Source organism: Lactuca sativa, chromosome 2 (genome assembly GCF_002870075.4).
Source record: "Lactuca sativa cultivar Salinas chromosome 2, Lsat_Salinas_v11, whole genome shotgun sequence".
Taxonomy (NCBI): domain Eukaryota; kingdom Viridiplantae; phylum Streptophyta; class Magnoliopsida; order Asterales; family Asteraceae; genus Lactuca; species Lactuca sativa.
Window position 1 is genome coordinate 72,335,550 of NC_056624.2, and position 72,089 is coordinate 72,407,638.

The following is a 72,089-nucleotide window of genomic DNA, read 5'->3' on the forward strand; positions in this document are numbered from 1 at the left end:
ATCTCATTCATTTCTCCAATGACTTCCGCTCTTTCCTGTTCAGCCTGCACCGCTCGTGCTTCCATAGCGAATAGTTGTTGCCGCAGAGCGGCAATCTCCATTTCCGGAGAACGATTCTCTCTCGCAGGATTCTCGGGTGGGGCAGGGTGGTTCTGCTGCGTCTCGTTGGTAGGTGGTGCGACGGAATCATCGCATGTATCTTATTCTTCCTGCATGTCATCATCGGTCCCATCAACTCGTATTCCGTGTCCGTGTACTCGTCGGGCCCAACGTCGTGTGCTCCCACCTGATCTCCCACGGGTTCGTCCTCGATCATCCCGTGGGCCACTAGTGCTTGGTAGATGTGTACTCCTTGCTGATCATCATCTATGGTGACTGCATGGGGCGCGGGAACGAGTCATGTTTTGATTATTCTCATAGTATTTTTAATTATTAGTGTTTGGATTCCCTAGAGATATTGGACAGTGGGGTAGGCTTTTGGATTCATTTCCCGCTATAGTTACTCCCGAACACATGTTGGTCATATTCTGGATAAATACAGTTGATCAGGCTATGTTTATCCCTAATATGACTACATAACTGGTCAGGTTTAATCATAGTGTTCAATTTCCTCCAGAAGCTTTTATTATATATTTTTAGCTTATTATCCTAACATAAGCACATAAATGTGAAATTTTGTTTTGTTCAGAGTCGTTTTAGTCCCTCTTTGGTTTATAGTTGCATATAAATGTGTGGTTAGATAGGCCAGTTCACTATAAAGAGAGCTCTAATACCAACCTGTCACACCCCCGAACCAGACGGCGGAAACATCCGAGGGCTCGCGTGATTCAAATTGAATATCATCACAATGAATATACATGAATCATAACACAAACATCACCATGCATCAATACATTACAACTGACATTGTTCACATTAAGTACATTGTTTAAACATTACATATCCATAGCATAAATTGTTTGATAGTTTTCAAAAGCATAACACGCTAACATACTTTGTATTACTCCTCAGCTTACCTGTTACCTGATAATACAAGTTATTTTGAAAAAAAAAACGTCAACATATGGAATGTTGGTGAGTTCATAAGCATGGTTGTTATGAAAAGGTTTTGTGTAGTTGATAAAACCCAGAAAATCCGATATTTTTTTGATAAAGACAAATATTTATACCAAAGTGTGAAGATCCATAGGTTTGTGCATGAATGATTTCAAAGTGTGTATAAATGAGAAGTTTTGCATTATAGTTATTGAAAAGTACAAGTGAATGGTGTTGATTTCCTCGAAAAACACGATGTTTTCCAATCAGAAAATATAATTGTTTCAAATTGTTATACAGTCAGAACGAATGATTATGATTTTTCCTTGATTACTCGGATAGTATTGGATTTGTTTATGTGATTCGTTATAACCATGCATGATAATGACTAGTTCGTCTGTCTTGGCGTTCTAATGAACCCCAGAATTGATCTAAAGATTTTGTCACCTTAGACTGGCCGAGTCTAACTGTAGCGAACAACTGAGGTGTGGGGGAGTCACCCCTGTATAGATCTATACAAAAACTTTCGCTCTCCCTCCAGGAGACTTTGACTATAACTACAGACTACAAATGAACCATAGAGGTGCCGCCCGTTATTACTCACTGAATCCAACATGAATTTGATTACCATTGATTAACGACCTGTATATGTTTACTGAATTGAAGGTAAGCCTAATAAACAAGGAGAAGAGGATTACAAGGTCCTGATAATCCCGTGTATTATTTATGGCTATTACGTATACGAAGGACACGTTCGCCCATTTAACATTTGATTTATTTAGACCTTACTAGCAATGCTAATGGGCCACTAAGGTACAATAGCACTTGAAAGCATTGAGGGTCCCTTAAGCATGAAATTGGGTCATAGGAGGCCCAATAACATTTATTATTATCGTTGGACCCTAAAGTCATGTTAATAGGTCACGAAGGCCCAATTAAGCATGATTAGGAAGTTTCAAGCCCGAAGATTTAAATATTTACTTGTTTTAGGTATTGTATAATTGTCGGAAAGATTGATTTTTTTATTGTTAGATTTGTAACGGCACGGAGTCGGTCGGTTGTTTATAACGATATTTGGAATTATATGTATATTTATCTTTCTATTTTCGTAAGTTGTAATTTGGTGTTTTTGACCCAATATCTTAATAATAAAATAATTGACTCAAAAATATTGGTTTGACCCCTTTCAGCCCTTATTTAATTAAAATGACAATTTTTGTCCTTTATTAAAAAAAAATAGACATTTTAGGCCATTAAACCATTTTCTTGACATTTTTCACCCCTAGACTTGTTTTAGTGATGTTTTTAGATCAAAATTTACTCTTTGGCAGTTTCAACCCCTCCAGTAAAGAGTTTTTCAGTTAAAGTCCAAACTTTTCGTCACTTTTACAATTTTGGCCCAAAACCTAAAAACTTTACATTTTTTATCCTTGTTTGGAAAAAAAAAATCATTTTAAACCCTGAATTAGTTTTGTTTACCCTTTTCCCCCTGTTTTGAGAATTTTGCTATTTCAATCCCTTGAAAACCACCTTTTTCGCATTTTTCGGACTTATGGGCCGAAAAGCCCAAAAATTGGTCCATTATGCCACAAATTACATTTCTACCCCTTTATAGAGTATGTTATTCATAAAAACATTTATTTTTACAGTTTGACTCTTTTGGTCTTAAAGAAAAGCGTGAATGGAAACCTTCAACCCTAATTTTTGTTTAATTGACAATTATAGCCCAAAAATGAGTTTTATGTTGAATTATGTTTAACAAGACCTTAGATGATAATTTTTCTTAACTTGTTAAGTGTAATACATCTTAGATCACATATATGTCCTCCTTGAACTATAGATCTCGAAATATCATTTATTTTTGGCACATATCTACCCCATAACACAAGAAATCACACATAGCATACAAATACACATAGATCTACACATTTTACTTGTATTCACCCCCATAAGCCATATGAAAACCGAATGTAGAGGGGTATGAACTCACATTTTCTTGTGGATCTCGGTTTTGAAGAAGAAATGAAATAAAATGGTGAGGTCTTTCGGCCTAGCAAGCTTCTTGGAAGGTCTTTGGATTAGATGTGTTCTAAGAAGCAAGATAAAGAATTTTACATGAGTTAGGGGAGATTTTTGAGGTAATCAAGAAGTTAAAGTATGGATTAAACAACAACTTACCAAGGATTAGTGATATTAGGGAAAGATCTTCTTAGAGCCCTTGTGATTTTTGAAATTTTTGATGGAAGGAAGGTGAGTTCTTGAGAGAGTATTCTTGAGATATTGTTGAAAGAGAATGAGGTGGAGTGAGTGGGAATCGGCTGAGAATAAGAAGAAGAGAGGGGAGGTGAGAGATGTGGTGATATGCATGGAAATATGAGATTTATGCATGGGTTTCCAATGGGTTATTGTGAGGTGTCTTGCCCTCATAAATCTACATTTCTCTATTTTTTTCCTCTTGGGCCGAGAAAGAGAGAAGACAGAGGAGGATTTGGGCCTTTTGTGCTTAAGTCCATATTATGGGCCCATTTTGATTATTTTTGGCCCAATTGGTCTTTGGAGATGGTTCACGACCCAATATAAATCAAAGTATGAGTTTTATGGCCCATTAGGTGAATTAGATTTGTCATGGCCCAATAAGGGTATTTTATTTCATTCTAGGCCCATTATGGCCTAAAATATTAAAATAAATGAAATTGGGTACAATTAGAGCCCATTTAAGAGTTTTAAGCCTAAAATAGTCAAGTTGGAAGCTCATTGGTCCATTAGGCCCAATAAGGAAATCCTAGTCCATATGGACTTAAATCGGGATTTACATTAGGGTTTCCAACCTTTGTTGGCTATTTGAATGTTTGTATTGCATATTTAATAGAATTTTTGTTGTCATTGAATAAACACCATACATGTTTTCAAGTTTTAGTTACATTGTTATCATTGTTTAGTGTTTACAAAGCATCGGAATTCCTAGTTGTGACAAAAATGTACATATATTTTCTTTGACTAAAATAATTTAATCATTTATTCAGAATTTAGTGACTTTTAATCACTCAATGTAGATTTTTCGTCGATAATTTCCCTTTTTTGACGAAACAAGTGACATCTTAGTCTATGTTGGATCTAGAAAGGTCTAAATTGTAACCCTATTATAATAAAACCTTGAAAACCAAAGGGGCACAAATATATATATATATATATATATATATATATATATATATATATATATATATATATATATATATAAATACTTTGAAAACCATATTTATAATCACCTCTTGAAAGTGAACAAGTGAAAACAAGACAAGACTAGTCAAAAAATTTTGAAATAGGAATCATAGATGTAAATCATTGTTTATTAATATTTAGGCTTAGTACCCCACCCATCCTACAACACCCAAAACCGAAAGCATCATCTTGGAATCCCACTAAGGCCGAAAACACCATGTGTGAGGGGACTAGAACCGAAATCTAATTGCCAAGAAGAACACCAAGTCCGAAAACTCCATGGATTTGCCCATCAATAACCGAAAACTCTCAAGAGAAGTCCATTAGGACCGAATTCACCAAGGAAATGGGGTGATTTCGATCATGCTGAACAGTTTCCAGCTAGTTCTTTCCTGTGACTACTTAAAATAATAGGATATTGACCTCGAAAGACGATACTTCAGCCTTACCTCTTTTTACCTAGCAAACTACCGTGCACAACACTCAAGTATCCAACATACATCCATACCCACTCCTTCCATTAAAAATCATAACAGAAGACTTCTTCCATTTACCAACACTCTTGAATTTTCCTTCTTCCATTTCCTTTACACTCCATCTTCATATTTTAAAATAATGTCAAGAACAAGCTTGGTTCTTTCCAATGATCTTCATCATCTAAGTGGTCCTTAGAGTTTGGTAAATAAACTCGACAACCCCTAGTGTTGTTACACATTATTATCTAAATTTCATCCTCATTTACACAAAATTTCGTGTGTTAACCTTCTTAGGGTATTATAAGCTTTAAGGAGTTCATCAAGAGCATCCTAGTGTTTAGGCTCGAAATCTCTCCACAACACTTCAAATCATCCACCAAACTAAACCAAGGTGAGTTCATACCCCCCATATTTTCAATTTTTCCATGTTTTTTTTTTTGGGGGGGGGGGGGGGGGGGGGAATACAAGTGAAACTTTGTTTATCCTACAAATAATTACATGTTTTCATCTTTATGTTAAAAATAAAATATTATTTGTTTAAGTCACCACAAACAAAATGATATTTAGTGGCATACATTTTTAATGGCATATATTTTTATGCCACTATATCATGCTTTAAGTGGCATATTTTATATGCCACTATGAAAATTTTTGGATTTAAAGGCACTTAACATTTTATGCCACTAATATTTATTATTATTAGTGGTATAATGATATAAATGTCACTAAATATTATGTGTCGTATAAAGTATTGCTGATTTTTTTCAATTCCCTTATATGCCACTGTATGGATTTCAACTCATTTTACTGTAAATTTCCATTTCACACCATATTCTATCTCTTTACTTCCCAAAATACAAAAGGGGTAAAAAACCCTAACTGATGAAATCATTGATTCATTCAATCATTTTGTGGGAATCCTCTCTCTTTTAAGTTCTAACATCCAACAACTATAAGCATATCCTTATGTCATTGCTTCTTAGGTAGAGGATGTGGAATAATATAGAGATAGCCAATAACTTATCATGAAGATCAATATGATTTGGAGCAGACAATGGATGAGGACATGGTACTAGTCTACATTTCTTAATGTTTTCTGTTTTATAATGCTTGAATCGATCGATCATGCTCGACTGTGTTTTATATTCCTTGATTTGGTCATTAATTTGCTCCAATTTCTTTTCTATACTTGGCGACGACCATATCTTTTATTGTTTCTGTACTACGTAGAATATATATAACTTCTGGGCCAACTATTTGACAAAATGTCTGAAAGAAGAGGTCAAGAAACAATTGTGTTTGATGAATTACAAGCAATAAGAAATGATGTATATAACATTCTTTCCCTTTGAAGGACTTTTACTATATAACCATGGTATCTGGAAGGAATAGTCAATTGTGACAGGTTAAGTTGGTGCTGATTGAGGAGAATAGAAATTGAACTTTGGTACTAGAATTGTAGACATGTAGTTATAAAATTGAACTAATAAAAAGCATTTCATGTTGGAACTTGGAGCAAACTTGAAAATTATCAACTGATATTAATCTAATTGTCTAATAAAACATTGTTGTTCGAGTGAATGTTATGTGTTCTAGGCAAGATGAATTTACTTTGGATGTGTTGGTGGTGCCTCAAATATCTCAATCATACTTTGTTCGGGATAAAAAGCTGATGTTTTCACAAATCAACATGTCATTCGTTGACCAATGTGCATCTGATCTCAAGTTCGTTACTTTTCAAATTATTATGTCATTATGTATTTATGTATGTTAACCAGAGCTATTATGTCTCTGTTGCTATTGTGGTCATCTAGTCACAGAAGGATGATCCTTACACTATTGACTACTCTACCCTTGATTTGGTTGTGACTAAAGGAGATCAGTATGATGTGAGAGAGTAGACAAAAGACAACGAGGTGATTTTAATTATATAAAAATCATAGCCAAATTAAAAAAAAGAAGATTGCGTGTTGCATTTAATGGTTTAAAGATAATGTATTTTTGTGAGATGTTTTTGATGAATAAATAAATGGTGTGATAAGTGAGGAACCTGGGGAAGCCAGTTGAACTTGTTGGACGGTATTAATTAGATGGGGCTGATGAGGTACTTAATTACTATCTGTCACTTTCTTACATATTACATATTACAATTTACATATTACATATTAGGTCTTAGGTCCTGTTTGTTTTATAGAATGGAATGGAATCAGTCATTACATTACTGAGTTCTAAAATGTTGCAGGTTAGCTTTTTGAATATTACAGGCTTACGTGATTTCCCTCTGGGTTATTTGCCAATGTTGCAGGTACATATGTTCCTGTATTAATTAATGTCCACATGTGTTTTGACTAAATAATAATAATATTATTATTATTTAATTTGATAGATATTGAAATTGTAACGCCTGCAGATCCAGACTAGTCAATTTAGAGATAATAGGGGTTGAAAATGACTTTTAGGCAAAATATATTAAGATTAAATAATACTAACCAAGTTGAAGAATATGTCTCCAGGGTTCCGTACATATAAAGAACGCCAAAATCCGAGTTATAACGAAGAAGTTATGGCCCGTCGAAGTTTTACGGCAACACCGGCACGACACCGAGAGACGTAAATAATGAATTTACAATGGAGTGACTTTTAGCCTTAGTAATGTAAACCAAAGCTGTAGTATATGTTAATCCGAGAACATAAAAAAAAAAAAGAACGCCCAAATCTGACTTCATATGAAGACGTAATGATTTTTCTAAGATTCAGCTTAGCAGTGCACGACCCGAAACTCGAATTTTAGCTTGAGCGGTTTTTGGCTTACGCAACCTAAATGAGAGTCGAAGAACTCATTAATAGGAACTCAACAGTAAAAATATAGATGAAAACGGAGTCCGTGTGAATGGATGATGTTGTTGCTTGTTTACTACTTTGCATTGTTGTGATATATTACATGACGTCCTCCGCCCCAGAACATTTCCACCGTTCTCGGTTTTGGGGTGTGACAGATTGGTATCAGAGCATTGTTTATAGTGAATTGAGTATATCAACCCATAAAAGATATACTAACTATAAATACAATGGGATTAAAAATACTATGACCAAGAGTTTATACTTTTAAATAATAAAATATTTAACTAAGTATACGTGCCTGCATTCATACTAAAATCCATGTCACAATGATAAGAACAAAAGTATTACGATTCTTGAATATCACAGGTAAGCTCGGGGATGTATGGTCAGTTCTGGGAGTGGCATAGCCTGACCAACTAGGCTGGTCCGAGGAGTGATTAGCACATGCCCAAGAATGGTAGTGATGTGTTAGTAAGTCTAAAAACTTACCAACACTACCACTATCAGAACATTATAACAGAACCTAAGTCTAAAATACTATAGGAGTATTTTGTGTTACTATAATTACTTACTTGAGAACTAAAAAGGATCTTCATTACTAAGTTGATAGTTGCTAAGTGGAGAAACTAAGGTTATATGTAACCAGGATGTCATAGACTTAGAATCTATGAAATTTTTACTTTACTCCTGTTCCTTGTGAATTTGGATTTAAGGTCACTTATTCGAAGGCCTGTCCTGTTTTGATTACATATAACTGGTATGCACTTTACAAATAGTGATGTAACTAATGAAGATTATCTAATAATTATCTAGATAGTTCGTCTAATAGTTATTTCCTTACCACAATTCTCGTGTAGATAACAAGGTTGGACTCCATCCCCACGGATACCCGTACCATCCGAACGAAGGCAATGTTGGATGGTTTGGAGAAGAACCCGAGAATGATCATCCAATCCCTTTGAATGATCACCATGTTGAAGACCTTTCGGATGATGATAACTCCGAACCCGAGGTTGATAACCTACCCCCGGTAGCTCCCATTCCAAATCCTAACCCTCGTCCAGCTTTTAATGGCCCGACACCTCCTTGGCTAGAATGCTTGGAAACATGGAGCGAAGAGCAAGATCAACCTATGTCGTTTAATGGAGACCGAAGCTTCTACAACATAAACGAAAGGAACTCCGCGGACAGAATTCTTCCAATCCTGATCCGAAGAGTTGCCCGAAAGGAAATTCAGGGCAGGACGGCTCTCTAACGTATCGACGAGGTAAATACCAATGTAAGAATACATACCATCCGCAGCAATGACCTTGAACACACACGTGAGGGATCTGAGAGAAACCATGAGACCCTGCTGCAAGCACTAGCTGAAACTCAAGCCGAAGTCATAGAGCTCCGAGTATGCCAGAGGGTGTACGGAAGATACCTGCTTGATATGGAACGTCAACTACCTGAACTAAGGGTTCACCATAGGGGTGACCGTCGCTAGTAGGAGATGCTTTACTTTCCTTCTTTGTTTTTAAAAGAACCGTGTTCCTGTCTATGTTCTGTGTAGCACTTTTCTATGTGACTACCCTGTACTGTAAGTACTTTTAATTAGGTCTTGACGCTGTCAAAGACTTTTCTACACCGTATATGATGTAAGACCTACTACAAGGTAAATTTTCCCGAACTTATTACATCTTAAACATCGATGATAATGTTAGTCGACTAACTATTGTGTCACTCTTTGTTCAAATACTTTCATCATACTATCGTTGGAGTCTATCTGAGACCCACTCTAGTCAATTTATTGGACTAGAGTAATTTAACCCCAGAATCATTTTCAAGACTCTTTCATAGGTTGGATCATATGAACAACAAACGTCTTGAGACCATCCTACGGACTTACTTCTACTCTTTACTAGGACTGCATAATAGGGATGTAGGTCAAACCCTCCAGAACATACTTCTACTCTTTTCATGAACGATCGAAATTCATCTAGGTTCAATGGTAACATTTCTAAGTATTCTAGTAACGTTTACTGGGAATTTTAGTTCATTAACAAGGATTCGCAAGAAGGTTATTATTATGATTTTCCTCGCTTATACATTCCCGAGTTATATATAACGAAGACCTGGTACACAATAGAATGTGAGATTTCTAATTTAGTTTCTTTTCCTCGTTGGGATGTGAAACTAGAGTAGGATCACACATTTTATTATCCGCCCAATCTTGATTATATCATAACGTGTATAAGCCAAGTTTTCATGGATAATAACTCATCTCTTAGTCAGAATCAACATGATACAGGTTCAACCGTACACGCTCACAAATTCATTTTCTTTCTGTGTAACAGAATCATGTTGCCAATGAAAAGCGATCAACCCATCAACTAAACACCAACTCTTCAGATTGATGCAGCTACCTTTCAAGCTGCAGTCGCAGCTGCTGTGACAGCTGTTTTGACTCTCGATAATGCTAATAACACGAATGTTAGCGGGATTGTTAACAATAATTCCAATCCAAGTATCAATCAAGTACCTCAACGAGTAACAAACTACCAAGACACCCCGAATCTCAAGCCCAAGAATAACAAACTAAGGTTCTGGGCTAAAGCTAAAGGTAAATCACCCATGGGATGAGCAAAAGACAACAACCTGTGGCAACCATCACAACCACAACATGTGTACCTCCTACTATCATCCCTTCTGGTATCCCAATTGCCCCTAACTCAGCCAGACAGTATGCTGGAAACCTACCGAAATTCAATAAGTGCAGCTTCCATAATCTAGGTAGTTGTCGTCTGTTACACTGCTATAAATGCAACAAGAACGAACATACTATCAGCAGTTGCAGGGATCAAATCCAACACATTACTTCAACCACCAATGTTGAAATATCTTGGATATGCCATCTATGTGGCGTAATGGGACACTTCAAGAAGGATTGTCCAACAGAGAAGAACGACGGCGGATAACGAGGAGTTTGACTTCAAAATGGAAAAAGGCAACGAAGGACCCTACTATAGTATAGGTTCATTTCCAATTGTCAGTATTATGTATGCTTTTTAACATGTTTATAACTAGTGCAACTCGAGTCTTATCTTTTGCGATATCTCGTCAGTTAAGGGACCCTCGTGCTGCGTATACTTGCCTTTTGTAGTATATTTTGTTCGCAGCAGTATTCCAGTAGTTACTCTAAAGTACTGTAACTTTTTAAAAAGTTGCACTGTTGTGTTTTTTCTGTAACACCTTTATGTTCAAATCTAATGTCTTTAATTCCAAGTGAGTCTGATATTATCTTTCAACTTGAGTCAATTCAATCCTCACAATACCAGTTTTGTGCGCACATCTCTTTCTCCGAAATCGCCTTTCTAGCGAAGCTGTCATTCCAGAACTCCGAAGTACTCGTGCATAGAGTACCTCATACTTCTAATCCTTTACGAAGAAAACTCAGCAAACCTCCCTGAAGTACCACTCGTACAGTACGTCAAGTTCAAACCAAGGACCTTTACGGTTGATCTATCGTTGAAGAATGTATGCACAGGGGTGGTATATAATCAAGGTTCGACAGGTTTAGAATTGATGATTCCACTTTAACTTCTTTTCCTCGTTGGGATGTGAGCTTAAAGAAGAAACATTTATTTGACTACCTTTCCACTCTTAATTATATACGACTCGTATACACGAGACGGTGATTGATGAACCAAGTATGACTTCTAATATGAACTTCAGGAGGAGACTGTCCAAGACTACGAGTAATCGCATCGTCATGCGAACAAACTTAGAACCCAATACGACTCCTGTAACCAGAACGCCTTACAGTCTAACGCCCATGGAGATACAAGAACCATCTGAACGACTTAACAAACTACTCAGCAACGGAATGAAAAGACCAAGGTTCTCACCCTGGAGAGTTCCAGTCTTGTTCTTCAAGAGGAAAGACAAATTGTTTCGTAGGTCCATCGACTTCAGAGACCTCGACAAGTTTTCCATTAGAAATCATTACCCTCTGCCTTGCATCGAAGAATTGGTTGACCAACCGTAAGGAACGATGTACCTTTCAGAAATGGACCTAAGATCTGAATATCACCAGATACGAGTGTTAGTGAAGGATGTCCTGAGGACAATCTTCCAAACTTGATACGGACACTACGAGTCCGTAGTGATACCCCTCGGATAGGACCAATACGCCCGTAGTATTCATGAACTTAATGAATACGGTACGCTATTCTTACTAGGATCAGTTATTCATTGTCCTTGTAAATGACTTACTTATCTACTCTCATAGTAAGAAGTAAATCATAAAGAGCATCTACAACAAACCATGGAAATGTTACAATCAGAGAAGCTTTACACGAAGTTCTCTAAATACGAGTTTTGGAATTGAAGAGTCGAATTCCTAAGACACACTATTAGTGATATGGGAATCCTTGAGGACCCTTCCAAAAATGAAAACCGTTGAGAATTTGTCAGCACTGAAGACGCCTAGGGGAATTTGCCAAATTCTAGGTCTCGCTGACCTGTTGTCGTAAGTTCATTCAGAACTCCTCGCGAATTACGGAATATCTTACAACTTTGACTCAGAAGGGAGTGGCCTTGGACTAGGAAGAGAAGCAAGAGGATGAAACCTTTGGAATTCCAAATAACGGAACCAAATTCTTTTGGAAGTCTCACCCTGGGAAGGCTTGATATGCTTCTGAAAGCGTGGAAAGCTAAAATCCAAGATAGTTCGGGCCTCCTAGATTTTTACCAGAATCGGTCCTGTAACTCACAAACCCAGCCTAGACCGCAAACTCAGTAACGTACATTTTACCCTCCACGACTCGAACTTGAAAAAGTAACCTTCCGTCACGACGTTTGTAATCCCACTCGATGAGATCGAGATCAACAAGAACCTCACCTTCGTGATAGAACCGTAGTAACCATAGACCGAGAAATCAAGCGAACGAAGCAAAACCGCTTCCTATTAGTGAAGGTTCACTGGAATGCCAATCGGGGACCTGAATTCACTTGGGAGCACGAGAATCAATCGATTAGGAAGTATCCCCACCTCTTTACTTGATTATTCATACATACTCCTATACCTAAATTCTAATTTCGGGACGAAATTCTCTCTAACGGGGGGATGATGTGACAACCCGAAATTTTCTATCCTGTACAGTCAAACACTTCATTCAAAGTCAAACTCATTCCTGCTATCATTTAGCACAATTTGGAGTCTGTTGCAACATTCTGAGCCTTATACACTCAAGGGATAAGTGTCGAGGCTTATCTACTTGAGAAATAGCACAAAGAACAGATCTGGAACACCCTAAACAGTAGTTCACAGCCACCACCATGGAATTTACAGCCTTAAACTCAATGTTGGCCGTAAACTCCCCTTATATGGTCAAGTTCTGGCCATTTGTTCATTCCTCCCTTTCCTTTGGCTAAAATCCTCTCAACTATCATCCCGATCTTCATCCCCGATATTCAAATCTCTTAAGTTCCTTGTCCTAACTAGTTGATATCTTACATAAACTAGTGATCTTACATGATTTCATCTGTGAAATCATTCCATTTGTGTAGATCTTCAAGTTTCACCAAGAACACACACTGGTGTTCTTGGCCAAAACCGACCATTCAAGCTCCTAGATTGTAAGTACTCTTGTTCTAACTCGTTTTACACTAGGTTTAACATGTTTAGAGCCTAAAAATCATAAGAAAACACATGATCCAAGGAGCTTACGGCCAAGACATGTTCTTGGGTCGTAAACCCCTTTAAGTGGTGCAAATGGCACCTTAGTCCCTCCTTTGGCCTTGGACACTAACTTAGATCACCTCCTTGATGTATATAAGACCTTAAAAACAAGTTTTGAGGGTTGAATGAGAGTTTACGGCCAAGGATCCGCTCAAGGCCGTAAACTCCCTTAAGTGGTGCAAAGTTGACCAAATCACCTTACCAAGCCTTGGATCATAGTCTAGAATTACACCACATTGAACAAGGGACTTCAATCAACGAATTGTTACCTCATACCATGAGTTTATGGTCATAAACTCAAGGGGAAGTGGCCCCCAGGCCGTAAACACCTATAAGGGCCATTCTTCGACCTTAAACCCACTTAGCCTCTTGTTTAAGCCTTAGAACACTTAACCACTTAAGACATAATAGCCTTAAGCCTCATTTGGATACCCATTTGAGAGTTTACGGCCAGGAGCAAACTCCCCTGGGCAGTAAACTCCAGCAAGTATGGTCTATGGACCATAAACTCACTTACAATGTCTTGCACTCCTTTGTAGCAACCGAATAGCCTCCTAACACTTTGATCAAAGTGTTTTCCTCACATTAGGATGTTTATACTTGTCTAAATAGTGTTTAAATCACTAATTGTATATATACATATGTCTTTATATGTTATTAGGATCATTTTGTGTGTTTAAGTCTTCACTTGACACTAAGCACTTGTCTGACACTTCCATCCGATCCACTCACTGCAGGTGAGTTCATACCCCTTAATTAACCTTTTAAATGTTTTAGATGTTTATAAATGCTTTATGGGGGGAATACAAGTTGAATCATGCAAGTTATTATATCAATCAGATGTGATTAATAACTAGCATACAAGTGGATTTACTATACGTTTAGCTGTTTTACCAAACAGATTACTTCAAATGACTTTCTCAAATGTTTTTACATGTTAAAACTCTTTATCAAACTGATTTGCATGATGTATGTTTCCTTTCAAACTCTGTTACAATTGTGGTTCAAACAAAGGCTTTCCTTATACTTAAATTTGTCTTATCAAACAAAATACTTTCAAATCGTTTTATAAACTAACATCAAGTCATCATTTCTTAGTTATTAAACTTTTCAAAGGTTTTACAAAACTTCTTTTATACTTATATATTGTCAAATGCATGCCCATATATGTATAGTTATATAAGTAATGTTTAAAGCACTTAGGACGGCTAGCTCGCTTTATTTCCTTTTCCTAGTTGGGATGTGGCCTTAGGGCATCGGTTACTCGTCCGAATGTCATCTAAATATTAGTTATATATCATGTATACATATATAGACATAAAAGTTCCATCAGTCAGTTCAGTACCTTTGGGTAGCAAAGGCATACTTTCAGTTATACACGTACATTACTAGTAACTATAATAGGTATAGTTAGGAGATACTACTTACTATTTAGAGTACAAGGAATCACACAAGAGTTACTTCATTCATGAGTCTATACTAATACATTACATATTACATATATACGCTTACATGAATACGTTTACATAGATGCGTTTACATAGATACGCTTACATGGATACGCTTAAATGAATACGATTACACGAATATGTTTACATAGATACGCTTAAATGAACAGGTTTACATTAATACGTTTAATAGATACTATTCAATAGAATCTATTACAAACGTTTCAGGACTTACCATTCCACACGCAAAGATGTTAGCTACAGTAGAGAAAATGATCATCGACGGATGTCTACGGTTGTACTGTTTGGCAAGTTTGCATGTCGTGAATATCCTAGTGCAAAAGGATACATTTTTAGTTATTATATTATTTTCCTTCCTTTACTTTGTGACACATTCACATGAACGACGAGGTAGGATATATTTGATATAGATAAACTATTTTCCTTATTACCTTTATATTGTGACTCATACACTTAAACGATGAGGTAGACTATAACTTTTATAATAATAGTTAAACAAGGGAAAAACCGTCACATTTCAAGTGATGCTTACTTACAAAACAGTCGGGTCTTGGTAGAAGACTGCTTTCAAAACAGTCGGGTCTTGGTAGAAGACTACTTTCAAAACAGTCGGGTCTTGGTAGAAGACTACTTTTATACTAGTAGGAAATATGAGATTTTCTAGGGTTTTCAAACGTTTACAATTACTTACAAACATTTTCATACTTATACAAACTTTCCTTCAAACATTTACAAGTCTTTACTTTACAGTTTTACAAATCAAAGACACATTAATACTTATGAATTCAACAGCTTTATTGCTGATAGTCGCTTTCAAAATAACTTGTATTCTCAGGTCACAAATAGACAGGTACGACGACCAGGCTTTGTGAAGACGGAGCAGTCAAGACTCGTCTTTTTATTTCGAACATTCATTATGTTGTTTTATACTATGAAAAAACACACATGTATTTAAAATTATACAATTAATGCAATGGATGATGTTTTTTCTGCTTTACTACTTTGCATTGTTGTGATACATTACATGACGTCCTCCGCCCTAGAACATTTCCGTAGTTCTCGGTTTTGGGGTGTGACAGATTGGTATCAGACTATTGTTTATAGTGAATTGAGTATATCAACCCATAAAAGATATCCTAACTATAAATACAATGGGATTAAAAATACTCTGACCACGAGTTTATACTTTTAAATAATAAAATATTTAACTAAGTGTGCGTGCCTACATTCATACTAAAATTTGTGTCACAATGACAAGAACAAAAGTATTACGATTGTTAAATATCACAGGTAAGCTCGGGGATGTATGGTCAGTCCTGGGAGTGGCATAGTCGGATCAACTAAGTTGGTCCGAGGAGTGATTAGCACATGCCTAAGAATGGTTGTGATGTGTCAACAAGTTTAAAAACTTACCAACACTACCACAATCAGAACACTATAACAGAACCTAAGTCTAAAATACTATAGGAGTATTTTGTGTTACTATAATTACTTACTTGAGAACTAAAAAGGATCTTTATTACTAAGTTGATGGTTGCTAAGTGGATAAACTAAGGTTATATGTAACTAGGATGTCATAGACTTAGAATCTGTGAAATTTTTGGTTTACTCCTGTTCCTTGTGAATTTGGAGTTAAGGTCACTTATTCGAAGGCCTATCCTATTTTGATTACATATAACTGGTATGCACTTTACAAATAGTGATGTAACTAATGAAGATTATCTAATAATTATCTAGATAGTTCGTCAAATATTATTTCCTAACCACAATTCTCGCGTAGATAACATGGCTGGACTCCATCCCCACTGCTACCCATACCATCCGAACGAAGGCATTGCTTGATGGTTTGGAGAAGAACCTGATAATGATCATCCAATCCCTTTGAATGATCACCATGCTGAAGGCCTTTCGGATGATGATAACTCCGAACCCGAGGTTGATAACCTACCCCCGGTAGCTCCCATTCCAAATCCTAACCCTCGTCTAGCTTTTCATGGCCCGACACCTCCTTGGGTAGAATGCTTGGAAACATGGAGCGAAGAGCAAGATCAACCTATGCCATTTAATGGAGACCGAAGCTTCTACAACGTAAACGAAGGGAGCTCCGCAGATAGAGTTCTACCAATCCTGATCCCCAAAACGAAATTCAAGGCAGGACGGCTCTCCAACGTATCGACGGGGTAAATGCCAATGCAAGAATGCATACCATCCGCACCAATCACCTTGAACACACATGTGATGGATCTGGCAGAAACCATGAGACCCTCTTGCAAGCAGTAGATGAAACTCGAGTTGAGGTCATAGAGCTCCGAGTATGCCAGAGGGTGTACAAAAGATACCTGCTTGATATGGAACATCAACTAACAGAACTAAGGGTTCACCATAGGGGTGACCGTCTCCAATAGGAGATGCTTTGCTTTCCTTCTTTGTTTTTAAAAGAACCGTGTTCCTGTCTATGTGCTGTGTAGCACTTTTCTATGTGACTACCTTGTACTGTAAGTACTTTTAATTAGGTCTTGACGCTGTCAAAGACTTTTCTACACCGTATATGATGTAAGACCTACTACAAGGTAAATTTTCCCGAACTTATTACATCTTAAACATCGATGATAATGTTAGTCGACTAACTATTATGTCACTCTTTGTTCAAATACTTTCATCATACTATTGTTGGAGTCTATCTAAGACCCAATCTAGTCAAGTTATTGGACTAGAGTAATTTAACCCCAGAATCATTTTCAAGCCTCTTTCAAAGGTTGGATCATATTATCCACCAACCAATAATACATCGGCTTGAACGACAAACGTCTTGAGACCATCCTACAAACTTACTTCTATTCTTTACTAGGACTGCATCATAGGGATGTAGGTCAAACCCTCGAGAACATACTTCTACTATTTTCATGAACGATCGAAATTCATTTAGGTTCAATGGTAACATTTCAAAGTATTCTAGTAACGTTTACTGGGAATTTTAGTTCATTATCAAGGATTCGCATGAAGGTTATTATTATGATTTTCCTCGCTTATACATTCCCGACTTATATATAACGAAGACCTGGTACACAATTGAATGTGAGATTTCTAATTTAGTTTCTTTTCCTCGTTGGGATGTGAAACTAGAGTAGGATCACACATTTTATTATCCACCCAATCTTGATTATATCATAACGTGTATAAGTTAAGTTTTCATGGATAATAACTCATCTCTTAGTCAGAATCAACATGATACAGGTTCAACCGTACTCGCTCACAAATTCATTTTATTTCCGTGTAACAGAATCATGTCACCGAAGAAAATCGATCAACCCATCAACCAAACACCAACTCTTCAGATTGATGCAGCTACCTTTCAAGCTGCAGTCTCAGCTGTCATGACAGCTGTTCTGACTCACCTTAACGCTAACAACGCGAATGTTAGCGGGATTGTTAACAATAATTCCAATCCAAGTATGAATCAAGTACCTCAACGAGTAACAAACTACCACGAGACCCTGAATCCCAATTTCCCCTAACCCAGCCAGACAGTACGCTGGAAACCTACCGAAATGCAATAAGTGCAGCTTCCATCATCTAGGTAGTTGTCGTATGTTACACTGCTATAAATGCAACAAGAACGTACATACTATCAGCTGTTGCAGGGCTCGGATCCAACATATTACTTCAAGCACCAATGTCAAAATCTCTCGGATACGACATCTATCTGGCGTAATGGGACACTTCAAGAGGGACTGTCCAATAAAGAAGAACGATGGCGGATCAGTAGGAGTTTGACCTCAAAATGGAAAAAGGCAACGAAGGACCCTACTATAGTATAGGTTCACTTCCAATCGTCAGTATTATGTATGCTTTTTATCATGTTTAAAACTAGTGCAACTCGAGTCTTATCTTTTTCGAGATCCTGTTAGTTAAGGGACCCTCGTGCCGCTTATACTTGCCTTTTGTAGTATACTTTGTTCGCAGCAGTATTCCTGGAGTTACTCTAAAGTACTGTAACTCTTTTAAACTTTGCATTGTTGTGTTTTTTCCGTAACACCTTTATGTTCAAATCTAATGTCTTTACTTCCAAGTGAGTCGGATATTATCTTTCAACTTGAGTCAATTCAATCCTCACAATACCAATTTTGTGCGCACATCTCTTTCTCCGAAATCACGTTTCTAGCGAAGCCATCATTCCAGAACTCTAAAGTACTCGTGCATAGAGTACCTCATACTTCTAACCCTTTCCGAAGAAAACTCAGCAAACCTCCCCGAAGTACCACTCGTACAGTACGTCAAGTTCAAACCAAGGACCTTTACGGTTGATCTATCGCTGAAGAATGTATGCACAGGGGTGGTATATAATCAAGGTTCTATAGGTTTAGAATTGATGATTTCACTTTAACTTCTTTTCCTCGTTGGGATGTGACTTAAAGAAGAACAATTTATTCGACTACCTTTTCAATCTTAATTATATACGACTCGTATACACGAGACGGTGATTGATGAACCAAGTATGATGTCTAATATGAACTTCAGGACAGAGACTGTCCAAGACTACGAGTAATCACATCATCATGGGAACAAACTTAGAACCCAATACGACTCCTGTAACCAGAACGCCTTACAGTCTAACGCCCACAGAGATACAAGAACCATCCAGACGACTTAACGAACTACTTAGCAATGGAATGAAAAGAACAAGCTTCTCACCCTGAAGAGCTCAGTTCTTGTTCTTCAAGAGGAAAGAAAAATTGTTTTATAGGTCCATCGACTTCAGAGACATCGACAAGTTTTCCATTAGAAATCATTACCCTCTTCCTCGCATCGAAGAATTGGTCGACCAACCGCAAGGAACGATGTACCTTTCAGAAATGGACCTAAGATTTGAATATCACCAGATACGAGTGTTAGTGAAGGATGTCCTGAGGACAATCTTCCAAACTCGGTATGGACACTACGAGTCCGTAGTGACACCCCTCGGATAGGACCAATACGCCCGTAGTATTCATGAACTTAATGAATAGGGTACGCCATTCTTACTAGGATCAGTTAGTCGTTGTCCTAGTAAATGACTTACTTATCTACTCTCATAGTAAGAAGTAAATCATAAAGAGCATCTACAACAAACCATGGAAACATTACGATCAGAGAATCTTGACACGAAGTTCTCTAAATACGAGTTTTGGAATTGAAGAGTCGAATTCCTAAGACACACTATTAGTGATGTCGGAATTATTGAGGACCCTTCCAAAAATCAAAACCGTTGAGAATTTGTCAGCACTGAAGATGCCTACGGGAATTTGCCAAATTCTAGGTCTCGCTGACCTGTTGTCGTAAGTTCATTCAGAACTCCTTGCGAATTACGGAATCTCTTACGACTTTGACTCAGAAGGGAGTGGCCCTGGACTGGGAAGAGAAGCAAGAGGATGAAACCTTTAGAATTCCAAGTGAGAGACCAAATTCTTTTCGAAGTCTAACCCTGGGAAGGTTTGATACGCTTCTGAAAGCGTGGAAAGCTAAAATCCAAGATAGTTCTGGCCTCCGAGATTCTTACCAGAATCGGCCCCGTAACTCACAAACCCAGCCTACACCGCAAACTCAGTAACGTACGTTTTACCCTCCACGACTCGAACTTGAAAAAGTACCCTTCCATCACGACGTTTGTAATCCCACTCGACGAGATCGAGATCAACAAGAACCCCACCTTCGTGATAGAACCGTAGTAACCATAGACCGAGAAATCAAGCGAACGGAGCAAAACCGCTTCCTATTAGTGAAGGTTCACTGGAATGCCAATCGGGGACCTGAATTCACTTGGGAGCACGAGAATCAATCGATTAGGAAGTATCCCCACCTCTTTAATAGATTATTCATACCTACTCCTATACCTAAATTCTAATTTCGGGACGAAATTCCCTCTAACGGGGGGATGATGTGATAACCCTAAATTTTCTATCATGTACAGTCAAACACTTCATTAAAAGTAAAACTCATTCCAGCTATCATTTAGCACAATTTGGAGTCTGTTTGAGCGTTCTGAGACTTGTACACTTAAGGGATAAGTGTCGGGGCTTATCTGCTGGAGAAATTGCACAAAGAACAGACCTGGAACACCCTAGCCAGGAGTTCACGGCCACCACCATGGAGTTTACGGTTGTAAACTCAATGTTGGCCGTAAACTCCCCTTATATGGTCAAGTTCTGGCCATTTGTTCATTCCTCCCTTTCCTTTGGCTGAAATCCTCTCAACTATCATCTCGATCTTCGTGCTCGATCTTCAAATCTCTTAAGTTCCTTGTCCTAACTAGTTGATATCTTACATAAACTAGTGATCTTACATGATTTCATCTATGAAATCATTCCATTTGTGTAGATCTTCAAGTTTCACCAAGAACACCAAGACCACACACTAGTGTTCTTGGCCAAAACCGACCATTCAAGCTCCTAGATCATAAGTACTCTTGTTCTAACTCGTTGTACACTATGTTTAACATGCTTAGAGCCTAGAAATCATAAGGAAATACATGATCCAAGGAGTTTACATCCAAGGCATGTTCTTGGGTCGTAAACCCCTTTAAGTGGTGCAAATGGCACCCTACTCCCTCCTTTGGCCTTGGACACTAACCTAGATCACCTCCTTGATGTATTAAGGACCTTAAATACCAAGTTGTAAGGGTTGAATGAGAGTTTAGGGCCAAGGACCCCCTCAAGGCCGTAAACTCCCTTAAGTGGTGCAAAGTTGACCTAATAACCTTACCAAGCCTTGGATCTTAGTCTAGAATTACACCACATTGAACTAGGGACTTCAATCAACGAATTGGTACTTCATACCATGATTTTACGGTCGTAAACTCATGGGGAAGTGGTCCCCATGCTGTAAGCACCTATAAGGTCCATTCTTGGACCTTAAACCCACTTAGGCTCTTGTTTAAGTCTTGGAACACTTAACCACTTAAGACATAATAGCCTTAAGCCTCATTTGGACACCCATTTGAGAGTTTATGGCCAGGAGTAAACTCCCCTGGGCCGTAAACTCCAACAAGTATCATCTATGGACCATAAACTCACTTACAATGTCTTGCACTCCTTTGTTGCAATCGAATAGCCTCCTAACACTTTGACCAAAGTGTTTTCCTCACATTAGGATGTTTATACTTGTCTAATTAGTGTTTAAATCTCTAATTGTATATATATATATATATATATATATATATATATATATATATATATATGTCTTTATATGTTATTAGGATCATTCACTTGACACTAAGCACTTGTCCGACACTTCCATCCGATCCACTCACTGCAGGTGAGTTCATACCCCTTAATTAACCTTTTAAATATTTTTAAATGTTTATAAATGCTTTATGGGGGGGGGAATACAAGTTGAATCATGCAAGTTATTATATCAATCAGATGTGATTAATAACTAGCATACAAATGGATTTACTATACGTTTAGTTGTTTTACCAAACAGATTACTTCTAATGACATTCTCAAATGTTTCTACATGTTAAAACTCTTTATCAAACTGCTTTGCATTTTGTATGTTTCCTTTCAAACTCTGTTACAATTGTGTTTCAAACAATGGTTTTCCTTATACTTAAATCTATCTTATCAAACAAAATACTTTCAAATCGTTTTATAAACTAACATCAAGTCATCATTTCTTAGTTATTAAACTTTTCAAAGGTTTTACAAAACTTCTTTTATACTTTTATAATGTCAAATGCATGCCCATATATGTATAGTTATATAAGTATTGTTTAAAGGACTTAGGACGGCTAGCTCGCTTTATTTTCTTTTCCTCGTTGGGATGTGGCCTTAGGGCATCGGTTACTCGTCCGGATGTCGCCTAAATATTAGTTATATATCATGTATACATATATAGACATAAAAGTTCTATCAGTTAGTTCAGTACCTTTGGGTAGCAAAGGCATACTTTCAGTTATACACGTACATTACTAGTAACTATAATAGATATAGTTAGGAGATACTACATACTATTCCAACTACAAGGAATACCACAAGATTCAGTTCATTCATGAGTCTATACTATTACATTACATATTACATGAATAATCTTACATAAATACATTTACATAGATGTGTTTACATAGATACACTTACATGGATACGCTTACATGAATACGTTTACATAAGATACACTTACATGAATACGTTTACAGGAATACGTTTACATAGATACGCTTACATGAACATGTTTACATTAATATGTTTAATAGATACTATTAAATAGAATCTGTTACAAATGTTTCGGGACTTACCATTGCACACCTAAAGTTGTTAGCTAAGTAGGGAAAATGATCATCGATGGATGTCTACGGTTGTACTGTTCGGTGAGTTTCCACGCCGTGAATATCCTAGTGCAAAAGGATACATTTTTAGTTATTATATTAGTTTCCTTCCTTTACTTTGTGACACATTCACATGAACGACAAGGTAGGATATATTTGATATAGATAAACTATTTTCCTTATTACCTTTATGTTGTGACTCATACACATAAATAACGAGGTAGACTATAACTTTTATAATAATAGTTAAACAAGGGAATACCCATCACATTTCAAGTGATGCTTACTTACAAAACAATCGGGTCTTGGTAAAAGACTGCTTTCAAAACAGTCGGTCTTGGTAGAAGACTGCTTTCAAAACAGTCGGGTCTTGGTAGAAGACTATTTTTATACTAGTAGGAAATATGGTATTTTCTAGGGTTTACAAACGTTTAGAATTACTTACAAACATTTTCAAACTTATGCAAACTTTCCTTCAAACATTTACAAGTCTTTACTTTACAGTTTTACAAATCAAAGACACATTAATACTTATGAATTCACCAGCTTTATTGCTGATACTCGCTTTCAAAATAACTTGTATTCTCAGGTCACAAATAGACAGGTATGACGACCAAGCTTTATGAAGACGAAGCAGTCAAGACTCGTTTTTTATTTTGAATATTCATTATGTTGTTTTATACTATGAAAGAACACACATGTATTTAAAATTATACTATTAATGCAATGGATGATGTTTTGTCTGGTTTACTACTTTGCATTGTTGCGATACATTACATGACGTCCACCGCCCCAGAACGTTTCTGTCATTCTTTGTTTTGGGGTGTGACATTAACTGTTTGATGATTAAACATAATAATTATATTATTGTGGGTTGAAAACCATATGTACTCACCAGGTTTCCCAACTTGACCCACTCAGTTTATTTATATCACAGGTGTTGATATGAAGTCACATTACACTGAGAGATTAAGGAGATATAAATCACTAGTGATAATGAATGTAAGTTCTGTTTATGCTTATGTTTCTCTATTGACGATGACATCTCAAATGTTTTAAAATGAATAAAAATACTTTTCTTCGGAAACACTTTGATAACGTATTTATCATGTTTTAATGGGAACAAATTCCTCATCATTTTTATTAAAAGAGGTACTCTGATTTTTATAAAACATAAACAAAATCGGTATTTTCTGGCAGTGAAAATGAGGATGTCATAGTTGGTATCAGAGAATTAGTTTAATCGAAATAGGAATATGGATTTATTTCTGGACATAAACTTAGAATGCTAAGCAATGATTGTGAGGAGTGTGTCTTAGGTAATACACCTAAAAAGACACTAGCACTAGCTTATTTAGGGAAAATGCCTAACATGCTTTTATGTGCTAAACGATTTATGATGCTAAATGTATAATCGGATCTATGTTCTGTTGCCGACCGGATCTGGAAACTTTACGTGTTCAGACTTCTAAACGTTTAATTACGGTATTAAAACTGGCCGGTAATTTTTCAAAATAATAGGGAGATTTACACGTCGATTGTAAATATAATCTTTCCTATCTTAATTCTCGTTATTACACACCAAACGTCAGAATTAGTGTATAGTTCGAAATGGAAAGAACCCAAAGTGGAGTTTGGAATGCAAATGGAAATAGGAATCAACAGCCCCTAGTGATTAAACAAATACATGTTGTAGTAGAAGTTGTACCCGAACAAATCACCATGGCTGGAGTACAAGCCATGATTCAGGCTATGTTAGCTGAACAAAGGGAAGAAATGATGAGGATGTTGCATGAAAATAGGGACAAACCTACCATGCCCATTGAGCAACCTGAGCTGATTCCCGAGCAATCGGAGGAAGGGAACTATAGTCGCCCTGTAAGTCAAGTTGGGACTCAAGGAGAATGAATGAATGGCCCAGAGAGGGGAAATGACAAGGATGGACAAATGTATAAGAACTTCTTGGGTGCCAAGCCACCAAGCCTTTCCGGAAGCCCAGAGCCGGTTGAGATTATGGACTCGATCTACGAAATGGAGATGTTGTTTGAAAGTTGTGACTGTACCGAAAGGCTAAAGACTGTCTTTGCAGTCAGACAACTAAAGACCGGAGTGTTAAGTTGGTGGAAGTTGCTGGTAGATACAATGCCACGAGGAGAATCCATACGAATTCTAACAATGTGAATTTGATAAAAAAAATTCATTTTTAAAAACATAATTTCATTCATATAAAATATCAAATCTCAATGTAATACATGTCATCAAAATAAAACAATTCCCAAGATCTCAAATACATAGAACTCCATCAATGTGTATAGATCACGTCGGCGCTTTCCAACAATCCTCGCTGGTACCTAAAACACATATTACATAAACAGTAAGCATAAATTCTAAGTGAGTTCCCCAAAATACCACATTCAACACATATGCCACTCAAGGATACAACTCTACAAGACCTTCCGGTCAATGTGTCTCAGGATACTTCCGTCTCATAATCCTGGTAGATCTTCCGATCCCACTTCTCTGACCTTCCGGTCCGTATCATCTTGACCTTTCAGCCATACACAGCTGATCTTCCGGTCCATATCATAATACCCATAACATCACATAACACATGCATATCATATAATAGCATACAACACATACTCACCATAGCACATAAGACCTTTCGGTCACACATAATCACCACTCTAGGTAAAGTATAGTGAGAAGACTCGCCACGTATGATGTTGGATAACCTCTCATGCTCGATAACCCGACCTAGCCTCCTCATATCTATATAAAAACATCTCTAATTAATACTTTCTCTTGTCCTCGTTCCTAAAGAATGGGTAGAAGACCATTCTACCCCTCCCTGACCTCTCTTGAACCAACTTGACCAAAACCCTAAGGTCAACTAAAGTCAACTCTAGTCAATGGTCAACTTTGACCGGACTCGTCGAGTGCAATATTGTGACTAGGCGAGTCCATGCATGTCCTCTTAATCCTCATAAATCCTCACACAACTCATCGAGTTATCCTTTCACTCGACGGGTTACCACTGGTCACGAATCGTGGGGCAACCTGACTCGACTCGTCGAGTCCCCTTATGGACTCCGCGAGTTCACTCCATGGAAACACTCAAAAGACCTTCTGAGGTCAGATCTACTTCTCTAACTTATGGATCTGACTTTCCAATACACGATAATCACATAAAGTTCCAACCTTTACACTCATGCAACACTCAAAGGGCTTCTTTTGGTGAAATAGCTTCTAAATGGAAAGCTAGGTTCATATCTTCAAAGGAATAGCATAAATCAGGATAGATAGGACTCTCTGGACCACTTAAGGTCAAAATCTAAGAATAATTCCACCTTGAAACCTCAAATGCTTCGAATCCAAGCTAAATATTGCGTAAGAAAACCTTGGACTCAAGTAGATCACCATATACATGAGAATAAGCATAGATGTATACCTCTAACAGCCTCTTCTGATCAAATGGTGGAAGATTTGAGCTCCACAATCTGCCTAGCTTGCGCTTCTTCCTTCTTTCTTGCAAAATCACAGTAGAATTGATGAAAATGGCTTCTTTTCTCAGTCACAATGCTCTCAGGTTCTCTGGTGCTCTCAAGGGTGAAGGTGGCCGCAAATGAGGGCCATAAAATCCCTTAAATATGGCACAGGCCTAGGGGATTTAGGGTTTCTGTCCACAGCGTGGACTCGTCGAGTCAACCTTCCGACTCGTCGACTCCATTCATTAAATCCAATCAGCAATCGCGTTCCGACTCAACGTTTCTAGGTGTCAACTTGTCGAGTCCCTCTTTTTGACCCAAACTAAATAATTAAAATATGACACTTGGAATTCCGGATGTTACAATTCTCCCCCACTAGATCAGTCTTCGCCCTCGAAGTCTTGCTCTGCAAACAACTTCGGATGCTGCTCCCGCATATCCAACTCTGGCTCCCAAGTCAGCTCGGACCCTCTCCAATGTTGCCACTGGATCTGAACCTGGGGTACCTCCTTGTTTCTCAGAACCTTGATCCTACGATCCATGATCGCGATCGGCCTTTCAACATAATTCAGGCTCGTGTCCACCTGAATATCCTCTAGTGGCACTACCGCCGACTCGTCGACTATACACTTCCTCAACTGAGACACATGGAAGGTATCATGTATCTGGCTTAACTTTGCAGGTAGCGCTAAACGATACGCTACCCTGCCCACCCTCGCGGTCACCTTGAAAGGACCAATGTACCGGGACCCCAGCTTGCCCCTCTACCTGAATCGGATCACTCCTTTCCAAGGAGATACCTTCAGGAATACGAAGTTACCAACCAGAAACTCGAGCTCGGATCGTCGTCTATCCACATAACTTTTCTGGCGACTCTGAGCTGTCAGCAACCTTTTCCTGACCTGTTGTATCTTCTCAGTCGTCTGAAGCATTATCTCTGTGCTACCTATCACTTGATGCCCTGCTTCTCCCCAGCATATGGGAGTCCGACACCTCTCCTATACAACAACTCGAAGGCATGCATACCAATACTCGAATGGTGGTTGTTGTCATAGGAAAACTCAGTCAATGGTAAGTACGTGTACCAACTTCCTTTGAAGTCCAACACACATGCTCGAAGCATGTCCTTGAGCATTTGAATCATCCGCTCACTCTGTCCGTCCGTCTGTGGGTGGTAAGTAGTGCTGAAATTCAACCTCGTACCCAACTCTTCATGGAATTTCTTCCAGAATTTGGAAGTGAAATGTACATCTTAATATGACACAATCGATATTGGTACTCCATGCCGCGATACTACCTCTCTCACATACATCTCTGACAGTCTCTCGCGGTCCTCGGCAATTCGGTGATGAAATCCATAGAAATTTGTTCCCACTTCCACTGGGGAACCTCAAGTGGCTGCAACTTGCCGTGCGGATGCTGGTGCTCGGCCTTAACCCTGTGACAGGTCAAACACCTCTCAACAAACCACGCAACATCCCTCTTCATATAGGGCCACCAATAATCTCTTTTTAGGTCCAAATACATCTTAGTGGCCCCGGGATGGTTCGAGAACCTCGATCGGTGCGCCTCCTCTATCAGGATGGTACGTACCCCGCCTGCAAACGACACCCAAATCCGAACCTGAAAGGTCATAAGCCCTCGGCTATCGGTAACAAACTCAGATACCTTCCCAATCACCCACTCTCTCTTGTGGTTCTCCGGTCACACAGCCTCTGGTTGGGCCTTTCGGATGGTATCCAACACCGGATTCATCACCATCATCCGCATACAAATATGTCGTATCGAGGCACTCTCTGCCCTACGGCTCAGGGCATCGGCTACAACCTTAGCCTTACCCAGGTGGTACAGGATCTAGTACTTCAAGTACTTCAACATCTTGTGTTCCGTGTATATGATACATCAAACCCCATACAAATAATGATGTCATATCTTGAGGGCGAACACCACTGCCCCCAACTCCAAATTGTAGGTGGGATACCACACCTTGTGAGGCTTCAGCTTCCTCGATGCGTATGCTATCACGTGTCCTCTCTGAATAAGCACCACACCCAACCCTGATATCGATGCGTCACAATACACCGCGAAATTCTCCATTCCCTCTGGAAGGGCTAACATCGGGGCTTCGAACAGTCTCTGGAGAAGAGTCTCAAACAAGGTCTGCTGCTCTGGACCCCACGTAAAAGCAATGCCCTTCTGGATCAACCTAGTGAGAGGCACGACAATCTTGGAGAAATCCTTAACCAGATATCGCACATGGAGAATTTGGCGTAAAGCCTCTCCGATCTCAAAACCCCGAGGATCGCCCTCAAATGCTCCTCATACTGCTCTTGGGATCTCAAATACACTAGAATATCGTCGATGAACACGATCATCGATCGATCCAACATTGTCCTGCACACCCTGCTCAAGAGATCCTTGAATGTTGCCATCTGCTGGTGCATTGGTGAGCCCAAAATGCATCACCATGAACGCGTAATGCCCATAACGAGTCATAAACGCTGTCTTCTGGATATCCTCATCCTGCACTCTCATCTGATGATATCCAGACCTCAAATCTATCTTGGAGAACCAAGACGCTCCCTGTAACTGATCGAACAGATCATCAATCCTGGGTAAGGGGTAACGGTTCTTGACCGTCAACTTGTTCACCTCCCGGTAATCAATGCACATCCGGTGTGAACCATCCTTTTTTTTTACAAAAAGTATTTGCGCTCCCCACGGTGAGCTACTCGATCGAACAAACCCCTTCCCTAGCAGCTCCTGAAGCTGTGAAGATAGCTCCTGCATCTCTGGCGACACAAGGCGATAAGGCACCTTGGTGATAGGTGTTGCTCCCGGAACAAAATCGATGCGGAACTCCACCTGCCTCTTGGGAGGCACCCTTGGAAACTCCTCGGAAAAAACATCTGGGAACTCACGCACTATCGGAACATCATCAACCGAGCGCAGCCTTTTTGCAGCCACTCGTGTATCCATCATCAAACCCGATGCAGCCCTGTCGTAAACTTTGTCTCGCTCTGGCATCCGAACAAAATGCTGACCCACGTCGGGTACCCTCACTATATACAATCAGCAATCCCCCACTAGGGTCTCGTATCATCACCGTCTGCCGCTCACAACCTATAACCACCACAAATCAACTCAACCAATCCATGCCCACTATAATGCAAACATCCCCAATCGCAATCGGGAACAGATCTATCGAGAACTCAAGACTGAAGATCTCGAGTACACATCCTCGAATCACGTCAGTAGCATACACCGCTCGCTCGTCAGCTATGGAAACTTGAAGAGGTCGACTCAATGCCTCTCGTCGAATATTGATGTGCTGACTAAATGCTAACGAGACAAATGATCAACTCGCACCCAAGTCAAATAACACCAAAGCAGGTACAGAACTTACAAGAAAAGTACCTATGCATATCATAATATAAGCATAATATCTCAACTCAGCATAAATAAATGAAAGAATACATACCAGCCACGACATTGGGCGCTGCACGGACCTCCTCCACTATCAACTGGAAGGCTCTCCCGTGAGCCTTCGGTGCCTCGACCTTCACTAGCCGACCCTCATTAGCTCGTGCAGTAGCAAGGGCAGATCCCTGTGCTGAACCCTGTAACAGTTGTGGGCACTCGGCCCTCCGGTGACCCGTCTGGTTGCAATGAAAGCAAACCATAAATCCCTTGGGGCAGGCCTTAGCTATATGTCCCTCCTTGCCACATTTGTCGCAAGCACCCGCTCGACACACTAAATCATGTCCCTTGGCGCACTTCCCACAATTGCGGCCCTTCTGGCCTCTAAATCTTGTATCAGCGGGCTTAGCCTGCTTGGCTGCCGACTGTACTTGCACCGGTCGCCTATCCCTCCTCTGAGACTCGGCCTCCTCCCTGGCCTGAGTCTTTAGCTCAATCTCCCTCTTCCGGGAATTTGTATGGAGCTCAAAAAATGTCTAGTAAGTCGAGTGTCCCTCCTCAGAATGCTCAGATACTGGCTCATGCGTTCCTGCTCAGACGACACGTGCTCATGGCAAAACAACACCCACTCATGTAACATCCGTGTAATCATAGTCACGGACTCCGTCCCCTGCTTGAGGGACAAGAACTCCTGTGCCAACCTTTACCTCTCCACCGGGGGAACATACTCGTCTCAGAACATGGTGATGAACCTCTCCCAAGTCACCTCTGAGATCTCTTCAAGAGTGAAGTTTTTCATCACAAACTTCCACCAATTCTTTGCTCCCAGGCGGAGTTGGTTCATCGCGAACCATACCCTCAGATGCTCAAGACATGAGCAGGTGTAGAAGCATCCCTCAGTATCAGAAATCCATCTCATAGCAGCAATCGAGTCCTACGTCCAATCAAACACTGGTGGCTTCGTGTTGCTAAACTCTCGGAACAGCAACGAGACACGCCCCTGAGGTCTAGAAGCAGCAACAACTGATGTAGCTGCAGCGGCTGCAGCCTCAGCAACTGTGGTGTACCGCTCATCGAATGTCTCAATGAACATGGTCTTAATAGACCCAAACATCTTCGGTATCTCTGCTCGGATAGCCACAGCCACCTCATCGTGGATCATCTGTCGATGTTCCTCGTCACTCACGTCGCTGGTCTCTGGTTTGTGGCATGTCCCAACCATGATGTCTTTGAAATACAACATAAAAATATCAGAGACTTGCTCGAGTATACTCTCACTCGATAATTCAACCCTACTTGTTCCCTAGTACCCTAACGATTCTTACTTGGACTGCACACTGATCCGGTGTCTCCAGTACTATGGGCCCTATACTACCTTCCACAGCGCATCAACATTCATTCCAAGTCCTCCTCCTAGGATCCCATATAACAAGTACTCTACATCTCGTTAAGCATAGGATACCCTTCGGTAGACTTCTCATAAGCTCCTCACTGCTACTGACTTACTCTCAAAGCTTCTCATAGCAGCAATAATCTCCTAGGGTAACGCATCACAAATCAGGCCATTCTAGTCCTAATATGAATACCTAGCCTAATCTAGCATGCATAACATATCATATCATATCTCATAACACATAATGTAAGGGTATTTTGGGAAATCACCGTTCGGGCATTGGATGATCGTACACACTGCTTCTTTCCGCTTTCCTTACATTCCTTTACTTTTTAGAAAAAATGTTTCTTTTATGAAAAACCTTCTCAAATCCTCAGATTGAGTTCGAATACACCCGAAGGTGTACCCGAATCCGTCAAACCAAGGCTCTGATACCATTTTGTAACAACATGAATATCCAAAACAATTTTTCATTTTTAAAAACATAATTTCATTCATATAAAATATCAAATCTCAATGTAATACATGTCATCCAAATAAAACAATTCCCAAGATCTCAAATACATAAAACTCCATCAATGTATTGATCATTTCGGCACCTTCCCGCGATCCTCGTTGGTACATGAAACACATATCACATAAATGGTAAGCATAAATGCTTAGTGAGTTCCCAAAATACTACATTCAACACATATGTCACTAAAGGCTACAACTCTACAAGACCTTCCGGTCAATGTGTCTCACGGGACTTTCGTCTCATAATCTTGGTAGATCTTCCGATACCACTTCTCTGACCTTCCGGTCCGTATCATATTGACCTTCCGACCAATACACTATTGACCTTCCGGTCCATATCATAATACCCATAACATAACATAACACATATATATCATATAACAGCATACAACACATACTCATCATAGCACATAAGACCTTCCGGTCACACATAATCACCACTCTAGGTAAAGTATAGTGAGAAGACTCGCCTCGTACGATGTCGGATAACCTCTCGTGCTCGATAACCCGACCTAGCCTCCTATCAATATAATAACATCTCTAATTAATACTTTCTCTTGTCCTCATTCCTAAAGAATGGGTAGAAGACCATTCTACCCCTCCCTGACCTCTCTTGAACCAGCTTGACCAAAACCCAAAGGTCATCTGCAGTCAACTCTAGTCAATGGTCAACTTTGAGCAGACTCGTCGAGTGCACTATTGTGAATCCGCGAGTCTATGTGTGTCCTTTTAATCCTCATAGATCCTCTCTCGACTTGTTGAGTGATCCTTTCACTCGACGGGTTACCACTGGTCACAGATCGTGCGGCAACCTGACTCGACTCGTCGAGTCCCCTTATGGACTCGGCGAGTTCCCTCCATGGTAACACTCAAAAGACCTTCTGAGGTCAGATCTGCTTCTCTAACCTATAGACCTTACCTTCCAATACACAATAATCACGTAAAGTTCCAACCTTTACACTCATGCAAAACTCAAAGGGCTTCTTTTAGTGAAATAGCTTCTAAAATGGCAAGCTAGGTTCATATCTTCAAAGGAATAGCACAAAGTAGGATAAATAGGACTCTCTGGACCTCTTAAGGTCCAGATCTAAGAAGAATTCCACCTTGAAACCTCAAATGCTTCGAATCCAAGCCAAAGAAGGAGTAAGAAAACTGTGGATTCAAGTAGATCACCATATACACGAGAACGAGCATAGATTTATACCTCTAACAGCCTCTTCTGATCAAATGGTGGAAGATCTGTGCTCCACAATCTGCCTAGCTTGCCCTCCTTCCTTCTTTCTTTTGCAAAATCACACTAGAATTGATGAAAATGGCTTCTTTTCTCACTCACAATGTTTTCAGGTTCTCTGGTGCTCTCAAGGGTGAAGGTAGCCGCAAATGAGGGCCATAAGATCCCTTAAATAGGGCATAGGCCCAGGGATTTAGGGTTTCTGTCCACAGCGCAGACTCGTCAAGTCAACCTTCCGACTTGTCGAGTCCATTCATTAAATCCAATCAGCAATCGCGTTCCGACTCGATGAGTCTAGGCGTCAACTCCTCGAGTCCCTCTTCTTGAAACAAACTAAATAATAAAAATATGATACCTGGAATTCCAGATGTTACACGAATGTATTGGGAAGCATTCACGGAGCAATTAAAAATGTAGTACTACTCAGAGATAAATTTGATCGACCTGAACAACGAGTTTCAAAACCTAAAGAAATGGAAGATGAGTATTGATGAGTATGCTACCGCATTCACTGAGAGGATGAAGATATTTCCTTACTTGGTGCCTATTGAGCTCTCCAAGATAGATAGGTTCATTAACGGACTGCCCGCAGACTTTGGCCCAACTGTCAAAATGGCAACTAATTTGAAAACTGCCATTAGAGCAGGTAAGAATATATAGACCCAGATAAGAGAAATGGGTCTAGAAAAATATAAGGTAGGTGAAAAGAGGAAGTTTGAAGGATCTTCAAGGCCCAACAAGGAGAGTAAATTCTTGAAGTTTGGAGGAGGAGGAAGATGTGAAGCAAGATGGTGTGATAAGTGTGAGAAGAAATACTTAGGAAAATGTGGCGAAGAGGTGATATGTTTAAGTGTGGAAAGTCTGACCATTACGCCAACGAGTGCACATTCAACAAGATGGTATGTTCCGGATGTAACAAAGAAGGGCATATTTCTAAAGACTGCCCAAAGAAAAACGAAGCAACAAGGCCAAATGCACTGCCAAAGCCAAGGGCATTTCACATGATCCTCGATGAAGCAGAAAACAATGCGAGGAATCAAGGATGAGGAATTTATATCCGAAGATCAAGTTATGTTGTAGCAATAGTATTGTATGATGTAGCCTATTAGAGGCATAATATTGGGTAAACTTGAACACCTATGTGAACGTTTCAAGGAATAATATAAAACCTTCGTTTTGCTATCTAATGTGTCAATTTGTTATGTGATTTTCTTGTTTGGTGACTTGGAAAACTGCGAGACAATACTTGGGACGAGTATAAGTAGGTGTGAATGGTAGTAGAGGCCTATACTACCAGAAGCACAGGAGTCCCACTTAGATCAAAGAAAGTCAAAAGGTTGCCAAGAAGCTAGTAATTGATTTCGTTTTATTCGAGTATGTCATTACCATTGTTTCGGTAATGATTAAGAAGATGATTGTTATTCCAACCCTAGTGGTCATATCGAATTGAGTCCGACTACGATGAATATGTTATGTGGTTCAGAGAACCAAGTTTGATATAACATCTTACTTAAGCCGGAAGATTGAAATAAAAGATGATCAAAGCGATCGGTAGAGGTATCGCGATAGTTGTTTGTAGCTAGAAATGCTACCTTTTAAGATGTGGTTAGAACATGAAGGAAGGTATAGTCTGTTATTGAATTTGACTCTAAAAGACCTGAGTCCAAGCGATACATCATACGATGAAAGGTCATTAGAACATGACCCAGCGGTCTATTATGATAATCAAAGGAAGAAACTTATCTCAAGTTTGTTAAAGAAGGAGTCTCTAATAAATATTGATATCGTGACATGATGGTCATGATTGAAAGTCTAATATGAGATAAAGAGGAAGTGCAACATCGAGCAGCGCCTATAGTCAGGAAGTCTTAGAGTTAGATACTCGTTCGAAGAAACATCAAAGTTACGGTTACTACTTAGGATGAAGAGATAACGTATGGAGTCATCATTTGAGCCCTGTTTCGTTGATGATTCCGGGACGTAATCATCCTAAGGGGGAGATAATTGTAACGCCCGTAGATCCGAGCTAGTCAATTTAGAGATAATTTTTCGACAAAATATTATTTAGAATAAATAATCTTAACCAAGTTGTAGAATATGTCTCAAGGGTTCTGTAGATATAAAGAACGCCGAAATCCGAGTTATAACGAAGAAGTTATGGCACGTTGAAGTTTTACGGAAAAATCGGCACGACACCAGGAGACGTAAATAGTGAATTTATGATGGAGTGAATTTTAGCCTTAGTGATCTAAACCAAAGTTGTAGTATATTTTAAACCGAGAACATACAAAAAAAAAGAACGCCCAAATCTTACTTCGTATGAGGAAGTTATGATTTTTCTAAGATTCGGCTTAGCAGTGCACGGCCCGAAACTTGAATTTTAGCTTGAGTGGTTTTTGGTTTACGCTACCTAAATGAGAGTTTAAGATCTCATTAATAGGAACTCAACGGTAAAAAGACAGACGAAAACGGAGTCCATATGAACGACTTACGGATTCTTCACGGTCATTTAACAGTCTAAACACCTCTTACTGTTAAAAGTAATATCGGTTGAAAATTAGCCGACGGAGTCTAAATGAAAGTTGTGGATCTTGATTTTACATACGCGTGGAAAAAACAACGTCGAAAACTGAGCTCGTATACGAGATTTATGATTTTTCTAAGTCGGGAGGCTGATTCGTGAGTTTGGGTGACGTGGCACCACCAGAAGTCTGCCATATGCACCAAGTTGGAGAGTCTGTGTCAAGACTCGGGGAGTCCATCTGGATTTGGTCCTATAAATAAAGGTCTTGGGTTCTCTCATTTCTCACACCTCTCCTCTTAAACTTTGTCTCTCTACACACACTCTCTCTAAGGGTTCCTAACCTCCCCCCCTTAAGCCTAGGTAAACCCTCTAGCATCCCAAGGAAGCCCCGAGGCTCCCGGAGCGCCTGACGTCTTCGAAGAGAAGGGCCTTTGGCTCAGAAACTCTGCTCCGGTAGCGCTCAGTTTTTGAGAAAACGTGCTGAAAGTGAGCTATGCCTACCCTATCTTTTGTATAGCTTATGTTCCAATATAGTAAGGTTATTAGGAACATATAATAAGTACTTGGGCTATTATTATGGGTTATATATGTATTGTTTAACTCTTATATAATAGTAATAATAGCAAGACTATTAATTTGTTGCGGTTAACGTTAGACTAAACCCTAATGGAATTGATACTAGGTTTTGTCCGAGGGAAATTGTTTTAACAATTACGAAGTATTGTCCGAGTGTCGAGTCACCACCTTCTCAGGTGAGTGCATAGTTATTTTCATCTTACACACAGATATGAAGTATTTTATATAAACTACGTGCTATGTGTGCATATTATCTATATACTTGTTGTTTATGTTGGATGAACGATTTTATATATGCTTTAAATGATTTATACTGTATACGTATTTTATATCTACAAAATGTGTTGGTTAGAACATGGGTAGATTAAAGATGAGATAAATGATGAGCGATGATATATAAGTGGTAAAATATGGTGAGAAGCGATTACCTAAGCGATGATCCAAAGCGATGAGGCAAAACGATGAGCCAAACGATGACCTAAGTGATGACCCAAGCGATGGCCCCATCATCTAGCAGAGTATGGATGAGAACCACAGACTATTCTAGATATTCTAGTAGAACAATAGCAGGCTCGCAACCTGTAGGTGTTGTGAACGATGTGTTCACCTGTGTACTCTAAAAACCTATTGACATGTATTACGAGTGGATTCTTGGAAACAATACTGTCGATTAACGAGATAACCCTGGCAGCTATGGATTTAGTGCCTATTGACCAAACCCTAGAAATGATGGATTTTGTCCCTATTCCTTAGGATAATCCTTAGGAATGAATGAATGAGAAATAGATGACTCTTAGGGTAGATCCTTAAGAGTAAAGAAGATAATGTGGATGGGTAATTGGGTTAACTGTTTGATTATTAAACATTATAATTATATTATTATGGGTTGAAAACCATATGTACTCACCAGGTTTCCCAACCTGACCCACTCAGTTTACTTATATCACAGGTGTTGATATGAATTCACATTACACTGAGAGATTAAGGAGATATAAATCACTAGTGATAATGAATGTAAGTTTTGTTTATGCTTATGTTTATGTATTAACGATGACATCCCAAATGTTTTAAAATGAATAAAAATACTTTTCTTTGGAAATGCTTTGATATCGTATTTATCATGTTTTAATGGGAACAAATTCCGCATCATTTTTTTTAAAAGGGGTACTTTGATTTTATAAAGCATAAACAAAATCAGTCTTTTCTGGCCATAAAAATTGTGACAACCCTAAAAATTTTGCTGTATAAATCCAACAGTCAACTCAACTGAGTGTCAGACTCGTTCCTGCTATCATTTAGCCTTGTTTAGATTCCGTTCAAAGGTTCAAAGCTCAGTACATTCAAGCATTGAGTAAAGGATTGGATCAGGTACACGTAAAGCACCAAAATTGAGCCTTACACTCCAACATAAGGAGTGTATGGCCACACACCCCTCTCCTGGCAGCACACTCACGTGTATAAGTATAGATCTGAACCTTCTTTCATTCCTTTTCACCCTCCCAAGTCTAGAACTCGATTTCTTTCTCAACTAGCATCCGATTTTCAGCCTAGATCTTTAAGAACATATGTACTCCTTCACTATTGTTTGAATCTTGTTTAGAACACTCGATTTAATCATAGAAAAGGCCCAAAACTCATAATCATATGGTGTGTGTGGCCGTACACACAGGTGTGGTCGTACACCCCTCAAAACAACCCTAAAAGGCTTTCATATCGTGAGTACCATCCCCTAAGCTTGTTACTTACTATATATGAGCCTTAGAAAACATCTAAACCAAGTTCATTAAGGAGTGTGTAGCCACACACACCCCATATGGCTGTACACCCCTTTGTTTTTGTGCTTAAGGGCCTCCAAGGAGCCTTTCCAGCTTCAACAGTTGATGAACATTAGCCCTACAAGCCTCCCTACCATTGGAAAATGACTTTGTGCACTCTTTACCATGAGTGTGCGGCCGCACACTCCCTGGCCACACACCCATGGCCGCACAGTCCTAAAAGTGGCCATACATTCCCTTTAGTTCAACCACATGTGATTCCAAACAATATATTTATGCCAATATATGCCATTATATGTCATTTAGGACTCGTTAAGTCTCAGGAGTTCATTCGTGGAGCTTCTCATCCTTACACACGTATTCGTTTGATTCACCCACAACAGGTGAATTTATACCCAGTAATCAATCTTTTAAACTATTTTAAATGCTTTTAAGGGTGGGAATACAAGTTGACCACAATTGACAATTTCGTAATTGTCATATATAACATCTTTCTAAGGTTGCTTATGTCTTATATGATTGATCAAAACATTTCAAAAACTCTTTTGAAGTTATGTTACTTTTTAGTTTAACAAAACTCCATTTATAAAGTACAAGCTTAACTTAGTAGTAAAATGAGTCTTTTCAATAATAGTTCAAGTAAAACACTAGTAAACTATAATAGGTATAGTTTAGAGGTTCACTTCATATTAGATACAATACACGATAACATAAGAGAACACACAATAAAGATAAACAGGGAGCAAGATACAATACACGATAACAGAAAGAACATACTAAGATGCTATAACAAAACCAACATAATAAGGTGCTATAGCATGGGACAACTACAGGATCTAATTATACCAATGAATCACTAACTCATTGTTCTAAACAAAAGGTGATAGTTATATTGGGTATACATGATCACATAACCTTAGTGTGAAGTTACACGGCCTAGCAACTCGTTTGCTGAAGTCATGTTTGGTTCCCAGAATCTTTTGATAGGGAGAGCGTATAGTATGGGAACTAGCCTTCACATTATGACCTTAATAAAACAAATATGTTTTAAGGTAATTAGTTAGTCAGAATGTCAATTAATTAGACAACTGAGTAGTTATATTTTCCCATTTCTTTTATAAAGTGACAGTTCCACTTGAAAGTTAATGCAACCTATTTTCGAGCCAAGATAGTTATTAACTAGGGAAAAACTTACATCTTTTCAAACGAAAAATAGAACAGTCGGGTCTAGTACATTCAGTAGAAAGTGACCATAATTCTAACCTTATGATTCCTTAATGTATACATCAAGAGATATATATTAATAATATCTAATATGTAATAGGATGTATGCTTTCTACTTCATTGCCTATTCGTTGTTTGGTTGTGGGCTTAGAGCGGATTCACCCAACCTATTATCCATTCGATATTAGTTATATATATGTTGTGTATACATTAAGTCCTCATAAGGGGTACCAGGTATGGGTCAGGTCATAGGACACTAATTCAATGATCAGTTTTCTAGTACAAAACATACTTTTCAAATCACAACTTTTGATATACAAAACTAGAAACTTACTAGTATAGGGTTTAATCCATTTTATCAAACCATCATTTTAAAGGACCTTAGGTAGTTAACTCTATAATACCTTAGTTTATACATTGAAGGTTATATATAATTAATATCCAATAGGCAGTTGGATGTGTGCCTTCCTTCTCATTCCCTGTTCCTTGTTTGGTTGTGGGCTTAGGGCAGATTCACACAATTAACTATCTGTTCGATATTAGATTATATATAGCTAGTATAAACTAAGTGATTATAGAATGAACCACTGTGGTTACTAAAATATTATAAGAAATAAGGCATTTCATAAAGAATCTTTTCATAAATTATAAAGGAACTATTACAGTTAACTCCGTGAGTACCAAGGTAATACACCAGGGTCATATACAACAAGGATCCAACAACAAATGAGATGTGTGTCATCCGCCTTATTCCCTATTCCGTGTTTGGTTGTGGGCTTAAGGTAGATACACACAATTGTTTGCTTGTTTACTCTGAGTTTTATATAACTTGTATCCATTTAGTATTCATAGAAATGATTGTAGAGTCATTTTTACTTATCTTTCATCAAAGCAGAAAATATAGGATTTTCTGTAGGAACAGACTAACTTTTCTAAACATAACTTACAACTTACATAACTTACAGCTTACTACATTTTTCAACTACATTTTACAACAACTTTCTACATCTTATGCACATCACTAAAATCTTATGAACTCACCAGCTTAATTGCTGATAAACTCTTTCAAATAACTTGTATTCTCAGGGAACTAGTAGACAGGTACTCGCGTTGGGAATTCAGAAGATGAAGTAGTATCGCTCCAAGTCTTGTTTTGTTATTTTCCTATGTACTCTATGTTTTGTGAACACGCACATTGTAAACACTTTCTTTCTAATGAAATGGTTGTTCATTACTTTGTTTACTATGATGCATGTCTTATGATACTAAACATGACGTCCTCCACCCCCGAACGTTTACACTGTTCCGGTTTTGGGGTGTGACAAAAATGGGGATGTCACAGAATACACATCAGAGAATGTTTTTGTACAACTTACAGTTGGTGGTGGTATTAGAGATTTCATTGATGTAAATGGAACGTACTGTTAAATGTTAACTCTACTTGTATATGTAATATGTAAAGATATTAATAATTGTTTCTACTATGTATATATAATATAAATAGGTACTCTAGTTTGGAGGTGACTTCAGAATATTTCAGATCTGGTGCAGATAAGATATCTATCGGAGTAGTCAATAAATAGTTTTTTAGACTTTAATTGAAATTTATCTAATTTACTTTACTGTTTTTATAATTAGGTGCTCGAAAGAAGGTATGAGGTTATACTTAAAACACTAAGACATGGAACATGAATAGTTCCCAAAAAATAATAGTGACAATCTTTTTAAAATTTATTTTCTTATGTAGGGTTCCCCACAAGCCATTACAACTGAGTCCACAATTACCCAAGGATCTAATGATATTTCAAATGTGTTGGAATGGTATATTTCAAACATGTCCGAAGTGCTTAGTAGTATGAAAATATAGGTACATACATCATCTACCATTTGATTGTATTTTTTTTTCAGTTACCCTATGTTGTATTAGTAATGACCGATGTTTTCCATTTTTATTACAGAGCCTATGGAATACCTATACATTTCCACACAACTCTAATACAATCCACCAAATATCATCTTCTAAAATTCATCAAACAATGGTAATCATTTTTATCTTTTTCTTTCTACGGTTGTTCTTATATTACATAGTTGATTTGTGCTCAACGTTTAACTATTGACTTTGTTAATTATATCTTATTTAAGTGTATTTTGAGTTATCTTTATTTGTGTATTTGACAGGGAATTACTAGTATTGATTTTTTATGAGGTTATTCAAGATAGTATGAAAATTGGTGAAGAAGTTCAAACGCCATTAAGTTTAAAGTTTTTATTTCTTTTGTTTAGATATTTTTATATTTAGCGTCTACGTCTTTAGGCATATATACTTATCTGACATTGATAAAAATAAAAAAAATAAAAAAAAATTATTTTTTTATTATTTTCGATGGATTATATCTGTAATTAGCCTATTTATACCATACAATAGCTAAAAAATGTCGATATTAGTAATGTAATTCTAGAATCGCATGAGTATTTAATGTCATAAAATATGTGCTACAATTTTTATTTTTATTTTTTGTTTTTTGTGACAATTAAAAAGTGTCACTAAAAGTAACATAAATTATAGAATTGAAATGGTATTTAGTGGCACAAAATGTATGCCACAAAAAAATAATCATTTATTGTGGCAAATAAAGAAGTGCCACTAAATCCCTAAAAGGCTACAACGTCAAAACAGAAAAGTGTGACTAAAAAGTTTTAGTGGGAGCGCTTCTAGTGATACTTTTTATTTGTGCCGCTGATTCTCTCAATAGCCTTTAGTGGGAGTTTTTTGGGATTTTAATGATAGTTTTTCTATGTCACTAAATGTTTTTTTTTTGTACTGAGTTGTTGTTTATACTAGTTTTTGTATAAATATTTGTGATATACATATTGTTAAAACAAACATAATCTATGTTATAAAATCATAAGAAATTTTTTTGTTGTAAAACTGCATGGTTTTTGAAAACTTTTACTAAAAGTTAGCTTTTTTAACAAAAATGGTTACATTACAATCATTTACAAATTTGGTAAGTTACAACCCAAAAACATTACATTTTGAATTTCATACTTTGATACTAGATAAGAATACACATACACATTTATATAAAGGATTATATGAATATTTTCAAACAAACCAAGTTAAAATATAAATAGTATATTTTGACAGCTACACAACCATACAATCATTTTTAGAGGATACATATAATTACCCAAAAGAATAATATTTAATATTACGATAAAAAGTGAGTCATAATTCACGTAAATGCGTTAATGCTCTTGTGAGATGTTCATTCACCGTACCTACCTAGCATACACCGTAAGTCCTACACTATAACCAGAGTCTCCTGGAGGGAGAGCAAGACCATTGTGTATAGATCTATACGGGATTGACAACCCCACACCTCAACTATTCGCTACAATTATACCGGCAAGTCTAGGGTGACAAAAGTCTACCAATTCCGACGCCTGAAGAACGTCGTTCAGGCATATCAGTCATATCAAGCATGGTTATAATACTCACATAGGGATTAGCAAAACTACATGGTTTACGAGAAGCTTACACTTCATTAGTTTTATAAAGAAAAATAAAACTATATACTATTTTCAGTACAACATTCACTTACATCTTGGTCTTAGGGTTTAAGACTACAGTTCACCTTTATGAAAATATTGGTTTTTCTGGAAACATACATTATTACTTTACAAGGAAAATATACAAAGGAATTACATACAATTACAGTTCATATTAAAGAAAATATAAGATTTTCTGGAAGTATATGTGACATCCCCATTTTCACGGCCAGAAAAGACCAATTTTGTTTATGCTTTATAAAAATCAGAGTACCCCTTTTAATAAAAATGTTGCGGAATTTGTTCCCAATAAAACATGATATATACGTTATCAAAGCATTTCCGAAGAAAAGTATTTGTATTTATTTTAAAACATTTGGGATGTCATCGTCAATACAGAAACATAAGCATAAACAGAACTTACATTCATTATCACTAGTGATTTATATCTCCTTAATCTCTCAGTGTAATGTGACTTCATATCAACACCTGTGATATAAATAAACTGAGTTGGTCAGGTTGGGAAACCTGGTGAGTACATAGGTTTTTCAACCCACAATAATATAATTATTATGTTTAATCATCAAACAGTTAACCCAATTATCCATCCCCATTATCGTCTTTACTCTTAAGGATCTACCGTAAAAATCAGCTATTTCTGATTCATTCATTCACAAGGATTATCCTAAGGAATAAGCACAAAATCCATCGTTGCCAGGGTTTGCTCAACAGGCACTAAATTTATAGTCGCCACGGTTATCTCGTTTATTGTCAGTATTGTTTCCGAGAATCCACTCGCAATACATCTCAATGGGTTTTTAGAGTACACCGGCGAACACATCATTCACACCACCTACAGGTTGCGAGCCTTCTAGTGTTCCACTGGACTATCTAGAATAGTCCATGGTTCTCATCCATACTCTGCTAGATGGCGGGGCCATCGCTTGGATCATCGCTTATGTCATCGTTTTGCTCAACGTTTTGGCTCATCGCTTTGGCTCATCACTTAGGTCATCGCTTCTCACCATATTTTACCACTTATATATCATCGCTCATCATTTATCTCATCTTTAATCTACCCATGTTCTACCCAACACATTTTGTAGATATAAACTACGTATACAGTTTAAATCATTTAAAACATATATAAAATCGTTCATCCAACATAATAACAACATATAATATGAACATATAGCACGTAGTTTATATAAAATACTTCATATCTACGTGTAAGATGAAAGTAACCATGCACTCACCTGAGAAGGTGGTGACTCGGCACTCGGACAGCACTTCGTTATTGTTAAAACAATTTCCCTCGGACAAAACCTAGTATCAATACCACTAGGGTTTAGTCTAACATTAACCGCGAGTAATTAATAGTCTAGCTATTATTATTATTATATAAGCGTTAAACAATACTTTAATAATCCATAATAATAGCCCAAGTACTTATTATAAGTTCCTAATAACATTACTATATTGAAACATAAACTATACAAAAGATAGGGTGGGCATAGCTCACTTACAGTGGGTTTTCTCGAAAACGGGGCTCTGCCAGAGCAAAGTTTCTGAGCCGAAGGCACTTCTCTTTGGAGCCGTTAGGTGCTCCAGGAGCCTTGGGACTTCCTTCGGGTGCTAGGGGAGTTACCTAGGCTTAGGGGGGGTTAGGAACCCTTAGAGAGAGAGAGAGAGAGAGAGAGAAAGAAAGAAAGAAAGAGAGTGTGTAGAGAGAGAAAGTTGAAGAGGAGAGGTGTGAGAAATGAGAGAACCCGACACCTCTATTTATAGGGCCAAATCCTAATGGATTCGCTGAGTCTTGACACAGACTCTCTGATTTGGTGAATGTGGCAGCCTTCTGGTGGTGCCACGTGTCCTCTTTCTGGTGGTGTTACGTCACTCAAACTAGCGTATCAGCCTCCCGACTTATAAATATCATAACTTTTGCATACTAGCTCTGTTTGGGACGTTCGTTTTTTCCATGCGAAGGTAAAATCAAGATCTACAAATTTCATTTAGACTCCGTTGGCTAATTCCCACACGATCTTTAATTTAACAGTAGGAGGAGTTTAGACTGTTAAATGACAGCGAAGAATCTGTAACTCCTTCATAGGGACTCCATTTCCGTCTGTCTTTTTAACATTGAGTTCTGTAACTCCTTCATCTGTAACTCCTTCGGCATTCTTTATATCTACAGAACCCTTATAACATATTCTACAACTTTGTTAAGATTATTTATTCTAAATAATGTTTTGTTGAAAAGTCGTTTTTGACCCCTATTATCTCTAAATTGACTAGCCCGAATCTACGGGCGTTACAATTATCTCCCCCTTAGGATGATTACGTCCCAGAATCATCAACAAAACAGCGCTCACATGATGACTCCATACATTATCTCTTCATCCAAGTAATAACCATAACTTTGATGTTTCTTCGAACGAGTATCTAACTCTAAGACTTCCTGACTACACGCGGTGCTCGATCTTGTACTTGCTCTCTATCTCATGTTAGACTTTCAATCATGACCATCATGGCATGATCTCGATCTTTGTTGGAGAATAATTCTTTAAGAAATTTGACATAAGTTTCTTCCTTTTGATTATCATAATAGACCGATGAGTCATGTTCTAATGACCTTTCATCGTATGATGCATCGCTTGGACTCAGGTCTTTTAGAGTCAAATTCCAGAACAGACTATGCCTTCCTTCATGTTCTAACAACATCTTAAAAGGTTGCATTTCTAGCTACAACCAACTATCGCGATACATCTACTGATCGCTTTGATCATCTTTTATTTCAATCTTCCGAATTAAGTCAAATGTTACATCAAACTTGGTTCTCTGAACCACATAACATATTCATCGTAGTTTGACTGAATTCGATATGACCACTAGGGTTGGAATAACAATCATCTTCTTAATCATTACCGAAACAATGGTAATGACATACTTGAATAAAACGAAATCAATTACTAGCTTCTTGGCAACCTTGTGACTTTCCTTGATCCAAGTGCGAGTCATGTGCTTCCGGTAGTATAGGCCTCTACTACTATTCACACCTACTCAAACTCGTCCCAAGTATTGTCTCGCAGTTTTCCAAGTCACCATACAAGAAAATCACATAACAACTTAACACATCAGATACCAAAACAATGGTTTTATATTATTCCTTGAAACGTTTACATAGGTGTTCAAGTTCACCCTAGATTATGACTCTAATAGGCTACATCATACGATACTATGGTTACTGCATAACTCGATCTTCGGATATGAAGTCCTCATCTTTGATTCCTCGTGTTGTTATCTGCTTCGTCGAGGATCATATGAAATGCCATTGGCTTTGGCGGTGCATTTGGCCTTGCTGCTTCGTTTTTCTTTGGGCAGTCTCTAAAAATATTCCCTTCTTTTTTACATCCGAAACATACCATGTTTTTGAATTTACGCTCGTTAGCGTAATGGTCATACTTTCCACACTTGAAACATATCACCTCTTCGCCACATTTTCCTAAGTATTTCTTCTTGCACTTATCACACCATCTTGCTTCACCTCTTCCTCCTCCTCCAAAATTCGAGAATTTACTCTCCTTGTTGGGCCTTGAAGATCCTTCAAACTTCCTCTTTTCTCCTGCCTTATCTTTTTCTAGACCCCTTTCTCTTTTCTAGTCCTATATTCTTAGCTGCTCTAACGGTTGTTTTCAAAGTAGTTGCCATTTTGACCGTTGGGCTAAAGTCTGTGGGCAGTCATTTAGCAAACCTATATATCTTGGAGAGCTAAGTAGGCACCAAGTAGGGAAGTAGCTTCATCCTCTCAGTGAATGCAGTGGCATGATCATCAACACTCATCTTCCCTTTCTTTAGGTTTTTAAACCCATTGTTCAGGTCTATTAAATCTATCTCTGAGTAGTACTGCATTTTTAACTACTCTGTGAATGCTTCCCAAGACATTCGTATGGCTTCTCCTTGTGGCATTGTATCCGCTAGCAACTTCCACCAACTTAACAGTCCGGTCTTTAGTTGTCTGAATGCAAAGACGATCTTTTGCCTTTCGGTACAGTCACAACTTTCAAACACCATCTCCATTTCGGAGATCTAGTCCATAATCTCAACCGACTTTAGGCTTCCAGAAAGGCTTGGTGGCTTCGCACCCAAGAAGTTCTTATATATTCGTCCATCCTTGTCATTTCCCCTCTCCGGGCCATTCATTCGTTCACCTTGAGTCCTAACTTGAGTTACAGGGCGGCTATAGTTCCCTTCCTCCGATTGCTCGGGAATCAGCTCAGGTTGCTCAATGGGCATGGTAGGTTCGTCCCTATTTTCATGAAACATCCTCCTCATTTCATCCTTTTGTTAAGCTATCATAGCCTGAATCATGGCTTGTACTTTAGCCATGGTGATTGGTTCGGGGGCAGCTTCTACTACAACAGGTATTTGTTCAATCACTAGGGGTTGTTGATTCCTATTTCCATTTTTGTTTCTGACTCCACTTCGGGTTCTTGCCATTTCGATCTATACACTAATTCAGACGTTCGGTGTGTAATGACGAGAATTAAGATAGGAAAGATTTTATTTACGATCAACGTGTAAATCTCCCTATTATTTTGAAAAAATACATGCCAGTTCTAATACCGTAATTAAACGTTTAGAAGTCTGAACACGTAAAGTTTCCAGATCCGATCGGCAATAGACGATAGATCCAATCATACATTTAGAATCATAAAGCATCATAAATCATTTAGCACATAAAAGCATGTTAGGCATTTTTCCTAATTAAGCTAGTGCTTGTGTCTATTCAGGTGTATTACCTAAGACACACTCCTCACAATCATTTCTTAGCAATCTAAGTTCAAGTCTAGAAATAAATCTATATTCCTAGTTTGCTTAAACTAATATCCCCATTTTCACGATAAGAAAAGACCGATTTTGTTTATGCTTTATCAAAATCAAAGTGCATCTTTTAATAAAAATATTGCGGAATTTGTTCCCAGTAAAACATGATAAATATGTTATCAAAGCATTGCCAAAGAAAAATATTTTTATTCATTTTAAAACATTTGGGATGTCATCATCTATACAGAAACATAAGCATAAACAGAACTTACATTCATTATCACTAGTAATTTATATCTCCTTAATCTCTCAGTGTAATGTTACTACATATCAACACCTGCGATATAAATAAACTGAGTGGGTTAGGTTGGGATACCTGGTGAGTACATAGGGTTTTCAACCCACAATAATATAATTATTATGTTTAATCATCAAACAGTTAACCCAATTACCCATCCCCATTATCTTCTTTACTCTTAAGGAACTACCCGAAGAATCAGTTATTTCTCATTCATACATTCCTAAGGATTATCCTAAGGAATAGGCACAAAATCCATCATTGCCAGGGTTTGCTCAACAAGCACTAAATCCATAGCTTCCAGTTTTATCTCATTTATCGACAGTATTGTTTCCGATAATCCACTCGCAATACATGTCAATAGGTTTTTAGAGTACACCGGTGAACACATCGTTCACAACACTTACAAGTTGCGAGCCTGCTAATGTTCCACAGTGTCACACCCCAAAACCGGAACGGCAAAAACGTTCGGGGGTGGAGGACGTCATGTATAGTATCATAACAATGCAAAATAGTAAACAAGCAACAACATCATCCTTTGCATTAATAGTAATAATTGATACAAGTATGTTGTTTTATAGTAATAAGACATCAAACAAGTAATCAAAATAAAAGACGAGACTTGAACATGCTCCGTCTTCTCAAAACCTGGACGACTGTACCTGTCTACTGGTGACCTGAGAATACAAGTGATTTTGAAAGAGTTTATCAGCTTAAAAGCTTGTGAGTTCATAAGTATTTAGTGTCATTGCTTGTATGAAAATTTTTGTAAGTGTTTGATGTATAAGTTTGTAAATGTTTGTAGTACATATTAGTATATGTTAGAAGAAAATGTTGGTAAATGTACAATGTAAATGTTTGTATAAGTTTGAAGAAAATTTTGTAAATGTACAATGTAAATGTTTGTATAAGTAATTGTATCTCCTAGAAAATCATATATTTTCTTCTAAAAGTAGCCTTCTACCAAGGCATCAAAGTTCTATATGTTTGTTTTTTTGTAAAAGTGTGTATTCTTCCCAAGTGTGACTATCATTAACAAAATATAGTTTATACATTACCGATTATGTGAGAAGATCACAAAATGAATGCAATGGGGAAAATATTAAAGTACTGTAGTACTGTATTACAGTAACCACTGTTGTACTTATTGCCTTAAATCGATTGTTTAATGTATAACGTGATGGCTAGTTCCCGTACTAAACGTTCTCCCTGTCAAAAGATTCAGGGAACCAAACACAACTTGGCAAACCAGTGGTTGCATCGTGTACATCCACATTGAAGTTATATGATCATGTATACCCAATTTAACTATCACCTTTTGTTTAGAACAATGAGTTAGTGATTTGTTGGTATAATTAGATCATGTAGTTGTAGTATGCTATAGCATCTTAGTATGTATTGTTTCTCATTATAGTATTCTTTATTTGTTTCTCATCATAGTATGTCTGTATAGTTTGTCATAATAGTAGGTTCTCTTAGTTTCTCATCATAGTATATTTGTATAGTTTTTCATAATAGCAAGTTCTCTTAGTTTCTCATCATAGTATAGTTGTATATTATTCTCTGTATGTACTTGTATATGATAGTATTTTCCTAAACTATACCTATAATTGCAATCTTTGTAATTTGAATGAATGAAGGTGTACCTTTGCTACTCAAAGGTATTGAACTATCTGATAGTATTTTTATATCTACATATGTATACATAATATATAATTAATATTTAAACGACATTCGGACAGATAACCTATACACTCAGGCCACATCCATACAAGAAAAAGGAAATAAAGCGAGTTAGCAGTCCTAAGTCCTTTAAACATTACTTATATAACTATACATATATTGACATGCATTTGACAATATATATATATATATATATATATATATATATATATATATATATATATAAGTTTAAAAGAAGTTTTGTAAAACATTTGAAGTGTAAAATAATAACCATTAATGAATTTATGTCCATTGATAAAACCAATTAGAAGTAGTTTCTTTGAAACACAGTTTGAAGTCATTTGTTTGGTAACACAGTTCGAAAGTATAGTAAATCCATATGTTTAATAGTTATTAATCACATGTGATTGATATAATAACTATGATATTCAACTATTATCCCCCCCCCCCCCCCCCCATAAAAGTATTTAAAAGGTTGATTAAGGGGTATGAACTCACCTGATAATGAGTAAGGTGTATGAAATACCGGGGAAGGATTGCTAAGTGTCAAGTGAAGACTTGAGCACACATGGATCCTATTTAACATATAATGACATATATATATATATATATATATATATATATATGATTACAATTAGTTTTTAATCAACTCATTAAACAAGTATAGACACCCTAGAACATGGAAATCACGTGGATTCAAGTGTTATAAGTACAAAAGGGTTGCATCTAAGGGTTGTAGGGGTGTACCTTGGAGTTTAAGGCCCAAGAGTAAACTCCCCATGAGTTTACGACCTAGGCTTTGCAGCCCTAATGGGTTTACGGCCGTAAATCCATGGTGACTTCTACCATTTTGATGTTTAAGGTATTTAGTTCAAGTTTGAAGTGTTCTAGACCAAGTGCAAGGCTCAGGAAGGTGTTGTTCCAACTTTGCACCCAAGAACTAGGGTTTACGGCCTTGGTAGATGCCTTGGCCGTAAACACCTTTCTCTTATGATTTCTTGTTATAAACTAGTTGGTTCGAGTATATATCAAGCTAAGACAAGAGTAATTACAATGTAGGAGCTTGATTGGGTGATTAAAGTCCAAGAACACCAGTGTGTGTTCCTGGTGTTCTTGGTGAAATGAAGAACACTTCAAGATCAAATAAAATGGAGAGATTTCATGGATGAAATCATGTGTATCCACTATATATGGAAAGATATGAAGTTGAAAATGGAAAGATTACTTACTAGATTGAAGATTGGAAGGAAAGTTCTTGATGATACTTGAGAGTAAACCCGAGTTCTAGGCTTGAAAGTGTGATAATGAATGAAAATGGCCAAGCTTTTGATATATAGGCATGAAGTTTACAGCCACCTTGAGTTTACGGCCGTAAACTCCAAGGTTTAGGCCGTAAACTCCTCTTTTGAGGGTTTATGGCTTGTGTGATAGTTTACCAGTTCATCTGACACTCCCTTTCACTTATTTCTTTAATGTATTTAAGCTCAGAATGCTCAAACGGACTCCAAAGGTGCTAAAAGTTAGAAGAAGCAAGTTTGACTTTGATTGAAATGATTGACTGTACAAGATAGAAATTTTGGGTTGTCACACACTGGACTGTCTAGAATAGTCCATGGTTGTCATCCATACTCTGCTAGATGACGGGGACATCGCTTAGGTCATCATTTGGCTCATCGTGTTGGTTCATCACTTTGGCTCATCGCTTCTCACCATATTTTACCACTTATATATCATCGCTCATCATGCATCTCATCTCTCATCGCTCATCATTTATTTCATCTTTAATATACCCATGTTCTACCCAACACATTTTGTAGATATAAAATACGTATACAATTTAAATCATTTAAAACATATATAAAATCGTTCATCCAGCATAAACAAACAAGTACACAGATAATATGCACACATAGCACGTAGTTTATATAAAATACTTCGTATCTATGTGTAAGATGAAAGTAACTGTGCACTCACCTGAGAAGGTGGTGACACGGCACTCGGACAACACTTTGTTATTATTAAAACAATTTCCCTCGGACAAAACAGCAGGTTTTCTCGAAAACGGGGCTCTGCCGGAGCAGAGTTTCTGAGCCGAAGGCCCTTCTCTTCAGAGCCGTCAGGCACTCCGGGAGCCTCGGGGCTTCCTTCAGGTGCTAGAGGGTTTACCTTGCCTTAGTAGGGGTTAGGAACCCTTAGAGAGAGAGTGTAGAGAGAGAAAGTTGAAGAGGAGAGGTGTGAGAAATGAGAGAACCTAGAACCTCTATTTATAGGGCCAAATCCTGATGGACTCACTGAGTCTTGACACAAACTCACCGAGTTGGTGCATGTAGCAGCCTTTTGGTGGTGCCACGTGTCCTCTTTCTGGTGGTGTCACGTCACCCAAACTCGCGTATCAGCCTCCCAACTTAGAAAAATCATAACTCTCTCATATGAGCTCCGTTTTCAACGTTCTTTTTTCCACGCGTAGGTAAAATCAAGATCTACAACTTTCATTCAGACTCTGTCGGCTAAGTCTTAATCGATCTTAAATTTAACAATAGGGGGAGTTTAGACTGTTAAATGACCGCGAAGAATCCGTAACTCCTTCATACGGACTCCTTTTTCGTCTGTATTTTTACCGTTGACTTTCTATTAATGAGATCTTCAACTCTCATTCAGGTCGCGTAAGCCAAAAACCGCTCGAGCTAAAATTCGAGTTTCGGGTCGTGCACTACTAAGTCGAATCATAGAAAAATCATAAGTTCCTCATACGAAGTAAGATTTGGGCGTTCTTTTTTTGTATGTTCTGGTTTAACATATACTACAAATTTGGTTTAGATCACTATGGCTAAAATTTACTCCATCGTAAATTCACTATTTACGTCTCTCGGTGTCGTGTCGGTTTTGTCGTAAAACTTCGACGTGCCATAACTTCTTCGTTATAACTCGGATTTCAGCGTTCTTTATATGTACGAAACCATTGAGACATAGTCTACAACTTGGTTAAGATTATTTATTCTAAATAGCTTTTGTTGAAAAGTCTTTTTCGACTCCTATTATCTCTAAATTGACTAGCCCAGATCTGCGGGCGTTACAGTATACGAAACCATTTTTTTGCGAAGCAATTACAAACCCTTTACATAGAAAATATTTATGAACTCACCAACTTAATTGTTGACACTTTTTCAAAATCATTTATACTTTTATGAAACCAGTAGACAAGTACTCAACCCTTTTTGAGGGTCGGCGTCATCGTATCATGTTCTTTCTATTTTTCAGTTATTTGTATTCAACTTTTGAACAAACAAAGTGTTCTAAACAATGCAAACTTGAATCCTCAGTGAATGAATGTTTGTGTTGCTATGTTTCATTTATATTTAATTGTTATGATACAGTATATGAAGTCACACCATCCGCCCCAGACGTTTCCGCCGTTCAGATTTGGGGATGTGAGAGTATCTATATGTTTGCCCGTGCTTGTATGGTTGTATGTTCTAAAAAAAATAAACAAAAGTTGTTTGAGATTATAAAAATCTACTTTCAAAGTATAAGACTTACTTTTTATATTAGACTGTTTTCAATTTGTGAGATTTGTTACATTAAAACAATAATTAAAGTGTTATTCTCAAATTAAAACAAAAAATTAAAGTGTGATTTTCAAGTAAGGAATCATGGATGTAATATATATATATATATATATATATATATATATATATATATATATATATATATATATATATATATATATATATATATATATATATATATATATATATATATATTACTCTAAAAACATAGCTATGTTTTCGTTATAATACATATTATTTTTAATTTGTCATCCGTGTATAAAATAATTTTTTAACCTAATCTACTCTAATGAATTAAGATTTTTTTTGTCATATATCCTACTCTAATTAATATTGTCACATGTCATTTTTTTATTTTTCTAAATTAATTTTTGTCAACATATATTTTTATAGTTTTTTTATTTTATTAAATTTCATATAGTATTTAAATTTAATAACTACGATAAATGTAATAATAAATGGAATCAGTTTCATAAATAAACTTACCTTTTAATTTCAAAATACCTAGATTAAAGACCCATTAATTTCCTATGCTTATTTATGTAAATTATATGTTTAAATTTAAAAAAGAAAGAAAAAACAATTCAATTTTAACAATTCAATATTTTTTCATATTCTTATAAATTTAAATATTTTGACATTTATATATAATTTTTTTTAAATAAATATATATAATATATGAGTTTCAAAACAAATATATAGAATATACAAGATATAATAGATAATATATAATATAATATTATATATAGTGTGGTGTGTGTTTCATTGTATTATATTTAGAAAGACTTTGTTTGAGTGAACCCAAATTTATTATCACATGAATTTTCCATCATAGATAAGATATTTAGAAAGATTTTATTTGCCTCAACGTAAATTTACAATCACACCAATTTTCCATTACATAATACTCTTATATCAAACAACCCAAATTTATTATCTTAAGAATTTTCCATCATACATAAGATATTTAGAAAGATTTTGTTTGGGTCAACCCAAATTTACATTCACACAAATTTTCCATCACATAATACTCATATATATATATATTCTATCACCAGGAGACTCTCCTCAAATATTTCAATACTCTCACTATTTACCCTGCAAAACTGAAACTGTTTTCTTATAAAGAATATAGAAAGAAAACATGTGATTTCTTCTATGACGAATTTACATACATATTGACTATAGTTTATGTCATTTCAATTTTTTTGTACTATACAATTCTTATTTGTGTATTATTTAAAAAAAAATTGAATAAAACAAATAAATAAAAAATAAAAAATAAAAAACTCAAATATGAAATGGATTGTGTCTCTTCATTTTTAGTTGTTTGATATATGAGAATTGCAATAATTCATGTTTGTGTAAAAACATAGGAAACATAAGGGTTTTTTTATAGAAAAGTTTCATTATTTTAATTTTTTTTTTATAAAATCATAAATTTTTTAAGTAGAAAAATCTTGATTATTTAATTTTCTATGATAATCTTTCAATTTTGTTAAATAAAAATAAAAACTTTTTCGTTAATTTGAAAAAATATTAAATAATCAGTTTTTTCTGTTAAAAAAAAGTTTAGAACTTCATCAAAAAATTTCTTAAATTAATAAGACTTTTCTTTATAAACTTAAAAAGCATACCAGTTACACAAATAAAAATCAAGATGTTAAGATTTGAAACACAATTGAAATTTTTTATTATATGTTGTTAGCTAGTAACAGTTGGTTTTGACTAACCCTCATTTAGTAAAATTTATATCAGTATATTACTATGTTGATTATTTGTTTTATGTGCACTAATCACGTATATTATGATCGAGTAATAGTAATATTGTCTTTGTTGTTTAACCATATTAAAACAATTGAAAAGTATTATAAAGAATATAAAAGTTAAATTTATATTGACGTCCGATTTTTTGTATCTTTTATTGAAACTACGGAAATTATGTTAAGTTAACTGGTTATTCGATTCTGCTAACCGAATAACAATATTATGGTTATTCGATTATGCTAACCGAATAACAATATTTACATTCGATTTGGGCCAGTTAAATGAATAAGAAAGTAAATTACTATTTTTAAATATTATTTCTTAAAGTAATTATATTTAAACATATTGAAACAGGTTTTGATAAACAAGTGGCAAATTTTCGAGCTAACGAATATAATTAGTTATGCCGTCAACTATATATATATATATATATATATATATATATATATATATATATATATATATATATATATATGAGAAAAGTTAATATACCCTTAAAGATATATAGATTTAGATACGCGATTAATAAAAGTAGGTAGTTTTGATTTGATGGTTTAATTTTATTTAAAAAAAAAATCCTTAAACATTACCTATTTACTTAAATCGAAAAACATGTTTGTGGGATTTCATATCATTTAGTACTGATTAATCCATAAAATCAAGGAGGAATTAACTTTTCTTGTTAACGTTAATAACAAAATAAGTACTGTTTAAGACTTTTTTTATCAGAAAATTAAACCACTAATAATATATATATATATATATATATATATATATATATATATATATATATATATATATATATATATATATATATATGAATGATTAATATAAAATACATAAAACTTCAGAAACCCTAAAACCTAGAAAATAATAAGAAATATATATATATATATATATATATATATATATATATATATATATATATATATATATATATATATATATATATATATATATATATATATATATATGAAAGATTAATAAAAAATACATAAAACTTTAGAAACCCTAAAACCAAGAAAATAATAAGAAATACATAGAAGAAAAATACTTTGAGTTATCTAATCTTTTTTTGACTATACAAACATAAAAATCGCTACTTTTTTTTTTTTTATAAAATCGCTGAAAAAAGTAGAACAAAAAAACAAAACAATTAATTTTTTTCAACGATTTTATAAAAAAAGTTGCGGTTTTTATGTTTGTAAAGAAAAAAAAAGATTAGATATCTCAAAATATTTTTTATATATTTTTAGCGTTTTTAAGGTTTTTTTAGGTTTATGCATTTTCTATTGATCTATACACTCTATATATATATATATATATATATATATATATATATATATATATATATATATATATATATATATATATATATAGTTAATTTTATCTTAGATATGCAAATATAAATGGACATGTAAATTTTTGTACATTAATTTATTGTGCATAACAAATTTCTTGGTTTCTTCATTGAATATGGTTCATCATTAAATTTGCTTATAAGTATGGAAAACAAAAAATTTTAAAAAAATCCTAAAAATTATAAAATATAAAAAAAATACTTAGAGATCGCAAATATTTTTTTTTACTTTATATTTTTAAAAATCACAACTTTTTATATAATTTCGTTGAACTTTTTTTGAAAAAAAAAATAAAAAGAAAATAAAAAAAATTAAAAAATCCAATTAATAATTTTTTTTTTCGATGAATTTATAAAAAAACTACGATTTTATTAAAGAATATATGTTCTCTTTTGAACTTTTCCATATATATATATATATATATATATATATATATATATATATATATATACAGAGAGAGAGAGAGAGAGAGAGAGAGAGAAAGAAAGAGAGAAAGAGTAAAGTTCTAATGAAATCACTAGCTTTTTTAGGATAAATACTATCCAAGTTTCTGTTGGGTTTAATACAAACAATCCTATGTTTTGGATCTATATCTTCACTATTAGATACACAACATTGTGAACACATAATAAAACTCTAATGATGATTGCTAATTTCGAAATTAACCAAGAAGGTTAGATTAATACCTCTTGTTGTTATATTGTAATAACAACTTGAATCTTCAAACCCTAAGTCTTTAAAGCAAGCACCACAAGTGTAGTGCCTTTAATGGCTCACAAACACCAAGAGCAAATGGAGAGGCTATAGAGAGAGAGAGAGAGAGAGAGAGGAGAGGTATAATAATTCATCCCTAAGAAGCCTTGGGAAGGTATGGACGAAATCATGAGCCAAAGGGGTGTTTATATAGTTGTAGAGATAGGGTTTCAGTCCTTATCCTTATCTAGTTGCTTGTCCACCAAGCAACCCATAAGATAAGTCTTGAATCCTTATCATGGACGAATTCTAAGGCCTTATCACCTTAAATTTGTCCAACCTATCCTTAGGATAATCCTTACCCTATTTTGTAACTATCACATAATTACAATTCAGCCCCTCTAGTTTAATTAATTACATTTGATCACAAAATTAATTCTTAATTAATTATTGACCAATATTAATTAAACAAATGTGATTTCTCCTTTAATATATTATTCTTATAACATATTAATAAATCATAATAACCACTTTCTCTATTATTTCTCCAATCAAGTTGCTTTGGTGAAGACAACCCAAAAGGACCATGCACAATCGGGTCAAGTATTTACCAAATATGGTTACTAGCTTATACACTAATCCAACAGTTTCAACCTCCACTTTTGATGTTATCTTTTATATATATATATATATATATATATATATATATATATATATATATATATATATATATATATAAAAGCGAATTCATTACTTTCAACTTATTTCCATATTGGTATTATATATATATATATATATATATATATATATATATATATATATATATACTAGTAGGTTACCCACGCGATGCGGCGACGCCAAATAATTCATTTCCGCAGATAGTTTTCATGCGGCGATTAGTTTCATTTTCGTGTCAAATAGTTCATTTCAACCTTTTGTCAGATTGTTTTGTATCGACAAGACATAAGAGCCATTACCTATGGCACGTGTGGTCTTGGAATTACCCAATGAATGTCTTCTAACGCCGCGACAGGGACCGATAGAAGCAGACACAAATTGACTCACTACATGAACTGCATAAGCGGACGAATAACAGTAATATATAACAGACTTTTATTATAAAAGAACAAAAAATAGAAATTATGTATGCCAATCGATTGAAGAATTCAAGCTCACCCTGTATTTAGATAGTTCTCTTTGGCAGATGTGACGACGAAAAATAGTATATTTCAGCGATTTGTTTTCTGTCGGTAAGTTGTTTCGAAATAAAAATAAAAGTACATTGCTATTATGAATAAAAAAGAAGTTAATATTGGGTTGAAATCAAAAGCATGTTTTCTTTTGTTTTAAATAATTATTTTTAGATATTTTGGGTTATATATTAAATTTCGTTGTTGTTTGAAATTAAAAAAAATAAAATTTTGTTGTTCTTTTAGATTTTAAAATATACTTACTTGTTTATAGTTAATCATAATATACACAAATATAGTATATTATGCATTTTTTAAAATGAACATATATAGTGATAAAAACAAAAAAAAAGTAAAGTAAATCGATGTCTATTTTCTTGAAAACAGTAAAAAATTTATTCTTCTTTTTCTATTATCAAAAATTATTTGTATTATATCTATCATTATTATAATATAATTAAGGAGAATATATTTAATACTATTTATATAGATAAAATGTTTAATATATCAAAACATGATATGCTATCAAATAAAGAAAAATATTAGGTGTGCCATGCATTCATCCCACCCCACATCTTATTGTACTTTTCGTATCTTATTTATTTTAATCATACCACTTCTATTTTTTACCTTTTTTTTCAACTATTTTCATAAATTATATATCATTATTATTAATAGATTATATTTGATCAAGTTATTTATAAATTGACTTAAATTTTTTTAAGAAAAAAAAAATCAACTATATATTGAATAAGTGTTTTTTCTGAAACGTTTATGCATAGTCCATTTCTTTGATATAATTTTGAAAGTTACTATTATATAGTTAATTAAATTTCTAATTATCAATTATGATAATATGTGTTCTTTAGATAATGACATGAAAACTTGAAAAACAATATTTTTCTATTATAATCCAAAATAAAAGTTGTTAATACTCTGATTAATAAACCAATTTAAAAATAAGTTAATTTATTTTTTAGGTAAGCAATATTATTGTTAGTAGTAGTTATTTTAGTAATATTAATGTTTTCTTTTTATTAGATAAATGTTATATAATCTCATCTCTTTTCTAGAAACATACATATTAGTATCATGCATAATTAAAGTATAAGATTTATAGTTTTGAAAAAATGTCTATTCAAAAGAATTAGATATTGAAACCAATAAAAAACCCATACCTATAAAATATCGACGTCAACGTAAATGCTCAAGTTCATGTAGGTACCTTAGCTTAAAAATAAATTAATTGTACTTTGTACATCTAAGAAATAATGAAAACTTGATATATACCTACATCGATTTACACATTTATGCAGCTTTATACATAAACACAAAAATTTATACAAACACACACCACTTATTATGCATACATACAGAGGTTTATACATATATACAAGTTATACATACATACAGAGGTTTAATCAAACAAAAAATCTAAATAAAACAAAAACTTATGCACACTATAATGTGAACTCAATTATATAGTTTAATTATAAACATCGGTTACTATTGGGTGTCTCTTTACTACTCAATTTTATCAGAAAAACGTATCCTTAGCATCTGTCTGCCTTCTTTGTATCAGAAAAAGCACTTCAAGCTCACATTGCCTTTTTCATAACAGCTTTTTGTATAGCCTTTTAACTTCCTTCTCATCCTACAAAAAAAAATCAGATAATTATACATAGTATTACACACACAAGTAAAATGAATGACACAAATTACAAGATTTAAAACAAAACAAAAATACTATGAAAAATCACAAGCAAACAACAAACAATGAAATGATTATTACCGGTTCACCTTTTTGTCTTCAGTTGCATATACAAAATCAAATCAACTTTTACATATTTGCAACAATCAAAGGAGGCCAATGATTTCGATTAAAAAAAATGTCACACTGAATCCATCTAACTCTAATAAAAACCGACATATAAATTCATCAAGAGTGGACTTCCAAGAATGGCTTCGACAGGTTAGACGGTGTACAATGGAGAAGCTGATGGTAGCGAATAACTATAAATGATGGCTGAGAGAGCAGCGGTAGCGTTAACAAGAAAAAGAGAATGATAAGGGGGACACGGTTAGTTGTGGTGGTGACGGTGCACGATTTGTCGGATGTATGAAACGGGTTGCAGAGAGAAGAGGGAAAGGGGTCGTGTGAGAGAGAGTGGCTGAGAAGAGTGATTAGCGTTTTGGTCCTTTTGGAGTATGTTTATGTTTTGTGTTATCCCTTTACCCTTACCAGCCATCAGATCAAATATCAAATGAATGATCCTGATTAAACATGTTGGCAATCCATTTAATGTGTCATGTCACCAATCCATGTGACTTTCTCTTATTTATGAAATTATGAGTATACGTACCTGACCATGCATAGAAATTTGTACATCAAGCTCCATAATTTGTCTTTAAGACATTTTCTTAAGATATGTTTAATTTTATTGTACATAAGGCATAAAAATTTGTATTTAAGACATTGAAGATGTATGCTTTATAAGATGGTATATATATATATATATATATATATATATATATATATATATATATATATATATATATATAAAAGATGTGCACATATGCACGCTCTTTTTTTTTTTTGTAAAAAATGCATATTTTTGAAAAGAAAAATTAACGATTCAACTTCTAAATTAAGATCCTAATCAATTAAAAATTTTAGAAGAAAACGTATCCAGAAAAAGTCAAAAAGATGTGCATATATGCACAAACTAAAATATGCATGATTCTTCTATATTGGTTTTAAAGCTTATCTTATATCAAATAATATTACTTAAAATATGTAAATTCATCATTTATTAACCTCTTTCTATATTGATATTCGGAAAAAAAAATACGTAAAATGTGCACCATATGCTCATATACAGATAATGAAAATATACATATATGCATATTAATTTACAAATGAAAAACATTTTAATAAGTTAGGATACCATTATAGAAAGTGATCTATTGATATTTTATATATATATATATATATATATATATATATATATATATATATATATATATATATAGGAAAAAGTGAATATACCCTTAAGGGTATATAAGCTTAGGTACCCAAACTCACTATACTACGTCGTTTTGTATCATATAATACGTTCTAATTATCCAATGTTCTTATAATTTAATTTCTAACTTGATTAATTCCAAGATTTTTATAATTTACACATTTATCTTCCTCTTATATAATTTCCATTTTCAACTACAATATATATAACCTATTAGGTGTTCGACAAAAAGATGTGATGTAAGAGAATGATAATAGTGAAATGTTGAATATCTTGAAAGAAAATCAAGTTAGGGTTGTAGTTTAACAATATTATAATGAATATACCAAATAAAACGACGTATTATGGTGCGTTTGAGTACCTAAGCTTATATACCCTTAAGGGTATATTCACTTTTCCCATATATATATATATATATATATATATATATATATATATATATATATATATATATATATAGTACAATAGGTAAAAGTAATAAAAGATATTTTTTGTAGATTAATTCTATATTGCCTACACTTTCCTTTAATTTGATCAAATAACCTTTATATATATATATATATATATATATATATATATATATATATATATATATATATATATATATATATATATATTGATATTCGGAAAAAAAAAAATACGTAAAATGTGCACCATATGCTCATATACAGATAATGAAAATATGCATATATGCATATTAATTTACAAATGAAAAACATTTTAATAAGTTAGGATACTGTTATAGAAAGTGATCTATTGATATTTTTGATATATATATATTTATATATATATATATATATATATATATATATATATATATATATATATATATATATATATGGTTAGGTTATTTTGTTTTTACTAAGTATTGTGTGCCAGAATGCATAGATCTGGACCAACGGATGAAATTAATCAATGGATATGATTTGAGAGTGTATGATATTACAATGGGGTAACATGTACCATATAATCACACAATTTTTAACAAAAGGGTATTTTGGACAAATAACTAAATTTATAAAAGGAAATTTTCGGATTTTTAGGGATGATTAAGTCTCCTAATTTTAAAAAAATCTGAATTTTTTAATTAATTCAATTTAAATTTTACCGATTTTATTCTACCAGAATATTTTTTGTTAGAATGATACTCTTTCAGAATTTTATTTTAATAGAATATTATTGATGAAAAACAAAATTCTTGAATCATATATTGAAAAATAACAAACATTCTAATATATTCTTATACATCCGACCTTAAATACAAATTCATACATATTCTTACAGACTAAAAAATTCTTATACATTTTAATATATTATAAATATTCTAAAATAATATAAAAAAAATGAATAACATTTTTAAAAAATAACAACATTATGCTAGAATACTCTCGTTCTCCATGTTTTCTTCATTTTCCACATCAATGGCAGCCCCTTCAAAGCCTAAATCCAAAAAAACAAAAAACCATAATCAACTTTAAAATAGTATAACTTTCAATATATTCTAACAGAATAAAACTATAATTCTAACAGAATGTGTTAGACATTAAAGACTTTTAATTTATTCAAACAGAATGTACTCGAGTCACTTGGTCAAGTATTCCCCGAGTCATCTAATCCAAATTATCGACTTAATCTAATTACAATGACTACATTGTAGCTAACACAGAGGACAATACTTTGGAAAAAGGTCAACTTATTACAAGTTAGAATGTGGTAAATATGACAGTTCAAAGATCACAAATGTTTCTGAGCAAAGAGTGCCAAATATACAGCTGTAACATTGCATGTTCGAAGGACTATAACTAAACCAATATTGATCAAATTTAAATGACTTCTGAACCTAACTTAGAGCTAACACAAAGGAGAATATGCAGAAACAAATTTTATATCATTCCAAGCTAGTATGAGAGAGATATGATAGCTCAAATATTAAAAAAAAATGGCTGAATTATTTGATTCAAACATTTTAACAAACATTTGGCGGGCAAATCATATGGACAAATCTTTATTTAAATCATCGTAGTTATAACTCATATCAAGAATCAATTAGTTGCAACTTGTACGAAGTCTGAGTAGTTAACAACCATTACCAAACGCTCGTTCATGTGCTTCGTAGATTCAATTTCATAAAAAGCCCAAAAAGCTTAAAAAAAAAGGAAGGAAGATTGATTACATATGATTACCATTACAGACTGTTATTTCCTGAGAAGATGGGGAATTAAGCATCAAAAGCGATGATGAAGGGAGAACAGTTCTTCCATGACTTTTGGGACGGTCAACCGAAGATGCCGATGGAGAACTCGAAGATGAAGTGAACTGATTTGAACAACTCCTTAGTTTCGTTTTAATTTCTGCTTCTGGGATGATCAAACGAAGACCACGACTTTAAACCCTAGAAAAATCAATTGCCTTGCTGCCACTAATCCAGAGAGTCCGGCGGGTGTAGACGATGATTTTTAGAGAAAAGGGGGAATCGGTGGTCTAATTTAAGGGATTTGATCCATGAATCAAGGGATTTAATTTTGGTTATTATTTACTTTATATGTAAAATTACATATCTAGCCTTATCTTGATTATTTAAGAATTAATTTTTTCCTGAATTCCTATTGGTGCATTTATGCACACAATAGTTGTTAAAAACATTTGAACCTATCTCTCTCTCTCTCTCTCTCTCTCTATATATATATATATATATATATATATATATATATATAGTAGTACAATACGTAAAAAGTAATAAAAGTTATTTTTTGTAGATTGATTCTATATTGCCTTCACTTTCCTTTAATTTGATCAAATAACCTTATATATATATATATATATATATATATATATATATATATATATATATATATATATATATATATATATATAAACACCCTGCGTATCTCCTTCTGCCAAAGTCAAATCTATAGAGTTTGTTTCATGCCACATATCTTACCTTCATAACCATGCAACGTACCACAACATGCGTTTTTCACTTTGCCTATAAATTCTCGCATTCTCAACATAAGTAGCCTACCGATTCAGCGACTCCCCTTCCCTTCTAAGCGCAACTCCAGATTCGGTTCCTCCCCCAACAATCAACTGAGATAAATGTGTCTATTACTGCCTCGGCCTTCTTCCACCAATTGCATTCCTTGGGGACACTTGGTTTTCACTAATCGTCTTTCCCAATACGCTGTCATAGATAACCCTTCACTGTGATGCCCTATGTAGTTTTGTGACTACACCTGATTCTTTATATTTCTTGATCGGGTTCTCTTTTTTTTTGGGTGCACCAAAGATTGATTCAAACACTTTTCTTGATTCTCAGTTATTCATCATCCCTCTAAAAGGTAATTCATATATATTCCTACATTTTTCTAAAACATCAACTTCAAAAACATCCATACTTCTTTGATTCTTCTTTGATGAATTGGATTATTGATGTTCCTAGACACTAGAACACAAAGGTAGATCATCTAACTGAGTCATGGATTAAGTTTTTATTTCCATTTTTGGATTTATTATTTTTAGTGTGTAATCTTTTGTGGGATTGCGTCTTATAGATGCGTGTAATTAGAATTTGGACCATAGGTTAGTTTCAGGATAATTAGTTCTTTCTTAGGGGTATACATATACATTAGTAAGATGTTGATTATGCCTTAACATAAGAATTTGATTACGCTCACAGTGTGTTTGATGAATTGCCTAAGAGAAGTCTCATATTTTGAACTTCGATGATTAAATGATAAGAAGAAAATAAATGATTGATTTCTATTAGTTTTTTTGTCTCAATGGCCCAAAGTCATGTTTGATGTAGTCACGACTCCAAAAGGCAAGTTCTTCACTTGATGGTATATGTAATGATAATAAAGAAAATGTGCAGGATAACATTTACATGTTATTTTTGGCTTTTTTGCAGGGGAGTAAATGAAAATTTTAAAGACCTAGCTGTCTTGGTTCATGAACAAGGAGCTATGAATGGTAAGAATACTTAACTGAAGCATTCCTTTTGATTTGACCAATATGTGCAAGTTTCACCATTATTTCAACTCTTTCTATGTCTAGAGACTTCTGTGTATTTTTTATTTCTAATAAAACTATATGTATTTCTAAAAATGCTAAATGCGGAAAACAACATAAGTTCATTTATATTTTCTTTAATGGAATACTACTTTCAATTATTTTCATTGAAATTTGCAACATTTATGGCATTGCATGTTCAATGTTGAACTACAATTTTAATGTGCCTTAGCTTTTCCCCGTTATAGCAATGTACTTTCACTTTCTTCTCTATAGTAGCAATTTACTTTTATTGACTTCTTCTCCCTATATCACTTTACAAATCCAAAGGACTGCTTATAGTTAAGTATTCTTACCGTTTATAGCTCCTTGTTCATAAACCTAATGGGTTTTAGCCATAAGAACATCCTGTGTGCTCATGCAAACCCTAATGTTTGGATTTAGGTTTCTCTATTGTACATGCAATTCATCCAAGACTTTAAACCCTAGTTCTAGAATACAATTAATCATATTGACATGTGAAACGGTTTTAGATCTTACCTTGGTTGTCATGTGGCAATAACAATCACAAATCCTCCTTGTAATGACTTTAGAAAGCTTAGAGTCACAAATGTCACTCCTCTAATGGTTTACAAACACCAAGAGCAAGAGGATGAAGAATAAGGAAAGAAGAGGCTGCCCAAAACATGTGGAAACCCTAAGGAACAAGTTCACCACGTTTTTGAGTCTCAAGGGTCCTTTAAATAGTGAGGCTATTAGGGTTATCTAACAAGGAAATCATAATTTAGATGCTTAGGCCCTATGCAACCTATGGACTCCCTCTTTAGAGGCCTAGGACGATTTCTAATGGGTTTCCCCATAGAATTCGTCCACTACTCTAATATAGAGTCCATTAGCCCAATATTCAACTATCACACAATTGACAGTTCTAGTCCCTTAAGTTTAATTAATGTCTTTTAGCCACAAACTTAATTCTTATTAATTCTTGACTAATATTAATTAAACAATATGATTTCTCCTTTAATATATTATTCTCATAATATATTAATAAATCATAATTAATCCTTTCTCTCCATAATTCATCCTATCAAGTTGCTTTGGTGAAGGCAACCCAAAAGGACCATGCACCATCGGGTCAAGTACATACCAAAATAGTTATGGACTTAGACACTAATCCAATAGTCTCCCACTTGGATAAGTCTAATAACTATTCTGCGTATGACTTCAGATCCTGATCTGTAATCGTAGCTTTCAAAAACCGCTGTCAACTCTGATCCTATCAGAAGCGTGTCCTTTAGATAAGGGATCATATATTCCTGCATTCTAGATATCGTATAGACGTGAGACATGGATTTCAATAATTCTCTCTATACTGTTTCCCAATTTCCGATGAATGAAGACTGACAACAGACTACATTTGAACACATCAAATTAGTCTCGGCTTGGCCAAACGCTTAGGTGTCATCACTAAATCATCGAGGGGCTCAAAGATATCGCTTTTATCCTACTTTGGATAAAAGGAACGGATAAACTTTGAGTCAATGCTCGCATGCACTCACTTACTGAATTACACACAACAATATGTTTTGTAACACCAAGTTATTGGTGCGTTTACATATTATCAATGTGCAACCGACTCGCAAGATACAACTCACACATATCGGTTTCAAGAATATAAGATGTTATCGTCTCACCAATCACTCGTGATACAATTCATGAAGTGATCCAAGTGAGCGTGGGTTTAATCCAATGCTCAAATCATATTCATAAGCACTCATGAACGTTGCAGCAAACAATTGCTTATGTCTAATACACTTTAGACAATCCACACACCAATTCACGACAATCTTCATTCATACCTACTTCCAACATATGAACGACTTTGGTCCGTTCGAATAATTTGACTGTTCTGAACCAATTAAATTATTCAGGAAGTCAAAACATGCAAAGTGAAACACAAGAATAATACTAATCCCATATGGCCCCAAACTTTTGAGTATATTTAAAACACCTTTTATCTATCACCATATTGATTACTCATTATTTGTTGTTTTGGGTAATCAACTTCTTACTTGAATTATTACTACACTTGTCCCATGCTCTTAGCATGCACATAATGTTTACCTACGATTCTTACTTTGTGAAATAGATCAAATGAACACATTTCCAATCATACTCATTTCACAACTCCTAATCCTTTTTCACAAGTGAAAGAATATCAAATTATTACCACTTATAGAATATGCTAGTTCTAACATTTTATGAAATGATCCTTTCATAAAGTCATAGCTCAAAATCATTAAGACTTGGCTAATTTCTATCAAAAACAATTCTATAGATATGATTTCTCTCACTCAAAGTACATTCCTTTGAACATCCTTCATGCATAAAAGTTTCTAATCTAGACATAGATTCTCAATATCCAACTCCCAATTTGGAAACATTTCCATATTTTCCATATGACAATTCATTCTTAATAGAATCTTATCTATTCATAATAATGTCGATATGGTCCATCCAATACCATACTTCCAACTACTCACAAGCTACCAATCCTCAGCGAGCTTTGGATCGTCCTTTGATAGTTGTTTAATTATCTTAGTCAAAACCGATTCTTGTCCTTTTTCCCTCTTAATGCACTAGACATTTGGAAAATTTTAGAATGGTCAAATATTATAGCATTTGCAATCAATCCTATACCCGAAGCGTATGGGACACGATGCATAATGTCTTACATAAAGATACGATACTTTATCAATCTTCTGCCATAATATCTTATGTGTCTCGTTCTTACAATTCGAACTATGAAGATGGATACCGTAATCATAATCGAAATTTAAGAACACACTATGTATCCTTTGACTAAATTTATCAAAATTTCTTAATCTAACCTTTATATTTTGAAACGAAGTACAATAATCTCTCCCTTAATTATAGCAAAACAATTTTTTAACCCTTACGACTTTGCAAAGTATTACTCTTGTTTTCTATAATTAATATTGCTAACTTGCAATACTTGCCTTAATAATCATACAAGCACAACATTTATGCTCCCACTATCATGATGATTATTATCATATAAGCTTAACACTTATGCTCCCACTAGCTTTGACATGTTTTAGAAATATGAACTTTAGAAATTCATTGAGAATTGTTTTCTGGAAGTTCAGTTGTTTTCTAAAACGTAATGCTTTGATAATCCTTTATTTAAGCTTCTTAAACTTATACACCTTTGCCTTAGATAGCTCATATGTGTGTCTTAAACAATTTAGACTAATTTCCAAATCTCACAATTTGAATCATGGAAAGGGATACCGTAACCATAATCGAATTTGAGAATGCAATTTTCACAATCACTATCTTCTTAAAATCTTTCTTAGTGAAAGCATTTCCTCACAATCATTTTCATGAAGGATGGAATCTTATGACACTTAGATTTTATGGTGTATGTGTTCCTATCCATGTGAATTTGTCAAAACCAAGGTTTGCGACAAATCCAAACTCATATGGACCGAACTTTCTCAATCTTGATTTCTTGCCTTATGGTAACAGGACTGCCCACCATGTCTTCCAAGTAGTTAAGTAGCTCACCCTTTCCTATCAATGTACTTTTCATTGATCAAATTGCTTGCCTTTTATGTGTTCAAAAGAGAACTATAGAACTCACATGCATAATTAACTCAATTGGAACGACACAGAAACAAGATAGTGTCAACACGATGGGTTGTAAACCTCAAGTCGTGTGCTAGTGATGATCGATAAGGTTTATTCTTGATTAGTTCTTGAAACTTTTCAAGGCCATTAAGACTCTCACTGACTCCTTGACATATAAGATTCTTTTGACAATAAACATTTCTCAACAAACAAATATTCAAGAGTTAGTGTAGCTTTTATCAAGACAAAACACTTCACATAATTGGTCCTAGTTGGTCTTTGTCTTATCCAAGACATCACAACTTACCAATTTCATATGTGCAAGAATAAGATAACCCTTTTCCAAATTCCACATTTGATGAATGTTATAAACCTTCTTTAGACTTGTCACTCAATGTCATAATCTTAACTCTAAGACTTGTTTTTGGAACGAAGTATGATTGACTTCTTTATTTAACCATTTCTTCAATTCTTGATTCCTCTTCTCAGACATATAATTGTACTAAGACTCACTTAGAGGATCAATTGAGATATGGTTCTTAATCATTAAGATCTATCATAAAACAGAATAAAAGGTACTCTCCCTTCTTCTTAGAATAGAGAAACTTTTATCTTTCTGCCTACTTGATTCTTCTTATTCGTTCTGTTATTGATTTAAACTCTTTTAATCAACTCGGAATTACACTTAATCTTATAAGCATATATTTACTAAACCTTTAGTAAATCATGAAGAATATCTTTGTCACTCTTGTGGTGGACTTGATCAACACACAACTTTGTGTACTCGATCTCCTAGTCCTTCACTTGACACTTTGTCAACGAATTAAGTCTAATTTCCAAATATGAAATTTCTCATTCATCATGCAACCAAGTTGCATAATTCCAAGTTTCTGTCCAATTGAAACTTGGGCGATGAGAAACTCTCCATATTTGGTAAATTCTCGACATTTCCACAAATAACATAATTAAGAATCAAATCCATCATTGCTAATAATAGAAACCTTCAAACATCAATTTTCCATACATGCCATTGCAAGGATAAATAAATAATATAAAATCGAAATTTATTTTATTGCTGAAAAATTTGTCCTTACAATGCAATTCATTGAAAAACTATGTTAATACATATTTATTAGCAATCTATTCTAACTCCAAGTAGTAGCTCATGAATCCAATCTTCAAGCAATGTGATCGAAATCCAGTTCTTCATGATTAGACTCCACACACTTCTTCCCTTAAGCTCTCTCTCTTTTCTTTGATCCTACAAAACATCAAAATGTAATCTTATCACATCATGTATTAAGAATATAGAATAAGAACTTAAAAGAGTTAGTTAATGGATTTTACCTAAAGTAGAGCCATACGTTTTGACTCTCCCATTTCTTAGATCTCTTAGGTAAATAGGACAGCTTCGTCTCCAATGCCCCTTCTCTTGGCAATAAAAGCAAATTGACTCTTTTGGAACAGCACATGGAACTACTTCTGACTTTGCCTTTCTCTTATGATCAAACTTTTCGATCATGTCATGCCTTTTGTTGCCATTGCCTATATCCATAGAGGTCTCGAAGGCAGATTCACCAATCAATTTTGCTTTTCCAGTGTGCCTAACCATCGCTGATTCAGCAACAATAAGCATGTAGGTGAGATCTATAAGGGTCACATCATGGTTCATCATATAGTACTCTCTTACGAACTCACTATATGAGTTAGGAAATGACTGAAGAACCCAGTCAACAGCCGGCTCCTCACAGAAAATGGATCCCAACATTCTTAACCTATCAATGTGTGACTTCATCTCTAGGATGTGTGCACACACCGACTTTCCTTCTTCATGTTTACTTGCCAAAAGGTCTTCAGTGAGCTTGAACTTTTCAAGCCTTCGAACTTGTGGGTTAGGGAGAATAATTGGAGGAGGTGGAGGAAATGAAGCATGATCTCGTGTTCCTCGATCGAATCGTGGAATATCATCTTCATGTGGAAATCTTGTTCCATGGGATTTGGGAATACCATAGTTGTCATACTTTGACATCTACAAAACAGGAGAAAACAAATTCAAGTTAGTTGATTAGAATCCTCGATGTGACACCCAAATGAAACATCGAGGCTAGGATCCAACACAATACACTATAACTTGGGAGAGGGATGTCGTAACCCAAATTGCAGAACATTTAAAGGTAAGTAAATGACGATTCACTAATTTCCACCATGAAAACGAAAAAAAAAATAAGTTTTAAATCTATTGAAAATTCCTAGATCTTTTGAGATTCATTGAACTTTTCAATGGCATGTTTAAATCTTGATATGCCCCTCGATTTGTGACTGGGGTGCCGAGTATCACAAAATAGGGTGTGAATAACCATGCAAATTTACCCAGTGCCCCCAAATGTTACACTTACCTATATGATGTGCCGGTTAACCACACACGCTCCACCAAACTATGACAAACATTGAGTCACCCTTTGGTACCTTTGCTTAGAACCATTTAGTGTGCCGGTTAACCACACACGCTCCACTAACGTCTTCGCAAGGGTACAAAGTGTAATTTCATGGAATTGCATCAATTCACTTTTGCCTAAAGTAACTAATATTGGGAATTTTATGAAAGCATTTAGTTACTTTTGTACTTCATTATACTTACAATGGAAGGTTTCTGTCCTTTCCTACCCGTTCGGCTAACGACCCTCCACCAGTCAAGAGTGCGGTGGGTAAGAGTGGATACCCATTCAATCATCATTATATAGGCAATTTCCTTAAACACTGTGACAACCCAACGGTTAATCCGTTATATAATTCCGTTTTCGCTAACGAAATACGTCATCTATAAAAGTTCCGTAATTTGGAGTCGTATAATAAATAAATATTTAATTATTTATTTATATCTCATGTGATTACTATTTTAGTAAAATAATATATAACTCGTTAATGTTAGTTCCATTTAACGAAATAAAGTTATATTATTTTTCAACCAATTAACCCGAGTAAAAAGTTTAACCCCGTTGAGCTTTAGCATCAGGTAGTTGTATACCAGGTGTAACACCTAAGACCTATATAAAGGAAGTGTAACAGCACTTAGAAACTTTTTACCACTCAAACTCCTCTCTCTCACTACTTTCTCTCTAGCTCGTTTTCTACTCCAAAACTGCAATTTCCGGCTCATAAACGTAAGATCTTTAACCCTAACTTGTTCTAAACATTCATTATTGTTACAATAGATCAAAAATCACATGAAAAGGACATGAAAAAGGAGTTTCAGCCT